We start from the raw sequence: 60,948 nt of genomic DNA, 5'->3' as shown, positions 1-60,948 counted from the left end.
CTGGAGATGGAGGATTGGTCCCTACGTAGTCTGCTCAGGCAGCCCCCAGATCTCAGGCTCTCCCTTCTTTCCTGACCTCACACAGTAGACAGTAACAACAAAGACCAGCCACACACCACACCCCAAAAAACAAGTGATGCCAACACCCAGACTCAACGGGACCGCCATCAGACACAGTGGTAGACAGTGGTAGCACCAGAGACAGTGGTAGCACCAGAGACAGTAGTAGCACCAGAGACAGTGGAAGCACCAGAGGCAGTGGGAGTACCAGAGGCAGTGGGAGTACCAGAGACAGTGGGAGCACCAGAGGCAGTGGTACCACCAGACACAGTGGGAGCATCAGAGGCAGTGGGAGCACTCAAGGCACCAATGGTGACTTTCAAAAACATTTTGGGTGTGTGCAATTCAGGAATGAGGTAGGAGAGTTGTTGTGGGGGGGGTGGCAGAGGTGCTATTTGAAACCCTAAGGTGTATAGACAACGGAATTGAGTGTGGTCTCTACCCAGTAGGACAGATTTAAAAAAAAAAAAAAAACCTGAGAGACCTTGCTCCTGACAATGCAGGTGAGTGAGCTGAAGGGCTTCTCTTGACAGATGCAAGTGCTTGAGGCCCTCCGGTCTCAGTCTGGGGGAGATGACCACCACCATGCTTAAGGATCACTGGAGCATGTTGTGTGGGGGAGTGGCAGGGGACAGGTGCATGTCCACACAAAGCCCCTTCATCAGCAAGAGTCGCCTTCGCTGAGCCAGACTTGGGCTCCTCAGAACTGTCTTCTCAACTAGGCTCTGACATCCACTTCAAGCTACAGTCCTGTCAAGATGGTTCAGCTGGGATCCCTGCCATATTCTCACGACAGCTTCCATATCTGAGACGCTCCTCAGCCTCTGCCATCCCCTGGGGTAAAGACTGACCACTCCTCTTTAAAAAAAAAAAAAGTTGTCTCCTCAGCTTAGCTGGAATCTCTGCCCTTCCTGGGTCCTCTCGATGATTTTGTATTCACTCAATGTCTCCTCGCCTGGTTTTATTTACTTCTTTTTCTTTTAAAATAATACTGACTTTTTTCCCCCAAGACAGAGTTTCTGGGTGTCCTGGAACTCACTCTGTAGACCAGGCTGGCCTCTAACTCAGAAATCTGCTTGCCTCTGCCTCCCAATTGCTGGGAATGGAGGCTTGCGCCACCAGGCCCAGCTTTATTTATTATTTATCTATGTTTTTATTTTTAAAATATTATGTTTTATTTTATGTGTAAGTGCCTGAGTATATGTATGTGTGCTGCATGCATGCAAGAGCCTGCAAAGGTCAGAAGAGGCATTGGATCCCCAGGAACTGGAGTTACAGATGGTTCTGAGGCACCATGTGGGTGCTGGAAACTGCACCTGTGTCATCTTGCAAAGGCAATAAGTGCTTTTAACTGCTGAGACATCTCTCCACCCCTGTTCATCTTTGTTTGATATGTATGAATGCTTTGCCTGTGTGGATGTCCTTGTACCACTTGTTTGTCTGGTGCCTGAGGAAGCCGAATAAAGTACCAGATCCCATGAAACTGGAGTTGCAGCAGCTCTGAGCTGCAATGTAGGTGCTGGGAACTGAACCCAGGTCCTCTGCAAGAGCATCAAGTGCTCTTAACCACCGAGGCATCTCCCCAGCTCTTCTCTGCCTTCATCTCTCCTCTCTCTCTCTCTCTCACTCCCTCTCTTCTTCTCCCTCCCTCCCTCCCTCTCTCTCCTTCCCTACCCCTCCCTTCCTCTGCCTTCCTCCCTCTCTCTCTCCCTCCCTCCTTCTCTCTCTATCTCCTTCCCTCCCTCTCTCCATTTCTTCCTCTCTCCTTCCCTCCCACTCCCTTCCTCTGCCTCCCTCTCTCTCCCTCTCTCTCTCCCTCCCTCCCTCCCTTTCTCCCCCTTCCTCCCTCTCTCTCCTTCCCTCCCCTCCTTTCCTCTGCCTCCCTCCCTCTCTCCCTCCCTCCCTCCCTCCCTCTCTCTCTCTCCTTCCCTCCCCCTCCCTTCTTCTGCCTCCCTCTCTCTCTCCCCCCCTTCATCTCTCTCTCTCTCCTTCCCTCCCCTTCCCTCCCTGCCCCCCCCCAAGACAGGGTCTTATGTTGGCCAGGGTATCCTAAAGCTTGCTGTGCAGCTGAGGATGGACTTGAACTCCTGCTCCTCCTGCCTCCATCTCCCAAGTGCCAGGATTACAGGCTGTGCCACCACACCTGGGGTTCTACGGTGGGTGGGTCCAGACCCTTGTACCCTCTGGGATCTCAACCCTCTCTTGATTTGTATCTGAAATTGAGCCCAGTCTCTCTTGCTCACTGCAGGGCACTAGTGCAGTGTTCCTCACAGGAGGGTCCCTTGAGGAAAGTGCCTCTTGCTTTCCTTTGACAGGAGGTGACATTTTTCTGAACATCTTCCAGCTGAGGATGGAGAGAGCTCCAGCACTTGCTTCAGGTCTAGGGGGTGGGGCTAATTCTTAGTCAATGCACCCTACGCCCAAGCTCAAGGGGGTGGGCAGGCTGATGTGGGGTGGGGATTTTTTTTTTCCAGCCAGGTGTGGGAAGGGCTGGGCAGTGGGAGGGAAGAGGTGGAGCCAGCTTTTTTTTTTTTTCTAGGACAGCTGTCACCTGCCTCCTGCCCAGGGGCAATGCCCCAGCACTACCCTGTTAGTGTGCGTGGCAGCGTGAAGCTGGGGCCTGCTCCTCAGAGACTTCTGGGCATATCAAGGACCTCTCAAGCTCTATGTCGCTGGCCTCCCAAAATCCAAAACATGGCAGATGGGGCACAGGCCGACCCCAAAGGGTTCAGGAAGAAGGTGCTGGTTAAACAGTCGACTGGACAGAAGAGCTCAAGCCTCAGGGCCTGCTCTTCCAAAGCCTCCAGGTAGGTGGTTGCTGCGCCCGCCCCCCGCACCCCAGAATGGACCATTCCATGGAGAGGGACCAGGACTGGTAAGGGACCTGCTTCTAGAGTCAGTTCTCCAGGAAGGAGCACTCTGAGTTTCTGCAAGCTGAGCAGAGGTGTGCCAACTCTATTCTAGTGCTAGCATGACCTTTGGGACCATTTAGTCAACTCCATCCAGAGAGGGCTGAGAGATCTGCCTGAGGTCAGGTGGCATTTGCAGAGCTGAACCTAGAAACCAGCGACCTGGGACTCTTGGTTTTAGGTTTTAAGATCCAGCTGCCAGGTGACGTCCCGTGACTCCAGTCCTAGGACTCTTTGGAATATGAATTCCAGAGAGCTGGATCTGGTGTGGGCCAATGGCTTCCTATATTGGAGCCGAGAGCTGGGGAAGATTGGTTCTGGTGGCTCTGCCACCCTGGAATGTGTTCCTCCCAGAAGATGCAGGCCAAGTGGGGAGGTGCCGATCCCAGGGCTGGGTGACTGCAACTAGGGCATGAGACCAGGCTACTGGGGAGAGGAGCTTGGGTGGCGCCTCGGGTGGGACTGGCTACCGGCAGCTGGAGAAGAGAGTACAGGCTGGGTTTTTCTCTCTCAGGTCCAGCCTGAGTATGAAGAAATTCTTCACCATCGCAGTCCTGGCCAGCAGTGGTGAGCATGGCTCCCAGGAGACCTTTCTGATCACCCCGTTCCCCCAACCCCTAGCCTTTCCCTTGAAATGAGGGCACCTGTGTTGTTCCACTGCCAAGCTGTTTCTTCCTCTCTCTGAGTCTCCACTTCCCTGTTAGGCTTCATCCTCTCCTCTGGGGCTGTTTAGTTCTGGACACCTGTAAACAAGCCAGGAGCCTTCTTTTTACGAGCTGTGCTGGACAGGTGTGGAGAGCTGAGCAAGCCTCGTAAACTGGCAGTGTTTGTCATCATTGTGGGCCTGAGCATGTGTATTAGCGACTTTCAGTGCTGGCAGGAGTTCATGAATTTGTGTGCAGCTAGAAGCATGTTTGTGCATGAGTGTAGGTGTGTCTGGGCACACAAGATGTCTGTATGTCCCACCCTTCAGTAAAATATGGCTCGTGGCTGGCACCTGGGTGTATATCTGTTTTCCTTGGGATGTATGTGTCCACAGTGTCAGTGATCATAGGGGTCATAGCTCTTTGTGTGTGTGTGTGTGTGTGTGTGTGTGTGTGTGTGTGTGTGTCTGTGAACTTCTTTCCTAAGTCTAATACCCAGGACTTCATGGGTAAAAATCATGGCTGAGCGAGACTCTTTGACACAAGCCTGGCCTACCTTGCATCTCCAAAGACAGTGGTTCATTGTAGCCAGACACAAGAAAAGGCTGATGCAGACAAAATGACCTGTCATTTAGAAAACAATCCCTCATGTCCCAGGAGACTGAATACAAGCTGTTTCTTCTACCCATGGACATGGTCTTAGGGTCTTAGTTCTGGCTATTGGTTCTCCCCTGAGTGCCACATGTGATATTTGTGAGGCGCATTGTGTGTGTGTGTGTGTGTGTGTGTGTGTGTGTGTGTGTGAGAGAGAGAGAGAGAGAGAGAGAGAGAGAGAGAGAGAGATGAACAGTTGTAATAAAGATGTGCAGATAAGTGTGTCCCAGAATGAGACGTGGATGGTATGGGTGGGTTTGTGTGTGAGCACAGCGTATGGGTCCATAGAAGACAGTGTGTGTGTGAGAGAAAGAGCGGGGGTGTGGGTGGGGGAGGAGAGGAGAGAGAGAGATGAGCAGTTGTAATAAGGATGGGCAGATAAGTGTGCCCCAGAATGAGACGTGGATAGAGTGGGTGGGTTTGTATGTGAGCATATGAGCACAGGTATGGGTCCACAGAAGATAGTGTGTGTGTGTGTGTGTGTGTGTGTGTGTGTGTGTGTGTGTGTGTGTGTGTTGGGGAGTGTAAGGAAGTATGTGCCTATCCTGTGCATAATCATGTATGTTTCTTACTCTCATCCTGTGAGAGCTGACAGATGGGGGCCCCTAGGGCAAAATGCCTGCAGCTAGAGTCGGAGACGCAGCGTCCAAGTCAGGAGAGGAGACAGCCATGGCCACCAGGAGACCCAAGGCCCTTTGGGGGTCCATCCATCCTCCAGATTTCCCATCATGGACTTCCTGTCTCTTCTTGTCTGTGGAGGAGGAGGTTGGAGGTTGGAGGTTGGAGGCTGTGGGGAGGACAATGAGCATATACTTGTGTGCCTAACTCCAGGTGCACCTGGAACAGGCCAGGGTGGAGGCTGCATGCGCACAGGTCCCACACTGTCCAGCCTTGCAGCCAGCTAAGGACAGCCGACCAGGTTCCTGCTACTCCCAGCCTGTGCCATCTGGGCAAGCCTTTTACTGTATGAGCCTTAGTTTTCTCTTGCTGAAAATGGGGTTAAACCTTCCTCCCTCCTGCTGGTAGGTGTGCATGAGTGGCTTCACCCAGGTATGGACGGCAGGCCTAGGCTCACTGCACTGACCAGCACAGCTGGCTCAGTGAGCCCCACACCCTACAGGGGACCACAAGAGAGGGAAGCAGTTGACACAAGAAAGAAGGATGAATGGCTGGAGGGCCTGGCCGCTGCTTAGGGGGCTGATTTTTGCTGGTGACAAAAGGACCTTTGCATTAATGCTTCCTCTGGTTGTGTACTGTGCTGAGACGCACTGACTCCAGGAAGCTGGCAGGGACCCTGGCTCCCCCTTGAGCCTCAGAGGCATCAGACAGAGGTCAGAAAGGAAGCTCAGAGACGCACAGTCAAACTCCTGTAACTCACGACAGCATGTAGCATTTGTGAAACCCTTTCTAGTGAACTAGACACTCAGGATGACGACCTCTTTAGGGCACGGTCTCTGATCTCATTAAGTTGCCCAGGCTGGCCTTGAACCCAGTCTATAGACCAGGCAGCCCCTCCATGCTCAACCCTTCCACCTCGGGATGTGGCTACATCGAAAGCCATGTACCTGAGGCAGAGGGTGTGGCTGAGGTACCCCCTCCCTGCCTGGTACCAGTTTCTCCAACATCATGTGACAATGTAGCTCTAGGCATCTTAGTCAGGGCTCCAGCCTCAATTTGCTTATCTGTTTAAAAAAAAAATGTGATAACGACATACGGGGTTGCCACGGTGAGTTAGCAAATGCAAGGGCTTAGGACACCACCTGGCCTGAAGCTAATGTGAACCATATCTGGTCCTCCCATCCTCTGAGTGAGTAACAACCCACGCAGCCTACAGGATTTGTATATTTCTTTCTGTCTCATCCCTACCTCTCATCCTCTCCTTCCTCCTAGCCTTTCCCAGCTCATTCCCCAAGTCTTGGCCCTCAGGAGCTACCAGGCTAGACTTACACTCCTGGCTCTCTTGCAGTTGTAGCCACCGCCCACAGCAGCCTGTTGAACCTGAAGTCCATGGTGGAGGCCGTCACACACAGAAGCGCCATCCTGTCCTTTGTGGGTTACGGCTGCTACTGCGGGCTGGGGGGCCGAGGCCACCCCATGGATGAGGTAGACTGGTATGTTCTAGAAGCCTCCTGCGGGGATAAATGGGGGCAGCTGTGGAGAGGCTGAGGAAGAAGGGCCAGGGGCTCCATCTCTGACATCTTGTATACTTCTTGTCATCTATAGTTCAACCTCGCTCTAGGAAAGTATGGCATTTGTTGTCTCCCCACCCCCACAAACAGACAAGGAGGCGCCAGTCTGGTGGCTAATGCCCCACAATGGCAAGGGCTCTGCCACGAGCCCCAGTAGACCATGCTCCCTCCCTCAGACTGAGAGACTAGGGAAGCATTGGCTTCTGCTCTCATCCCCCCTGGCAGCACCAGCACCACATCTGGCACCACAGGGAGTTGGCACTCTTCACTTTTTCAGAGGAGGAGGGGGATGGCTACTCCATATTTGCTTCCTATCCTTCATCCACCCATTGCCATTAGCCCCCTCCCCCTCCCCCCCAAGACTCTGTTCCTCCCTGGCAGGTCTCTGCAGTGGTCCTGAGCTCCTTCATGTGGGGTTTTAAAGCCATGGTTTCCTTCATGCCCTCTGTCCCTCACTGGGTGCTTGGGATACCTGACTCCTCCTCCTCCTCCTGCAGCTCCACTCTGGGCTCCAAGGTAGGGATGGAGCCGAGAGCCCTGACTAAGAGGCAGAATCAGGGATGGGGATCCAGGGTACCAGTGCCAGTTCTGCTTTGCTGTGACCTTGGGCACGTAACTCCCATCTCTTGACTGCAGTCTGAAGGAGGCTCATGAGGGATCAAACAGATGATCGGAGGTCTCTGCTGGGGGTTGGGTGGGGGAGCTGCCCACACTGGTCCAATCACCTCTGCCTCTCCCCCACCACCACCTCAGGTGCTGTCACGCCCATGACTGTTGCTATCAGAAGGTCTTCGACCAGGGCTGCCACCCCTACGTGGACCACTATGACCACAGGATCGAGAATGACACTGTGATTGTCTGCAGTGAGTCCCTCCCCTGACAAACTGGCTTGGAATGGGGCCTTGGGGCAAGGATTGGGATACAAAGATAAGCCCAGAATGGTCCCATTGAATTTGGATTTCAGGCAAACAATGAAAAAAAAATATCTGGGGAAAGAATAGCCCAAATGATACACACTGACACTAAAAAGTAACTGTCGGTTTCAATTTCGTGTTAGTGTAATATGAAAAATTAGGATAATTAATTACCTTGAACTTGGGTTTTGGCTACCTTTTGTTACCTGGCCCTTACCAATCACTCCCTAGGCAAGTGGGGGCTGGCCTGACTTTTCCGCTGAAGGAAGGCATCTGGGAGAGTAGGAGGTAATGGGCAGGGGTAGGGGTGGGTAAACCATCCCTCTTTTTTATATGTATGTGTGTGTGCCTGTCTGTATATATGTGTGCACCATGTGTGTGTACGTACCCATGGAGGGCAGGAGGGGGCGTCAGAGTCCCTGTAATTAGAGTTACCGGCAGTTGCGAGTCACTTTATGTGGATACGGAGAACCTAACCCGGGTGCTCTGGAAAAGCAGCCAGTGCTCTTAACTGCTGAGCCATCTCTCCAGTTCCCCTGTGCCTCTTTTGTAGCCTCAGTTGTCCTAACTATACAATGGCCATATTAGACTTTAGAGGTCCCCCCAGTTTTACCCTGTGCTAGAGCCACCCACGGTCCGGATGAGGGCACCCTAAAGGCCAGGGTGGCACAAGACCTATTGACTTGAAGTCATATCTCAAAGATCACTGGGTTCTCATAGAGTCCGTTCCCTCCCTTCCCCTCTTGTTTTGTTACCACCCATAGCCCACACCTCCTTTCCATGACAGGTGAACTCAATGAGACCAACTGTGACAAGCTGACGTGTGAGTGTGACAAGGCCTTGACTCTGTGCCTCAAGGTTCAGCCATACAGGGACAACTACCGAGGCTACCTCAATGTCTACTGCCAGGGTCCTATACCCAACTGCAGCATCTACGACCCATATCCAGAGCACAGCTTCCCAACTACCCCTGTCTCAAACTAGCCCAACTGAGAGCTGAGAGAAAAGAGGGTCGAGAGTCTGGCTGGGGTTTGTATCTGATATATGGGGCCAGAGATGGCCCAGGGGTGTCCTGGGGCTCCCAGTCCTGTGGTGAGCTCAGTACTAGAAGCCTCTAGGAGGCCAGAGCTCGTCAGTGGCCCGCACTGTCAGCCACACACAAAGTGTCTGGTTCCGGTCTTAAGGAAAACACATGACTTGCTGGGGTCTCTCCTGGATATGGAAGGAAACAACATGGCCCCAGATCAACTCCAAGAACCTCTGGGACTCATCCCAGGCCTGAAACTACACTCCATAGGCAGGCAGGGTGCTGGGCTGAGGCTTGGGTTCTGGGACTTAAGGAGTCATCTTACCTCTGAGGACTTGTGGCTCTCCAGAATGCCCCTCCCAGAACGGGTGGACCCCATCCAGTTCTTAACCAACAGGATGTGCATAGACCCATAGCTTGACCTCTGTTACCCAGAGTGCCTCTGGGCAGGCTCCAAGAACACAGGGACCCCGTGTACATAGTAGCTATATGTACAGAGACTGGCAGGGTTGGTTGCGTGTGCCCACAGTTCTTGCCTCTCTGATTCTGGCACAAAAGTGTATGTACCCAACCGTGCCCTTATGCCCCCTCAAACTCAGAGTGGCAAGTTAGGGGTACCTGGAGCTCTCTCAGACTGTGGCTGGGGGGTCTGGGTTGAAAGGTGGAAGGGAAGGTCAAAACGGGAGGCTGAGAGGAAAACTCAGGCAGGGAGGAAGTGGGGTGGGAAAGAAGGGAGTGGTGGGGAGGTGGGAGCAAGACTTAAGAGGGGCAGATCAGTTGCCGGACATGTGGATAGGAATAGCAAGAGAGGGGACGGTGACAGGCTAGTGTAACTGAGAGTGCTGGGCCCCATGGTGGTTTGGGGAATCTTAGGCAGAGGTGAGGGCTCCTGTAGGCAGGTCACCTTCTTCACAGTCCCCAGCTTTATGTTTCTTGAGGTGCATCCCCACCCCCGGTCCCTGCCTTACCTTCCATCTCAGAGTCAGCAGTGCCTAGCCCTGCTTCCTATCTGCCTTCTGCCTTCATCCAATGTTAACTCTGAGGACCCATGGCTGCTAGCCCCGTCTGGACACTGGGACCATTCACTGGGAAGCTCAGCTTGTGTGGCTACGTGGGACATTGTTGCTGAGGAGAGAGAGCCAAGCAGGGTGGCGGTAGAGGCGGGAAAGGATGTTTCTGCAGACGGCAGTGTCTAGAATGACAGCCTGGGGACCAAGGGGTCACTGTGTGCAAGAAGAACCCTTCTGGAGCTTGTCTCATGCTGCTTTTTCCGTGACATGCGGTCACTTATCTCTGCTGACACAACTTGCCCCGGCCTTGTGATCTTCTTCATCTATCTTCTCAGAAGCTCAGCCAACCCAAGGAGCTTCCCTTCCCTTCCTCACTGGCCCCACCAAGCCAGGGGAGGAGCTGGGATGGGTGCCTAGAGCACTTCCTGTTGAGTTTTGACCTCAGGCTTGTGGGTCTGCCACAAGCATCTTCCTATAGAGAATGCTAGGCCAATGAGACTCTACTGTTGTGGGATCCAGCTCACCTGTGCCTCAGCTCTCCTCCCCTCCTGCCCCAGCCTCCACAGAATGCAACATCCCTCTCCTCAGACTAATAAAAGCCCTCCAGTCTCGACTGCCACTGCTGGGGCTTTCTTGGTCAGAGTCAGGGTGGGCACAGGGATGCATTCCAGGGTCCCTACCTCTGGAGAAGACAGGTTCCCTGACATCCCACAGCTGGCACAGCTCCATTCTTTCTCTCGCCTCCAGGCTGAGATGACAGGAAAGTAGTGCCCAGGCTATGGACAAGGGCAGAGGGACCCACCACGCCATGATGGCAGCCAGTGTGGGCTCAGAATGTCCCAGGCACCAGCCTTGCTCCTTTGTGATGATGCACTGAGGTCCAGAGAGGGATGGCAACTGTCCCAAAGTCTCCGAAACTGCAGTTGTGCTTTGAATCGTGAGACCAACAGTCAACCGCCCCCTCCTTGTGCCTCCACACTGATGTGCAGCAAGGAGTGGACGATGTCCAGACACTGTCCTATTGCAATGCTGTATTTCTGGTTGTTTCTTCTGTGATGGAGCCTCTGGCCAGCCAGGGAAGTGGCAGCTGTCTCAGTGAGCTGAAGGAGAGCAACAGGGTCAGAGAGAAGCAGGAAGTCATGGCCCAGATGGGTCCCAGGCCCCACCTCTTCTCCCACTCAGGTTCCTTCACGTAATTCATGCCGCTTCCTCATGTGCGCAGTGTCCAAAGCCATGGGCGCTTGTCCTAATTCGATTTCTATTGCTGAGAATAAACACCATGGCCAACAGGTAATGCGGAGAGGACATGGTTTGCCTTGAACATCCGTTTCACAGTTGACTGTTGAGGGAAGTCAGGGTATGCCCTTAAGCAGGACCAGAGGCAGGAAGCAGAAGAAAGCAGCTCACTCCATTGCTCCCTATGGCTTGCTCAGCTTTCTTATACAACCCACCCCTGCCTAGGGATGGCACCGCCCACAGTGGGCTGGACCCTTCCACATCAATCATTAGTCAAGAAAATGCCCCATAGATACAACTACAGGCCGGTGTGACGGAGGTGGTTTCTCAGCTGAGGCTCCTTCTTCCCAACTGTAATATGAGTAAAGTAAAAACAAGACAGCCCGGAATCCCTGAGGGCATAGGAGAGGACGTTCCTAAGGGTGGCGAGCCTGACGCACACGGGCCCCGTGCCCAGCCCTCTGCATCGCAGACCCAGCTCATTATGGACGTTTGGAAATAAGATAGACTTTATTGTCTGTGTCCCCAGGGGTGTCCTATGTTCCCCAAGAGTCCAGGCCTGTGAGGGGAAGAAAGCATGTGGGACCTTACCCTTCACACACAAGTGGGTGCCCTGTGGCGTGCCAGTACAGATGAGGACATCTGGAGTCTGCGGCAGTCCCAGGTGTGTCCCAGAGGCCATTAAGGTAGGGCTGGGGTGAAAGGAAAAGCAGGAAAGCCATGACCTTCAGCGGGGTTCCTTGCTCCCACAGTCTGTCTCTCCTTTGTGACTTCTGCTCAATCCTGTCACGCCTCCTTCCTCTTGCCCTGGTCACAGCTTTGGGATTTTTCTTTCTTTCCTTCTTTCTTTCTTTCTTTTTTTTTTTTTTTTTTTTTTTTTTTTTTTTAATGTTTTCTAGAACTTGGGTGACACCTGGTGGACACTATGGCTTACTTCTGGTGCTACTTAACCACATCTCCAGTTCTTCTGCTATGGAACCACGGGTCTATGGAAGGAGTTAGAGGGAGCTGAAGGAGGAGACAGAGGGCAGGCACAATGGAGGAACCTGAGGACACTTATTTCCCAAGCCCACAGGCCCCTCCCCCATGCACGCCTGACCCCGGGGTCAAGTGAAGCTCAGCTGAGCTGGGGCATGCTTTTTACTCAGCCTGGCCCCAGCCGGCAGCACAGCCCTTCCTCCCCAGAGGCTGGCACTGTGACACCAGCTGTCAGGCTCCCCAGGTGTAGCTTCCTAACAAGCAGCTGATGCCACCAACTGTGACAAGCAAGGTTCTGGAGGGAAATGCCGTGGGTTCATAAAAGTCAGAAAGCAGGATCCTGGAGAGACCAAAGCAGGTCTCCCTTGTATGGGCCACCATGTAAGAGCTGCCTACTGGAGCAGGGGTCATCCCAGGATGTCATCAAGGATTAACTGAGCACCTACTATAAGCACACTGCGACCCAAGCTGCCTTATCTCTCCTGCCAGGCAGCCACCTGAGCTGGGCACTCTTCATCATCTCCTTTATAAAAATGAGGGGGCTAAGGCTCAGAGAGGCCACATAAATTGTTCATTGTCACCCAAGAATTACTGACTCCATTGAAACGGCTATAAGATCAGAAAGCTTCTGGTCCAATACCCTCCTATAAAAGGGGATGAGATGTATCTTAGTTAATTTTGCTGTGACAAAGTTCCTGGCAAAAGCTACTTAAGGAAGGAAGGGGTTTGGGCTCTCAGTTTGAGGGCACACAGTCCATTTTTGACAGAGAAGGCATGGGAGCCAGAGCTCACGGCAGCTGGTTACATTGGCCTAGAGTCGGCGAAGGAGGAGGAGGAAGGAACCACACCTACGTGGCCACCTTCCCATGCCATTTCCTTCCCAGCTTCTCAGACACCCTGGAGTAGGGCTAGGAATAGGACAGTAGCAATTTGGCCTCAACTCCTGTGCATACAATCAGACCTCAAAAGAGAGAAAGCCACTCCCTGGGGTTCCCACCCTCCGTGGGAAGTCTACCCGACCACCTCAACTTGGGGTGAATTCGAGTAGACCTTGAGAGTTGTAAAGCTCCATCTGTGTCTGGAGCCTGTGTGTGAGCTCTAATGGCGATGCCAGCATGGAGTACCCACTGCACATCTTTCACAGGGCACCATGCCATCATGGTTCTGGCTGCCCACTTTGCTCAAGAGGAGCCCAGAACCCTAGGAGGTTGGGCTGCCGAGGGTCACCCAGCCTCTCCACAAGTCCTCTTCCCTCCACCCAACTTCACATACATAACAGTGACAGCAAGGCACAGAGCTGACTCCCAGGAAATTCTTTCTCACAGGGGCAAGGACTGTAAACAAGGATGTGCTTGGTGCATTGGGGAAGAGGAAAACGCTGGGGGTGGGGGGAGCCAGGGGCGTGGCTGGTGAAGATAGGTATCATGGTACAGACATTGCTGAAGGGGACCCACTGGAAGGTGGGGTAAGGGTGGCCCAGGCATCCTGTTGACAAGCTGCTACGTGAGAAAATGGAAAGATGAGCAGGTATGGTCAGTCACGTTTGCACAAAGCAGGAGGCTGAGTCTAGATTTTTCCTCTCATATTTTATTTACATGTAAGGATCTCACTGGAATATTTTGTTAGAATCAAGATGTACTGGCAAGGCCGTGCCAGCAGCTCGAAGGTGAGACGATAGATTTGAGAAGAGCCTGACCCCTCTGACCCCTGTATTATCCTCAGTCTGTCTACCTAGTGGAGGGACGTCAGCCCCTGCCCCCTGCATTCCTGGAAGGAGCCTTCTTCCCACACAGTGGCCACTGCTCCCTAAGCAAATACCTCCCACAGCACCTCCCAGTTTATTTGGTCCTTGTGTCCCTCCCCCCCCCCATTCTGACAACTCCTTGGAGTGGACAGAATTTCTATTTCTCTACCCTCCTCACAGGCCTGGCATAAAATCAGTCCCCAGTGTAGATGAACACCCGCCCTTCCAAGAGAGCGATACTTCCTGCAAGCATCAGCAATATGCTTTTAGAGCTCCCACTCTGGTTCTGGACCCAACACTAACTGGGACTCACACAGGCCTCCATAACTTATCCCATCTACTTCTGATGCTGGCCCCAGGGGCAGAGGAGACCTGGATCTCACATAGCAACCAGGTCAGACCTGGATCTCACATAGCAACCCGGTCATCCTTCGTGCTAGCGTTGCCCTGGCCCATCTCCCAGTAGATGCTGCTACGGCTCTCAGCATTCTCCTTAGAATTCAAACTTCTTAGACTTGATTCTGTGTGTGTTTCTTTAAATCTCTAGATCCCTGCTGCTCAGCACTACACATGGCACACAGTAAGGGCTCAATACATATATGGTGGGTGAGCTACTAAGTGAAGCCAGCTCTGTGTGCTCTCTACCACTACACAGATCCACCCATCTTCCCCAATACTGAGAAGGGGATGGGGGTAAGTGATCATGTTCCCATGGCCTGTTCCGGGTGCTGAGGCCCTGGCCGTATAGGTGAAAAAGGACCAGCATCATCTGCTAGGAACAGCTGTGTAGCCAGCCACACCCAAGCATCTCAATACTTCTTCCTGCAAGAGGCTCAAGTCCTGTGTGCTGCAGTTCGGCCTGGGCTCCGCTGGGTTCTATCATGCTAGCTCTCATCATCCGGGAGGTTGAGCCCAGGCTTCCTCCTGGTGGATGCAGTGTCTTGAAAGCAAATCTGTCCTGGACCTAGGAGGCTGGAGGCCGATGCCTGCACTTTATACCTTCACATTTGCTATATTACTGAGCAGAGCCCCAGGCTCAAGGGATGAAAAGGAGACTCCTCCCTGGACAGGTTTGCTGAAGGCCAAGTGCCACTGTGCGGGGAGGCGAGCATGGTTCCAGCTGCGTCCACTGTCCACCGTTCTAGTCTGGCGCCTTAAACTTCAGACTCCACGCCTATTAGACCTTCCTTGCTTAGTAGATTAGGGGGTGGCAGGGGTGGGGTTGGGGTGCCTTGGATCTACTGTCTCAGATCTTCTCTTCATTTCTTGATGCCATCCTAACCATGACATCCTTGTGGCAGCACTGCACACCGCCAGTCTAACTGCTCCCTGTCTCCCAAGACAGGAAAACAGCCTGCTTCCTGCCGGAGGGTTTACAGAAGGCTGACCTGGAGCACCCCACCCCCACCCCCCAACACACATGCACACACACATGCACACACACACACGGTGAGGCTCTTGGAGCTGTACTTTCTAGGATACTAACTTTGTTCCCAGCCAGACATCTGGGTGGAGGACTTGGTTGCCCAGACGTACATCCTGACTTAGATTGGGGGTATCAGGGAGTTTAGGGCAGATCCTAGGGCTCTCTTCTCTTCCTGGGAAAAGATTTTGGGAGTACCTTTCAACCTCATCCCTCTGTGTTCTTCTGTTTTGTTTTGTTTTGTTTTTTCTTTTTCTTTTTTTTTTTTTCTTTTCTTTTTTCCCCGAAAGAGGGTTTCTCTGTGTAGCCTTGGCTATCCTAGACTCACTTTGTAGACCAGGCTGGCCTCAAACTCACAGTGATCCAACTGCCTCTGCCTCCTGAGTGCTGAGATTAAAGGTGTGCATCACCACACCCGGCTGTTTTTTCCTTTTTAAAATTTATTTTTTTAATTTTTTTTTTTTGAAGTGGGATCTTAAGTAGCCCAGGCTGGTCTTGAACTTACCATGTAGTGGAGGCTGCCCCTGAACTCCTGCCTCCACCTCTTGAATGCTGGAGTTATGGGGGTGCCTCCCACCCCTGCTCCCTTGTTTTCCTACATTCTAGCACTTACTTCTGTCGGAATATGTCACTTTATTTCCGGGGTGGTGTTCTCCCTTCCTCACCTCCAATGCCTGTGCTGAGTGGAGAGACACACCCTGTCAACAGTGCTGAGCTGCAGAAGCCAAGGGGGCTGTCCGTTGGCTGTCGTAGCAGAGTCAGAGACAGCTTTCCGGAAGGTGCCTGTGACAGAGGGACAGTGGCCTCCCTAGCATCTGAGTTTGTGCTTGCTGCATGGGGGTCGGCTGAGGAAGATCTGCTTGAAGGGCTTGTTGTAGGTGTCCAGGTTGTCCTTGAAGCAGTACACAGACTGCTTGTCACACTCGCAGGCCTTCTGCCCACAGAGGCAGCTGCCACCCGCGATGCATCCACCTGAGGGAACACACAGAGTCACTGGGGCTCTCGCTGCGCACTCCAACGCTGGGTTCTAAGGTGGGGGAAGGGCTGGGGGCCTCAGGGGAGCTACAGGGCCCTTCTCCAGTCCTCCAGCCCAGTCTCGCACATCCTACCATGCCACAATGAACAGCCACCTAGAAGGAGGCAAGGGATGGGCTGCATGGCCCATCTGCTACCCAGACACCGGCTTGACATCCCACATGCTGTCGGGAACATCTCCAACGGCAGGTGTTTGAAGTTAACTGCACATAGGTACCATGACCGCTGAGCCTGTCACCCCTCCACCCTTAGGAATGACACCAACTGACCCCAGCAGCTCTCAAAAGCTCTCCCCCATCCTTTCGCTTCCTGTTTTCCCATCTGCTGGCAAGTCCCATGGAGGTCACGTGTTTAAAGCACTTCACGCTCTGCCCCCTTTCTTCCATCATCCTGGCCTCCACCCACGTTCCTGCCCCTCTCCAGACTCTAGTCACCACCACCACCACCAGAGGAAATAAACAGGTAGTCTCAAAATGTTACCCGAATCGCATTCACTCTCCTGTTTAAAGCCATGCTGTGGTTTCAAGGTCTCTGAAGAAGAGAGGACCATCCCATTTTGGCAGTCCATAGCCCACCTGCCACAGCTTGACTGTGCCAGCCTCCCTGTCATCATGGAACTGCCACCCTCCCACCCCCGGTCTGCTCCAGGCACAGGGGCCTCTGTGAGTTCAAGTATCACCTTCTGCCTTGTCCCAGGGCCTTTGAGCATGCTGGTCTCAGGACCTTGGCTCTCCAGGGTCTTCCAGTGGTGAGATCCATAGGCCATTTGGGTCCTAATGGGATCAAAGTTCTTCAGCGTGGCTTATCCAAACCACCTGGCCTTAAGCTCTACACACACACACACACACACACACACACACACACACACACACACACCGCCTCCCCTCTGCCACCCCACCCCTCACAACTTCTCCCTTCCATGTCCCACTGCAGACTTCATTTGCATTGTGATTTGCTGTGCCCTCCTCTGCCCTGCAGAGTGAGGCTCCAAGAGGCTGGGACTCTGCTGCATCAGAGGCCAGCCCATGGGAGCATCTCAAGATACTATTGCAGGAAGGCAAATAAAGCCCTGAGGATGTTGGGATCTGGTATAGACCCTTGAGCTGAAGGGCAAGCCGACTGGGCTTTCAATTGAGTAGTCACTGGCCCTAATGCTTTGTGTGTGTGTGCACACACATGTTGCATGCACAAGCACATAAGGGGTCAATGAGGTAAAACTCCTTTCTATAGAACTCTGCACAGATCTGCTCTCTGAGTTAGGAAGGAGGCTGCAGGACTCCAGGCTTGTGCTCTGCAGCTGGTTGGTTAATCTAAGAGTCTCCCTGGATAGAGTGCTGTTGAGCGTGGTCAAAAACTGATCGGCACTGTTAAGGCCCCTGCTAGGGTGTTGCTGGTCACCATGGCTGCTGCTCACAGACTGCATGCCTTGGGCCCCATGCATGGGCAGCTGCACTCTTGCTTCCCCATACACAAAGAAACAAGCCTCTGTGTGCTGGACCAGCACAGGCTGTCTCTCTGCTGTCCTCCCTCTTCGCAGCCCACATGCCCACTGGAGCTGTCCTCCCACGCCTGCCTGGAGACTTTATTTCTCAGGGTAGACACCTCCATCCCACGTCTCAGCTGCCCCTCACCACACACCCGCTCAGGAAGGTGCCAAGAACGCTGGTGCCACTCCTCCTCGTGCCTGCGCCCTTTGGCCCTCTCACGACTCCTCCTCCTCCTCCGTCTGTGAAGGTCTGCCCAGATCCATCATGTCCCAGCCCCCTATGGCTCTTCTACATCTCAGGCCCAAGTGTGCACCGCTTCCTCCCTGTCCACAGCGTATCTCTGTGCTGCCAAAGTCGGGGGTGTGGGGGGGGGAGTGGGGGCGCTGCATGAATGCCAGTTTCTGGGGATTTGGCACTGCCACCCAGGAAATCTGAACCCTGAAGCAAAATGTCATCCTCTCTGTCCTCTCCTCTTCCCTTCTTCTCCCTTCTCCTGTCTCTCTCTCCTCTCCTCTCTTCCTCTCTTCTTCTCCCCTCCCCGCCCCTCGCCCCTCCCCCCTCCACGCATTAAAGACGTGCACCACCACACCTGGCTTCCTGTTTATCTCTCATTCCTCTTTTTCCTCACGACCCAATTTTCTCGCCTTGTCCTTCTTCTCCGATTATGTATATGAGTGGTTTTGTCTGCATGGATGTATGTGCTCCATGTATGTGCCTGTATGTGCACCATGTTTGTGCCCGGTGCCCACAACAGTCAGAAGAAGGTGTCAGATCTCCTGGATGACAGTTACCAGTGGTTGTGAGCTGCCATGTGGATACCGGGAACCAAAACCAGGTTCTCTACAAAAAAAAAAAAAAAATGACAACTGTTCTTAACTAGAGCCATCTCCTCCAGCCACTTTTGTTTTTTTCTTTCTTGAGACATGGTCTCATGTAGCCCCGGCTGGCCTAACTCACTCCTGAGGATACTTAAAGATGACACTGAACTCCTAACCCTCCTGTGCCCGGGGCCCAGCCCTCAGTGAGGTCAGGGCCTGAAGAAGGGAGGATCCAAGAGTGAGCAGTGAGCAAGGAGGCGAGGGAGGAATGAGCGAGGCACCAGGATCGGGAGGGGCTTGCAGCTTCACTGACTGGCAGTGAGAGTGCTTCTTTATTTATACAGAACTCAGCAGGCAGGGATAGATGTGTGTTGTCCCAAAACATAGATCAGATCATTTTTGTCCCCGAAACATGTTTTAACTTCCACTTGGCCATAAGTTTAGTCATCATTGATAAACTGTGACAGAACAGAATCATCTTTTACAGTCATTTTCCCTCATCAACCCCACAACCCAACTTTTAGCAGTCTTACAGTTTCAAGGGCATATTTTTCCAAAGCATGGCAGCCGGTTCTCACGGTGGTAACTCTTGTGGTTTCAAGGGCTCTAGACAGAAAGAAAATCTCCAAGCCAGCCTGGGCAGAGAGCCATGTCCCAAGCAGTGTATTATCAACTTTTAATAGTCAGAGTGCAACTGTCATAAGGCCCAAGAAAAAATTTCAGGCCAGCGTTGCTGAGGTTATTATCCAATGTCTGTCATGATACAATGTTTCTATTTTATATATTGTAGAATTTATTTATATGTTTAATCTTAGTATTTTTTGTTCCTTGGTCATACACCATAGTGGCCCTGTATGAGTTAACTTTTTCTAAGAAAGGGAGATCTTAATATTTTATTATTTTACCATTTATCCACATCTTTCTTTGTCCATCAGTAGTAGAAAAAGGCTTTTAATTTGATTTACTGCCAACTCCTCTAGGCCGCTGAATACTGTTTACCCTTTTAGGTTTACTTTGTTCTGATTATCTTGTTCCTGAGTAAGTGCAGGGGCAGATGTGCCAAGAGGATCATTGAGTCAGAGCCTCATAAGGAGGTCTCTGGCATGTTTACTTGAGTCACAACCACCAGAGAGTAAGGAAGACCTTCAAGTAGGGCCAGGCAAGGATTTCTCCCTGGAAGTGGAGGGGTCGTGTGGTCAGGACTCTCCTGGGGAAGCTTAGAAGCGGTACTCCTGGAAGAGGACATAAATGATTCGTAAGAAAATTCCCATCAATCCAATATCCCCAAGTTGTACAAATCATAAAAGGCCCCAAGTGGGCAACACATGGCGATCAAGGCCAAAAAGTGGGAGACTGCACCGCAGCAATTGCATCATTCAGTTCAGCTTTACTGGAGCTTTACCAAGCAGCTGTACTGGCTTTATGACTTTCACTGTTCCCATTAGCCATGGCTGTGCCAACCCTGCCTCCATCTTCCGGGAGCTGAGATTATAGGCATGGGCCTCCATGCTCTTTCATGCTGTGATGAGGATTGAACCCTGGGCTTGATGCATGCCAGGCAAGCGTTCTACCAAATGGGCTACACCCTCATCTCCAGTCAAATCTTTTTGACTGTGAGATTAAATCCTCTCCTGGTGTATAGGTCCCCTACCCAGGGCTCTCCCAGTCTCCAGATCTTCTGGGCAGGTCCTGGACAGTCATTTCCTACCAAGGATGGTCATTTTGGAAGCATCCTTCAGTTACGGTTATCAGCTCCTGCATCTTCCAATATGCCAAAAGAGAAACTGAGGCACGGGGAAAGGAAATGACAGATTCAAAAAGTTCTTTCTCATCCTGAGAAATACATCTCCACAAATGAGAAAGGGTGACGGGTATAGACTCCCACCTCGTGGCTAACCGAAACCCGCACATAGCTTATCTTGGCCACAGCTTTATTCCAGTTTTTCACAGTGTTTCTGCTCAGTCTCAGGACCCAACATCATCCTGGGTTCCCACCTCCAGCCCAGAACTCTGCCTTGAGCTTCAGACACCAACACACAGTATCTGTCTGATATGTACTTTGTGTTAGACTATTTTCTGTTGAAATGCAAAGCGTTCTGAAATTTGCAAGCAGAATGGTTTATTTCACTCACAATCTTGGGGGCTACGAGACCAGACAGCTCAGTTGCTGGTTCTGGCAGGGCTCCCTTAGGCACATCACAGCGTGATGGAGAGCATCATGGTGGGTGTGCATGCAAGAAGGAGAGCCACACGGGACAACAGGAAGCCAGGGAGACTGGGGAAGGGCCGGTCTTGCTTGCTGTTAAAGAACAGATTCTTCTAGTTCCAGTTACCTGGGATGGCTGACCATTGCGCTGACCAGTGTCCCAGGAAAATTAATCTCTTCAGAGGGTAACACTTGCAAGTGCTCTAACCGATACCCACCAGGCCCCACCTCTTAAAGGTCCCGCCATGTCTTGTGCGTTTGTGTGTATGGTGTATAATGTGTGTTCACGGGCGGTAAGTGCACATGTGCATACTGATTCATGTGTATGGAGGCCAGAGATCAACGCTGGGTGTCTTCCTTGGTTCTTCTCCACCTTATTTTTAAAATTCATTTGTGTGTGTTTATGTGTTTGTGGTGTGAATGCATGTATGTGTTCATGTATGTGTGAGCATATGAATGTGTATGGGTGCATGTGGTAAAGATTGGTGGTGGGAGTCTTCCTCAGTCATTTTCCGTCTTATCACTCAGGTGGGGTCTCTCAGTTGAAGCCAGTGCTCACCAATGTAGTTTAGTCTCATTGGCTAGCCTGCTCTGCAGAGGCCCCGTGTTTGCCTCCCAAGTGCCACCATGGCCACCTAGCGTTTAAATGAGTGCTTAGGATCCAAACTTGGGCCTTCGCATTTGCATGATGGGACCTTTGAACTACTGAGTCATTTCGCCAGCCCATTACCTTATTCCTGCTGAACCAATTAGGTTCGATGGCTAGCCACTGAGCTCCAGGGCCCCACCTGTCTCCGCTCCTGTTCCTACAGCTGGGGTTATATGTATGCTGCTGTGCTCCAGGCTCTACATGGTTGCTGTAGATTAGAGTTCAGCTCTCTGCACAGCAGGGAACTCACTAGTTGAGCCATCTTCCCAGTCTTGGTCCCCCACGTTTTAACATTATTACCTGGGCAACCCATCTTCCCACACACAAACCCTTTGGGAATACACTTAAAAGATATCTGAACTACAGCACATCTTACACTCCACGTGATTATGCCAACCCCATGCCATCACGGTTCACTCTACCTCCGTCTTCGCCAGTTAAGTGGCTGGTGCCACGGTCTATGGCTGCCAAGGCCAGGAGCTGCCACTCAACTTCCTTCTCTTTCAGCTCTACAACTACTTCGTCTACTTCACCTGTATGTCCTGACACTTTAACCTCCAAAGCAGACCCAGCGCCCCACACTTGCCGTGATCTCTCTGTCACCATCCTGGCTCACGCTATGCTTAACATCCCTATGGGCTTCAGAATCAGCATCCTAAACAGTGATCCTCCTCCTCCTTCTGACAGCAGTGCATGCCGTGTCCCCTAGTCATGCTCCTGTGGGTCAGGGACCACTGACGCAGATGGTGAACCTCCTGCACTGCCTGGGCAGACACCCAAGCATGTCTACTCCTTCCCCAGGCTCCAGGCTCCTTCCACACTCACCCTGAGGTCTTGGCTCCCCTTTTCAAAGCTGCCTTTCCACAGCTGCCTAAACTAGTTACTTTCCCTTCCTTGAACCCCAGCAATCTCCTAACCTGTTTGAGCAGCTGCGAAGGATGCATCCCTATCTGGCTACATCTGTCTCGATTTGTGGCTCTATCGTGGGCTCCCCTTACTGGAATGTAAGCTCCTTCAAGCCGGAGACTGTGTCTTGCTCATCGTTGATCTCCAGCCCTAGTGTTGGTTAAGGCTCCTCCGCTGTTGGCTGGAGCCTTTAGCAGCTGCACTTATGTGGCCCGTGGACCACACAAAGGTGCCCAGACCAAGACTCTGGACCCAAGTTTGTGACTCACACACTTTATGATCTTAGGCAAGTTGATGCTTCTCCCAAAGCCTGTCTCCTCAGCTTTTACACAGGATAAATATGTCGGCATCACATACTGAATGAGAGTTTCCATCCAGCCACTCATTAAACAAATAGGCATTAAGCGACTAGCACGTGACTTGCCTTCCTCTAGAAACTGAGGATGTGGACATGAGCAAGCACACCCCCAGACTTCACAGGCCCAAGAGCACCATTCCATATGGATCCTGAGTATGAGTTCCCCCATAACAAGCCAGGCTCACCCCTTGCTATGTATGAATACAAGACGTGCTGCACAGACTCACGCATCAAACACTTGTCCCCCAGGAGGTGGCATTATTTGGGAGAAGCTGTAGAAACTTCAGGAGGGGGGAGCCTAGCAGGAGGAGGTAGGTCACTGGAGGGTGCTTCTGAAGGCTGCATTTGGTCTTGGCCTTTCTACACGGCTTTGTATCTGCCCTGAGAGGAGTAGTCCGTGCCACAGACTCTCACTATCATAATGACCCACTTCATTGCCAGCCCACGAACAATACAGCCAAAGATGGTGGGCTCAGATCTATGAAAACTGTGAGCCCCAAATCAATCCCTGCCAGCTTTTAAGTTGTTTTCTTGGGCCATACCAACGGGAAAACCTATTAATACAGAAAACGAACTTGACGACTCTTGGGGATGAACTAAATGCGTTTTACAATGTAATGTGGCCACGAGGCCTTGCGGGCAGAGGCACGGTGCCATGGACTGAGTATGAAATCCCCCCCGCCCCCCCCCCCCACACACACAAGCCTGTGTGTTGAAGGTCCGGATCCTCAGCTGACAAGTGCCATTTTGGAAAGTGATGGAGGCTTTGTATGGAGCTGTGGGTGAGGGTCTAACTGAAGGAAATAGGTCACTGTTAGCAAGTCTTTAGGGGCTGTGGGCTGTCCTCTATATGTCTTCTGCTCAAAGGCGTCGGGCCACGTAATGGCTGAACTCCCAGAAACTGTGAGTCAAGTTAAACCTTTCTTCTTTAGGCTGGTAACATCGGGTATTTTGTCATGGTCACTGGTAGAGTAATGAACACACTACGGCTCTCAGGGAACTTACTTTCTAGCTGGGATCTAGTGGGGATCCAGGTGAGCTGAATGCTGCAAGAGAAAAGGGGCCTGTACCAGGCAACAGAGGCTGGAGTGAAGAATGCACAGAGTAATGAGAAAAGTCTTTGCAAATAAACTTCCAGAAGCTACCACTTCTGACACCCGCTCCTTCCCCTGCCAATCTCCCAGAGGGAGGGCTGAGTCAAAGGCCTGCAGGTACAGGTGACAGTGGTACAGCTGGCTAGAAGCAGTCTCTACTTCCCACAGCCAGGCTCCACCCTACACAAATGCATGCTTGTGTGGGTGGAAAGGGGGTGTCACTGCACTGATCTTAAAGCCCCCTGTGAATGCCAAGCACTTATATCAACCATCACAGAGGAGGCGCAGCCACCTTGTCAGCCATGCTAGGGCAGTTGCTTGTCCCCTTCAGGGAAACTGGCCCCTGGGCTCCTTCAAAGACCTTGTTGTATACTGACCTCTGGGTGGCATTTCAAGCTGTGGACACCAAGCTCTCTCCCCACCCCTCACATACCACACCCTCCCTACTGCCTTCCCCACACTGGTTGCTAGGCAACCTGGGACCAGGACTTCAGAACTGCTGGAGGTGTTAACTGTCCCACTACAGAGCTTTGGACTGCAGTGTGGCCTGGGCCAGGAAGAGGCTCCATCCCATAAGGGTCACAGTGATGACATTAGCCACAGAGGGGGCAAGTGCAAGGCACACTTCAAAGAAACTGAGGGGAGGGAGGGCTAGAGAGATAGGTTTGTGGTTTATGAGCACCTGCCGCAGCTCTTTCAGAGAGCCTGGGTTCAATTCCCAGCACCTACATGGCAGCTGACAACTGTCTGCTAACTCTAGTTTCAGGGGATCTGATGCCCTCTTCTGGCTTCTACAGGTACTGCATACACATGGTGCACAAACGTGCACACAGGCAAAATACTTACAATACACATAAAAACAAAACAACTACAATAAGAGTCCTGGTGCTCCCCTACAAAGCAAAAAGCACAGCTGGGCCAAACCAGAAATCCCCACACCCAAACAGCAGATGCTAACTAAATAGCTACATCGGGCCCGCCTCTCAAGGGGGCGGTCACAGGAGGGGCCACTCTTGTTCATCACTTAGCAACCTTGCACAGTGGGGGGGGGCAGGGTTCCCTTTCAACTGGATGAGGAGACTGAGACTTGGCTGAGAGGGTGAGGCTGGATTGGAAAGCTGAGGCCCTTGGCAAGAACGAGTGAAAAGATCTGGGGTGTTAGGTTAGACCACGGTCTATTCACTCTACTCGCCCAGCCAGGACAGAGCTTCTCACCGGTTGTTAGAGGCCATGAGACTTGCATTTGGGTGATAACCCTCCATCCAGTAGATACCCTCCCTTTAGGCAGTATCAAGGAGGCAGAACCACTGGGGCCCAAATCTTCATCCTTTCCCTACTGTGTGACCTTGGACATCCCACTTAACGTCTCTGAGCCTTGACATGCTGTGCAATAATGGGGGAGAAAGGTGCCTACCTCAGAGGGCGCCATCCTGGGGAGCCAAGGTGAGGTGCACAAAGCAGTTATCATCAGCTTTCCACTGGTGTAGCTGCTGCCCTCAGTTCATGGGTGAGGAAACCGAGGCCCTCAAAATGGAGGCAGGACAGGAAATTCCAGAGCACAGAAAAGGCTCAGCATCCAAGTCTTAATCTTGCCTGTCACTCAGCTGGATGAAGCCCTTCCCTTTTGTGGGTCTCAGTCCTCCCTGAGCACCAGCGAAAGGTTGGCTGAGATGATCTCCAAGGGTTCTTTCTGCTCGGGAGTTTTCCTGAGCTACAGATCTTTGGAGAGCCAGAGCTGGGCCTACCTCATGCTGAGTCTGGCTTTGGGGTTACAGTGGCAACAGGTGCTCAGCCAACAAACGGTGCATGGGTGGATGTGCTTGCATGTCAGGCCACAGCAGCGGCAGGCTCCACATTAGAACCCAGGCCATGTAGTTCTAGGCCCCCTGGAGGGTAACACTGATGCCCCAGGGCAGCTGGGGAAGTCTCCTCATTCTCAAGAGCCCTGGGCATGGCTCTCATCTGGGGAGCATGAGGCAAGACTCATGGGCTGTATGTAGGGAGCACAGGCTCCTGGGCCCTGCCTTGGTGTCCTGCCCCCAACTACCAGGCGCCATTCAGGGGATGTGTCATACGGCCATGGCCATAGCCTGTGTCAGGATATCTTCCTACAGTTTTCCTATCTCCTGGAGTTCTGGTCTGGAAAGTACAGTTTCCAGGCCCTGCCTCACTCTCCTGAGGAGCCAGCAGGAAGGGCAGAGGGTTGGCCTAGGCCTCAGTAGTTAAGGTTCTTTTTATGTACTAGGTCCCTCGGCCAGCTGTGCAGACTGAACCAAAAGGCAGCCTTCTATTGTAGTTGTCTGAGCCCTGAGCCCGCCACATTTCCAATCTCACAGTTCATGCCACTGTGCCTTCCTGTGTGTTGCACTACAGCTCTGAGTGGGGTACTGGGCACTTATCATGGAGTCATATGTCACCTATCCTGGGATATGAGTCAGGGCAAGTGGTAGCTCTCTGACCTTGAAGACAGATGGAGGCCCAGAAACACAGCTGTGGACACACCTGGGAGGAAGTGGCTCACTATGCCCTAGTGCCTGGCTGGAGTTGAGCTATGCCCTCTGAGGAGAAAGAAACCACCCAGTGGGCTGGAATACAAGGCTGGACAAAGGCTCATGGCCACAGTCTTCAATCTTTTTAGGCCAGACTTTCCTTCCACATGCCTACACCCCTCCCCCCCCCTCCTGGTCCCAGGGCACTCCTCTCGAGTGTACCTACTCTCCCATCCCCTTCCCCCTTCTCTCCTGTGCAGTGGCCCACTCCTAGTTGCCTTTTTGTCCCTCCCTACTTTGGTCATAGTGCACAACATGCGGTCATCCTTAACAAATATTTGTTCAATTGACAAATAAAAAAGAGTATTGTTGGGGCTGGGGTGATAACTCCGTGATTGAGGCACTGTTAGGACCAGAGTGCAGATACCCAGAAACCCAGTGCTGGGTCGGTGAGGAGGCTCGCCTATAATGCCAGCCCTTGAAGGGTCCCCACAGAAAGCTCGTCACATCCGCCAGCTGAAGGTCTGACTGAGAGACTCTGCCTCAATGAATAAGATGTAAAAGTAGCAGAGGGCAATCCCTCACCTCATCTTCTGGCCTCTACCTGTGTGTGACGACCGCAAGTGTGCCTACATACATACAAAACACCCGCAAGCGCACACATACACACACACACACACCAGGCGTGGTGGCGCACGCCTTTAATCCCAGCACTTTGCAGGCACAGGCAGGACGGTCTATGAGTTCGACCCCAGTCTGGTCTACAGAGCAAGTTCCAGGACAGCCAAGGCTACACAGAGAAACCATGTCTCAAAAAAGCCCCAAACACAACAAAACAAAAATGTAGGGTGGGCTCTTGAGTTCCTGGTGGGAGCTGAAATTCAGTGGTGGGCAGGGGAGACCAGGAAGAACCAAGCAAGGACTCTGCAAGAAGCTCTGACTCTTAGACTTATACCTCCAGCCCCACCCTGTTTTGTTTTGTTTTGCTTTGCTTTGTCTCCAAGCACTTGAGGAAATCTCATTCCCTAAAATGGTCAGTGGCCTAATAAGGAGGTAACCATTAAGGACCAGCCTGGATCACACTGTTTCCCTTCAGGGAGGGCTACTCACAGGCCACAGTCCCGTTGACAATGCTGAACTGGTAGCTATTCAAGATGGGCTGGCAGCCATACTCCTTAAGCCTGTAGTAGCAGCAGTCGTGAGCCCAGCAGCATCTGGTAGTGGGGAGAGGGAAGTGTAGAACTGCGCCTATGTGTGGATGTCCCCAGGAGTCAGGGAAGGACACTGAGTGAGACCTGGAAGGGACTTGACCCTTCTCTGGGCCTAAAGGCACTGGAGTTGGGGAGGGGTGAGTTACTGATACATCTGCCTGGCTATAAATGGTCGCTCAGTCCTTTATGGCCCTGGGCTAATGATGTGCAGTACTGAATCTACCATTGGCTTCCAACAGGCAAGGTACAGGAGGTGGGTAATGACAGGAGGTGGACTTAGGAATGTGTTCCAGGCCAGGCTCTGCTGCTTTCCAAGAGTGTGGTTGATTGAGCAACTCTTAGTCTGGGATCTTCTCTGTCCTCAGCTGTAGGGTTGGTTACAGAGGCAATGCTGCCTCCTATAGTCAATGTGAGGGTTGAAGCCCTTAAGTAGATTCCTCATTCAGTCAGTGTTGGGTATAGAACGAAAATCTCACAAGTGCCAGTGGTCTCCTATGACTCCACAGCCAAGCCTGGGAGCTCAAGGTCCGAAGTTAGACCAGTGTTTTTCAAGCTGCTGGTGACTCCTTTGGGGGTTGCCTATCAGATAAACTACATATTTTGCAGAAGCAAAATTTCATTTATGAAGTAGCAATGAAATGATTTTATTATTAGGGTCATCACAACATGAGAAACTGTATTAAAGGGTTGCAGCATTAAGAAGTTTGAGAGCCACTGTGCTAGGCCCTGCTGTAAGGGCATGCCAAGCGACATCCATCTCCCTTCTTATTTCTTCAAATGGGAAAAGACACAAACTATCCAGTCTCCCCGGTGTGCCCTCCCCGGAGTACAGTAACTTCTGCTTTTTCTAAAAGCCCACACCGCCCACCCTCAAGTCCTCAGAGCTGTCCTGGAAGCCAAGTCCGTATCATGTGACTCCCTCCAGATGGATAACTTTTCAGAACTGGGCCACTTAGCTTCACTCTCCTAAAATATGGAATTAGGTTGGGAGCTGGTAGGGCAGTATCGCTGGGCTCATAATCCTAAAAAAAAAAAAAAAAAAAAAAATTAAAAATTAAATAAAAAATGGAGCATCTGAGGAAAAATCACCTTTGTCAGGTAAATGGTAAAGGCTTCCAGAGCTCTGGGCAGGACTGACCATGTAACACTGGGCCCTTGATAGAGACTAGCAGGGTAGGGCTTGGGGTGTATCTCAGCGGTACAGTTGTCCAGCAGGGATTGGGTTCTGGGTTTGAGCTGTACGTGGTGGCATGTGCCTGGAATCTGAACACTTGGGAGGCTGAGGCAGGAGGATCCAGAGTTTAAGTCCAACCTGGACCATGTAGTAAGTTAGAAGTCAGTGTGAGTTAGGAGATAAGATTCTGTCTCAAGATGGGAACAGCACACAAGCCTTACTGAGGCCCTTAGTTGTACAGGGTTCTGAGTAGTGTCACAGGTCACACAGGGGAAGGTGGCTCAGTTCTGGCTTCCTTGAGACTGACCCTGCAACCCATTTCAGCCTCAGGCCGGCTTGTAATTGTTTCTTCAGGATTCCTAACCCCCTCTCCCCTGGCTGTTAGCCTGGACTTTAATGCAAATACAATAACAGGATAGCCGGGATCTCCCGCATCACCTGTCTGTGGCGTCCACAGGAATCCCTCTGCCTCCAAGCCCACAGTAGCAGCCGTATCCATAATAGAAGAAGAAGGCATTATGGCCTATGATGTGTTTGACCATCCTCTGGAACTGCCAGAAGCTGCTGAGGGTGGAGGTTGTCCCTGCCAAGGAGAAAACAGCAAACAAGAGCCCAAGGGCTCACAGGCCTGCTGGAATGCTTGCAGAGAGGCGGGTGGTCCAGGGCCCTCCCTCGAGGCATCCGCTTCCATCACGGGGAAAGAAAGTATAGGATTTATGTTACTCCAGCACCCAGAAAGTGTCTTGCTAACCAGGACTGGGCCCGGGCTCCCCAGTTGTCAGGGGTTGTCCCATCACCAGCCAGGTCTGATCAACATTGACTGAGGAAGTTCTAGTCAGTTCCTCTCTAGGCAGCATCTAGCATTTATAGTCTCATGGGAGAAGCAGAACACAGGGGTAAGAAAGAGGAAGACACCCTTGATCCATCTGTAAAAGGGCAAATACACACAGACCCACCAATTCTTTTCTTGTTTGTTCGTTTTAAAAGACAGGGCCTTGCCTTACTACATAACCCTGGCTGACCTGGAAGGCCCATTAGAGACGAGGCTGGCCTCGAACCTGGGATGATTCTTCCCTCTCTGCCTTTGAGGTGCTGGAATCACAAGCATGCATCAATAGGCTTTTTTACTCTATGAAATGCTCTCATAGATATACACACACACACACACACACACACACACACACACACACACACACACACACACACGTGCTTGCTGGAGGTTTGGTCCATAATATCTGAACACTGGCAAGTACCGTTTGTCCACCCATTGGAGAATGGTCACCAAAGCACATGTCTTGGGAACATATCACTTTTAATAGCTGAACTCCAGGCAGTGAGATGGAGGCAGATGGAGAAAGAACCAAAATCACATTCATTTTGCATACTTCCATGTACCTTTTTTTTTTTTTTTTTTTAATATAAGCATGTCGTGGCCGTTTGAATAAGAATGGCCCGTAGGCTCGCATAATTGAATGTATGCTCACCAGGGAGTGGAACTGTTGAGGAAGGATTACAAGGATTAGTAGGTGTGACCTTGTGGGAGGAGGTGTGTCACTGGGGGGTGAGCTTTGAGGTTTCAAAAGCCCACGCTAGGCCCAGTCTTTATATCTCTCTGCCTGCAGATCAGGATGTAGCTCTCAGCTCCTTGTCCAGCACCAGGCTCCCTGGCACAATGATAATAGACTAAGACTCTGGAGCTGCAGACAAGCCCCAGTTAAATGCTTTCCTTTATAAGAGTTGTGGTGAGAGGGTGTCTCATCACAGCACTAGGACAGTGACTAAGACATATGTGCTATACAGCACTGTGAGTGTGTGTGTGTGTGTGTGTGTGTGTGTGCATTTGTGTGAACATATTTGTCTGTGAATGTGTGCGTGCATGCATGTCTGGATTTATTTGTGCATGAATGTGTGTGTGTGTGATTGTGTGTGTGTGTGAGAGAGAGAGAGAGAGAGAGAGAGAGAGAGAGAGAGAGAGAGAGAGAGAGAGAAATGTTCCCCCCCAGTCTCCACATTAGTTACATCTAGGTGTAGAAAAGTCCTGGTCTCTAAAAAGGCTGTACTTTTGTTACTATATATTTTATAGTTTTGTCTTGTGGCAGGGTCTTATATGGCCCAAGCTGGGCTCAAACTCTTGTAGTTAAGGATGGCCTTACACTTCCAGCTCTCCTGCCTCCACTTCCATTGCAGGAGTGTGCCATTCTTCCTGGCTTTACCCAGTGCTGGGGACTGAACCAGGTTTTTGAGTATGATAGGCAAGGACTTTACCAGATCATCTCTGTCCCCAGCATTTGATTTTTTTTTTTAATTACAAGTTTATATTTGGCTAGCAATAAAAAAAATAGCCAAAGCAGGAGCTCAGAGAAGGAAAACAGTAAGAGTGGCAAGGAGGTTTTTTTCTCAAGCTCTTGACTTGAACTCTCAATCCTGCCTCCACTTCCCAAGGGCCGAGATCACAGGCATGTGCCACCACACTGGGATAATTTGAAAACTGCAAAGCTCACCAGCAACTTGGGAAAAGAGAGAGACCCAATTTTGGTATGCTTGACTTACTGCAGCACTGTTGAAACCAGCCAGAAACTGGTTTTGCTAACCCAGGCACTCAACACAAAACACTGAGTTTTTGTTTTGATTTTTTTTTTTAAGAAAGAGATCTCAGATGGCTCCCAGGAAGCCCTTCCTTCACTCTGCAGAGGTATGCAATCCGAAACCCAGGCTGTCGTGACTCAGTTTGACTAAGTATTCCACTACGCATCACCAGGATGCCGTCCCTGGAAGAATTCCTCCAGCCGGCTAGAATCATATCGACCTCTTTGCTTTTTGCACTCCAATACACATAGCTTGAAATAAAGGCAACCAGCCTCCCAACCAACTATCATTTTCCAGCATGTGGTCCCTGGTTTCTGAGGCGTTCTGTGAGGGCCCAGCACTGCATTTGGCCCATCAGAAAGCAGAACCAGAGGTCAGAGAACATTGGAGGGAGTCTGGCTCTCTCCTGAGTGCCCTATACCCTCCCTTCACTCAGTGCTACCCAGGAGGAACCACCCCTGTGATACAGCCAGGAAGATGGCCCCCTGCACTCTCCCAGATGGCTTTACTTAAAACAGAAGATGAAGACAATGAAAACAGCAACGCTCTTCATACCCAAAGAAGTAGGGGGGTCCAGGGTGCCAGGGTGCCACCTTCATCTGCCTGTTCAGCTCCTGTTTGGGCAGGGAGGGAGTAAAGGAAGAGGCGATTTGGGTACAAACCACCAATACTGCACAGGCCTTTGGATGGCCTCAGCTCTGAAAAATCTTTGCCAGAACTAATGATGTCTGAACACGACACCATTCCTGACACTTTGACCCAGATGGCAAATGTAAGAAGGGCACGAATGCTTGAAAATAGCAAGCGCTAAGGGGGGGAGAGCTTTCTTTCTCTCGAAACACTATCTGCCTGTTTTTCTTTTTGGAGGAGTCAGCAGCCCCTGTGTTCCCGGGTTTAAATGGCACACATGGTGTCCATCATGGGAGTGTGGTTCAGAAAGTCAGGGTTTATTAGCATCTTCTGCCATTTGCAGTGTTTCTCTTTTGGTCTCCTGGTACCAGAGCTTCAGACTCACACCCCGCCCCACCCCAACCAAAGCTTGGTTTCTACAGCTGACAGATAAGAACAAAACCTCAACGGTGTCACAGTTATTCCCTTGCAAGACTCTCACATCAGTGTCAGAGTTTCTATTGTCACTTAAGAGATAGGACAGGGCTGGGAATGTGGCTCAGCTGCTAGAGTGCTTGCCTCAAAGCCCTGGATTCCATGCAGTCAGGTGGCCCATGCCTGTAAGCCCAGCGCTCAGGAGATAGAGACATAAGGATCGGGAGTTCAAGGTTATCCCTGGATACATAGCAACTTTGAAGTCAGCCTGGGATCCATGGGATCCTATCTCAAAAAGAAGAAGAAGAAGAAGAAGAAGAAGAAGAAGAAGAAGAAGAAGAAGAAGAAGAAGAAGAAGAAGAAGGAGAAGGAGAAGGAGAAGGAGAAGGAGAAGGAGAAGGAGAAGGAGAAGGAGAAAAGAAAAAGAACAGGAAAGAGATGGATGGATAGATGGATGGATGGATGGATGGATGGATGGATGGATAGAGATAGCAGAGGCATAGGAAGAGTAAACAAATTCCTATAGATGACCTCTCCCATGGACTTATGGTGGGGACCAGTCAGAATAAGGAAAATGGCAAAGACGTTTGGAACTAAAACAAAATCACACATAGCCGCTGTGTTCACATTAGAATTGTAATGAGAAGGGAACACTCTAAGGCACACTTCCACAGAGCAGCGGCAGAGAGTGTGGGCATCTGCCCCTCCACGGGGCGGTCCCACCATCAGCACCATCAGCTTGTAGTCCACACGTCCTCTGCCAGCCCCATGAGACAGCAGGTTAGATATGACTGCCACAGGTCTTGGAGAGGGGATAGCTCGGTGGAGGCTTGAGAATTTGGCCTGTCCAAAGGTCTTACTCTGAGATGAGCTTTCCCAGGAAACCTTCAAAATGGCAGTCCTTCGGCAAGAGCTCTGGTAGAGAGCCCACCAGGTGTCCTAGCCCCTTAGCCCTCTTTGGTACAATGTCGTTGAATGCTGAGAGGCTGCGGAGAGGGGCCTGGACCAGGCTGTTCTTGGCCAATTATCATTTCAACAGCTGTACACGTTTTTTCTAATTAGGTTCTGTCTCCATGGGAACCTGACAAAACCATACCCAGGGTTGAGCTACAAAGAAAGGGCTCGTATCTTTTGAACCCAGCAGGTGATGAGACTTCATTTACAAAGGGACTTGGAGTGCATTTCTAGTAACGAAATCCAACTGAAGGACCAACTGTGTACTTGGCTAATGAGAAGACCCCAAGGAAGGTCCAAAAGAGGCAGTGGAGCCGACTCAGGTAAACAGAGAACCAGGCACAGACCAAGAGCCCCATATGAGCCTTGACTTCTGTCAACAGCATTGCACCAGAGCTGCTGTACAGCTGCTGATTTTGGCACTGGGCAAGAGGCAGTGACAGTGGGCAGCAATGAACTCTGAGTCTAGGTCAGAGAGAGTTGGAGCTGTCCCACTATTTCCTGGCAGTGGGCCCAAGCTCCAGACCCCGAGCTTCCTGTCTATGAAGTGGAGTCAATCACCTTTGCCTTCTGTGGTGCCAGCAAGATTCTAGATGCTCCTGGTCTGAAGGCACTTGGTCAACATGGGGCCAAGGTGAGTGACAGTTCGATATGATCCGCTAATCAAGACAGGGAGTGTCGAGACAGGCTTAGATATGTCCCAGCGACATGCGGGAAGCAATGAAACACTGCATTACTCCATTTATTATCCAGAAACTTCTCTGTTGAAGGTCTGTCAGGAAGCTGACTTCTAAGGAGCTATGCACAGCCATGCAGCCTTTTGGCCTTGTCACTGCAGTACATAATTTCTTCTTAAACACTGCTGTGCTGTCAACCTAGAGGGCCTACCAGGATCAAGTCAACAGAGAAAAACACAGGCTACAGAGTAAAATCCAGAAATCATCAGTTCAAAATAAGCCTACCAGACACTCTGGGAACATGCAGGGGTGGGAGGGGGGTGGACTGAGCCACCTGCCTTCAGCCGGCCCCAGGGGACCACTTACATTCAGTGTTAGTTAGCCTTGGGGTGCTAAGTAGTGGCTGGTAGGCCTTTTCGTTACAATCAGTGTCACCATTGTCACCATCGATTTCTCACTTGCTGGCCATCTACCACAAGCAAGCATTGTGCAGACTAAGAGTGGGATTTTGCTTGTCCCTTGGGCAACTTATCACCTACTGAAGGAGTGTGTCAGGGTAAGATGGAAACAAAGTGCTTCCGTGAGCCAGGCACCATGCCAAGAAGACCTTTAATGGATTGTCTCAATCACTCTTATAGCAATTAGAGTCTTACGAGGTCCATTCTATAGATGTGAAAACTAACCTAGAGAAGAATTTAATTACATGACCAAGGTGTCCCATGGGAAAGCAGTGGAGCAAGGATTGAAATGGATGCTTAGACTCCAGAGCCCATGCCTACAAAGTCCTACGGCCAACACAGCAGGCAGGTACTGGTGACATGCCACTTGGGAGTGGTATGCAGTGGGCTTTGGGACCAGCTGGTTCTAAGTTCCGAGACTGCTCCCTCAACTTTGTTGTTTTTAAAGGCAATGGATGCTGTTTCTGTGGAAGAGACTCATGGACATCTGAGGAGCTGACCTAAGAAATGTACATGGTGCCATCTTGGGCATGTTATTACAGACCAGAAGGAACCTAAAATAAAGCATTGTGGGAACCAGGGGGACACAGTTGCTCAGGATAGGACTTCATAGGACTGGTGACTTTTTGGAAGAGCCTTGAAGGATCAAGCAGTTTGGATTCACCTTGGAGAGGGAGAGGGTGAGACAGACATAAACCAGGACCCTGGAGAAGCAAACGCCGAGGGCCCAGGAAAGAGCTGGAGAGTCAGGGCACGGCACAAAGGAAGGTGAGTCCATGCATAAGCAGACAGGACAGTGGCTTCCAGCCATTTCCTGAGAATCTAGTGTGCGTGTGTGCACACGTGTGCAACACAGGCATCAGAGAGAACATTCTTTGAAGGCAGTCTTCATGGTGCAGGTCAGGAGATAAAGGCAGGAACTAGATGGCTGCCTCTTCTTCCCCACAGGGCTGCATCACACCAGGCCAGAGAACAAAGACTCGTGTGCTGCTGAACATGAAATGGACCACAGGCAATAACTCAGCATTCCCCCCACCCCATGCTCCAACGATGGCACATACACCACTCTCGAACACAGTAGGGGTGCAAGGATTGAAACCGATGTGATTCTCAAAGGATTGCATAATTCTTAGGTGCCGTTAAAATAGCTGGTGAACGGTCTGCTTTGATCTTTTCTGAGTGGGCGCTGAAAGGCTGAGGAGCATCTGAAGAGCATCGCCTGGAGACTCCTGACAGAATCATTAACAAGATGTAAGCCAGCCAATACCGCAGTGCAAAAACAACCACCTTCTAAAAGCACCAGCTGGACCTCCCTGGGGCCATGGATGCCTCCTCCTGGCTATTGACAGACAGAGCTCCCAGAAAGGAGGCCAGCCTAGCCCAGGCCACCATCCAAGGCCAGGGTCAGGAGCTTCCTCTCTGAGATGAGCTAGCAGCCCACCACTGAAATGAGCCCCTCCACACCAGCTCCCAAACAATGTGCCGCTGGTACCCATCACATCCTATGTAATGACACCCAGTCCGTGCCGGCTCTCCTACCCTTGGCGAAAACTCTACTGAAAACAGTAGTATTTGTAACTCTACCTACCAGTAAACAATGTGTCTTTCTGACCCAACTGTGAATGTGCTGGCAAGGGTTTAGAGTTACGCTCCTATCAGAATCCCATTCCTACACCCGGGACAAAGCAGGTAACAAATATGTGGCCATAATGTTAGGTAAGGAGCCTTTAGTTCTTGGCTGTCTATTAGCAATTTGTTGTCTATTACCACTTTAGCCACTAAATTATTCTACAGAGAGTCCAACTGAGACTCCTTTTAAAGTATTCCTTCCTCCTTTGTTTGTTTGAGACAGGGCCTCTCTATGTATTCCTGACTGTCCTGGAACTCATTTCTGTAGACCAGGCTGGCCTCAAACTCAGACAGTGGACCTCTGAGTGGCTGTCTCTGCCTCCCAAGTCCTGCGAGTAAGAGTGCACCACCACTGCCCAGCTTTAACGTCATCTGGGAGGAAGACTTTACTAGATCGGAACAAATACGGAGAGAAGTTGGACAAATGAAGGGCCAGGCTAGGTAGGCTGGGGACCAATCTTCAAGGCAAGGGTTCAATAGAAGCAAAGGTGTTGAGTCTAGGGAGGGTACAGGTACATGTGGCCACGGCTGGGAACCAGTGGAGCATCACAGAGGCACACAAAAGGGACAGAATCCCAAGAGAGACAGTCTCCTTCCATTCCAACAGACCAGAGGCAAGAAAGCAAGGATGCAAAGGCTGGGAGCTTGCTGGTCTGATAGCAGACAACGGGAAAGTTTCTATCCAACAATTTCCAGTTTTCTCTGCAGAGGGCAGGAGAGTATCATCCCACAGGGAGGAGGGAAGGCAGCAAGTGGGAGGAGTTTTTTGGGTTGTGTGTGTGTGTGTGTGTGTGTGTGTGTGTGTGTGTGTGTGTGTTTCTTTTTCTTTTTTTTCAAGAATGATTTGGAATAGCCATCAGAGAGGGCAGAAACCTGAGGCGAGCAAACAGAAGGCTGGCCTGGGAGGGCTGAGGGTCTGATTGACGCCGGAGACCACACGTTCCCCTTATAGCCAAGTGTGTGCTTTGCCACAATACCTTCAATGTTTGGTGTGGGTACCAGCTAAGGCTCTCTCACATGGATGGATGACAGACTCTTACCAACAGAATGGTTGAAGTAGTAGACCATAACTTCTGAGCAGGGTGGAGAGAAAGCACACAGGCTGCGGGACTCCAAATCTCAAAGCTGTTGGAACCCACGGCAAAGTGGCTGGAGTTACTGACTATATACTTAGGCCCTTAAAGGAGATAGGGGTGGTGATCAAATACTCAAGAGGGTGGCCTGGGGGGGGGCTTACTTTCCTGTGACAATATACCCTAAAAGAGAGGCCACTCGGATTCTAAGGGTATCAGGAATGAGTCCCACAGAGCCGTTTTAAAACGAGGACACTGACAGAGACAAGCCAAAGGTAGACACGGAGTCCGGATTTGATGCTGGTCCCCATCCCCCACTCCAGGGAGCGCTCCCTTTGCCCTGAACGCACTATTCCTAGGAGAGAGTCAGGCCGGGTCAGGAAAAGAAGGTGGCAGAGACACAGGCCCAGACCCCTGTGGCCTCCATGAGGGGGGGGCCACACCCGGGTCCTGCGCCTGGAATGGGTGGGCCCTTTGCCCTCCGTGCCCAGGTCTGTCCAATTCAGCCTGCAGTGGGCCGGTCCAGGCCAGGCAGGTTCCGGTCCCACCGGAAGCACGTGGCCCCCCACCCCTTGGCGGTTGCCAGGGAGACAGGGCTGTTTACCAGCTGGCCGCAGCCGGGCGCAGGAGGCGGATGGACCTAAGCTGCGAGGTGAGAGGCCTGGCTGTGGGTCCCCAGAAACTGAGAGCCAGGCCTTTTGAGCCGCCTTCCCCAGGGAGCAGAGCCATCCTAGCCGGAGCCTGAGTCTGCAGCAGCCCAACCCCCTTACCCCTCCCCCCGCCCCGGGATGGACATATACAAACCAGTTCCTGGACTGCGATCCAAAGAGAGAAAAGGGAGTCCGGGTCGTGTGCAAGGGGGTATGAGAGCTGCAGGGAGCCTCTCACAGCGCCTTGCCCTTTCCCCAATTCTACCCTCACATTCCAGCCCTTTCTGCAGTCCCCTGACACGCCTCCCTCTGCACTTTAAGCTTTGCTTCCCAGGCCTGCCAGACTGAGGAAATAATAGAGGCCTTTCCCCCACTCCCTCACCCGCCCTTCAGTCTTGGAATCAACCCTAGTTCCCTTCGCAAAGCCTGGCTCTCTTTGGTGGCTTGTGGCTTCCCGCATTCTAATCTCTGGTTTAGGGTAGCGCTGGCAATGGTGGCAATCCTCTCTCACCATCCCTGGGCTTGGTTCCTTTACATAGTTTAATTTTGTAAGCCAGGCTGGGGGACTAAGGGGGTGGTGGCAGCGGGGTAGTAGTAACTGATAAGCAATTTTAAAAGACCAATGCCTGGGTATGTGTCCCGGTATATGCCAGCAGATGGTTCGTAGGTGGCAATATTTTACTGCTTTCGCTGTCGGTTTAGATTTGCATTGTGAAGTACCGTGGTCTGACCCCGTGGTAGCTTATGGCCACCATCGGAAAGCCACGGGAATCTTGCTTTAATTTCTACCCAGTCCCCCTTCCTTCCTGTTCGTGGGGTGATAATCCTAAGGAATGGCCACCTGCCCTTCTGGCAACGTCTTGGAAATGGTGCCCAGTGTTTTGTTTCCTGCTTCCTAGCAGGCCTCTGCTTCCTAGCTATTGTGTTTTAAGTAAACAGGGCCACTTGCCTCTTGCGCTGGCAGCTTGATGGATGCCTACGCCTAGATCTTGTCAAATCGCTTTGTGGTTGAGCGTCTGCCAGGCCTAGAGGTGGTGAAATGAGCCAAGCAGGGATTATGCTGTCGCAGAAGCCTGGACTGAGGGCACAGGGAGCGTTTGAGACCCAGGCTGTGGCCCTAAAGGTGCCGTGGATGCATTTCTCCAAACACCTGTTTTCCTGCAGCATCCTGCCCTTGTTCTGGGAGGGAGGGTGGGAGCTGGTATTCCCTCTATGTGACAGATGGTCTCTCCACTGGGGAGGAGGCAGTGGGTTATAAAAGCAGGTTGGATGTAACGGTTTTACCTGAAGGAGGTGTTAGTCCCTAAATAGCCCTGAGTGGGCTTATGAGAATTAGTCATAATTGAGGTTTTTTTGCCTCTTGAGATAGCTTGCAGTCATGTTATCTTATGACCAGGGTGTCTTGAATATGACACCCCCTGAACATGGCTAATTATATAGGGTACCAAAAGGTATAGCAACGACGCACACACTCAAGTTGGGCGGCTAAAAATAACCCAGCAGAGAGAGCGCCTGTGAGAACACACGACTTTCCTCATCAAAGTTGTTAGGGAGAGGTTTCTAAGTTACCAAACTTCCTGACAGTCAAACCTTCCCCAGGCATGTGTGGGTGTTGGAAGCCAAGCCTGTGATAATTCTGTAGAAGCTGTGGCAAATTAATAGCCATCCCCAAGTGGGGAAGGTGGAGGCTCAGCTAGAGGCCTCTCTTCGGCTCAGCTGGACAGCTATGGTTTTCTCCAGCCACTCTCTGAACAAGAAACCCATGGGGGCGAAATATTCTTCGTAGCTGATCAGGGCAAGTGTTTCTGATGCCAAAACTCGTTGCTTAAGGGAGAAGTTTCTGAACTGCCTGCAGCCAGGCTGAGTATGGAGAATGGAGGAGGGTTTGGGTTGTGGATGGAAAGAGGTGGCCACTGAGCCTTTCAAACTATGGCAGAGGGCTGTAGTGATGACTTAGTGGGTAGAGCACTCGCCAGAGGACCAGAGTGTGCATCCCCACAACACACGTAAATGGCCAGTGGGTGTGTCAGCAGCTCCCCTATAATTCCAGGCCTGGAAGACAGCATTCTCCATAGCAGTCTAGCAAGGGTGGCCAGATGGGTGAGCTTTGGGTCCTGCCTCAGTAAATAAGCATGTGTACCTGCCCACACATGTGCCCACAAACATGCAGAACACGCATACACGCATGACAAATAGAAAAAGAGAATTAAGTGTGAAAAGGAAGGGAACCTTATCTGAGATTCTGAACAGCAGGCTGCCAGGAATACATAGAAGTCATAAAGTTTGGTTCCTGGTGGTCTGGTAAAGAGGAGAACACAGCTTAGAGCAGCAGGGGTCACACATAAGCCCCTCCCGGCTGTTGAGCCCTGAGAAGAGCCATCACCAATACCTTAAGGAAATGCTCTAATGCAGGTATGTGGAACCCACGGGTCTCATGTGTCCCAGGTTAGTTACGAAGGTGGCGTGATAATATTTGTAGATGATGTCATATTGCAGTGTCAAAAGTTAGACACTCCTGTTGAAGAGTAACAAGTAAAAGCACTGACCTAGAACAGAAGCCCAGGACAGGCATACAGTCAACATGACGTCATACCCATCCATTTCATCCCACCCAGGACTGTCCAGCCGAGGCAGAGCTGCCTGGAGTCTACAGACAGTACAGACTGAAAAGTCAAAACAGACGCTCTCTGGGTCTTTATATGGAGGCTTGGCGACCCCTTCGCCAGCACCAGAGCATCCCCTGTGAGGCCTGTCTGGTGGCCAGGGCAGCCCCCTCCCCCCTGTCCTCCCACCAATGACCAAGCTTTGCGCGGAGCTACCTGGCAAGATGAGAAAGAAAACAAAGTCAGGGCAGGATGTGGCCAGCCAAGGGAGGAGGGCTGAGGAAGGCCCAGGGCAGAGGGAAGATGGAAATACCAGAGGGTGGCGTGTCCATAGTGAATGATGCCAAGGCAGACAGTGACCCTTGTCTGGAGACGTGACCTGCTCCTGATGAGTGGAGCTGAGCCTGGTTGCCCTGGAGAATGTCTTAACAGGGTTACTTTCCCTCTTTGAGCAAAGGTGGCCCTGCCCCTAACACCCCCATCTCTGCCTCCGAGGTCTGTTTAGGCCACTTCTTAAGGGAGCTTCCCACCCTGGGGGCCAGCAAGGGCTCTGGAGCTCAGTGCGCTCTGCCTGCAGTAGGACTTCACCAGGACCCACTGTCCCCTGCACACTTTACTAGGTTGGGCCCAATCATATGTCACTGGCGCACAGCATCTCTCGAGTGCGTTCCCGTGCTGGTTTTGTCCCAGCGCAGCAGCCAGAGCTTAGTCTTGGCAAACAAAGGCACCTATGGAAAAAAATTGTCCAACCCCGACTCTGGCTTGCCACATGGCTTGTCCCTCCTCAGCGTGCCCTTTCTGCACACAGGCCCTTCTCCACAAGAGTGAGAAGTAGCCATTGTGTGGCTGCCTTCTTTTCTTCATCGCGGTCATCACGGGCTCGTGGCTGTCACCAGTTTCTCTTCTCACTTTAAGTTCCAGGGGCTTTGGTTCACTGATGTCTTCCAAGTTCCTGTAATGAATGAGTGAGTTACAGCTGCTCCTCCTCCATGTTAGAAACTCAGAGACAGGTTCCCTACTCCAGCCCATCAGAGCTTACTCTCCCAGTGGGCAGTGAACGGCAGAAGAATGAATCCCAATGTCTCATGGCCCTCCCCTTTTCCACCTGCTTCCTTAGGGGTCCTGAGAAGCAATGGCCACAGAAGCCCCTGTGAACCCAGCACCGCCTGAACGCAGCACTGTGGTCAGTACCGCAGCCTATAGCTTCATCTGGCAGCCCAGCCCACTCAGGATGCACGTCATCAGGCCTAAGTCAGCCAAGGGCCGGAAGCGGCCGAATCTGCACAGACCACAAGGCATGGAAGATGGCTCTCCCAGTGCACTGTCCTCTTCACCTCCACCATGTTCCTCCGGGCCGCCAAGCAGCCAGAAACGAGGAGCCTGCGCATCCGTCTCTCCGTCTCAGGGAGCCCCTGATGAGATGCCAGAGCTGCTGCAGCAGGCGCCCATCAGGGCCGCCTCATCTCTCAATAGGTACCCAGTCCTCCCGTCCATCAACAGAAGGAACCTGGAGGAAGGGGCTGTGGACACAGTGGCCAGCAAGGCCAGTTCTCTGCAGCTGGGCAGTGTCCAGGCCCTTTACCAAGAGGAGGCTCACACCACTATAAAGTCAAACCAGGATGACTCCAGAGCCGAAGTCTGTGCCTTAGAGAAGAAATTCATCATTCGAACCAAGAGACATAGTTCCTCCAGGGCCTCAAACATGGAAGAGCCATCAGACCAAGAGCCGAGGCTGCTGCTGGCTATCAGGTCACCCTCAGGCCAAAGGTTCGTGCGCTACTTCAGGCCCAGTGACGACCTACAGACTGTCCTCTCGGTGGCTGAGCAGAAAAACAAAGCCACCTACCAACACTGCAGCATCGAAACGATGGAGGTGCCCAGGAGACGTTTCTCTGACCTCACCAAGTCCCTGCAGGAGTGTGGCATCCTCCATAAGTCCGTGCTGGGCATCTCTCGGGATGAGGGGGAGGGGTGGCCCTGAGCCCACACCACCAGGCTGAGGCCCCAGGTCTTTGAGCAAAGAGCATGTGGGCGAGCTGAAGCCTCCAACGCAGCCTGGTTTCAAGTGCCACATGAGCCCAGTGCAGCTAAGACCCCAGGGCCTTGTCTGTATAGCGTGCCTGTCTTTGGAGTCTGGGACACATCTGCACACAGGCTGAGCCCCCTATTCTCTCCTGCGGCCACAGGGACATTCCACAGCTGTTCCTAGACATGGTGTGGCCAGGACTTGCCCTTTCACAGCTGGCTCCTTCCAGAACCGGCTCTTTCTGGAGCACTTGCTGCCAGTACAGCGAACTCTTGGTCTCTCCAAGCCAACACCTTGCCTTTCTGGGATTCACCTCTTCCCAGAAAGAATTCTAGTCTAGTAAATAACCAGAGTTTCGGAATTCCGGCACTGGCATTGGCTGTAGAGCCTGTATTTGGAAGTAACCTCTCTCCAGAGGTGCAGGAGCAGAGATCCCTGGGGACCCCTGATGGTGTGAGGTGGCAGCAAAAAGAAGAACTGTCTCCTGCTGTCACAGATCCCCCAATGCACCCACATTTCTGAACCATCCTAGAGCTAGCCAGGATAAATAGCCTCCATAGTCACGGACTAGCCAGGCTGGCTTCTGAATGGACTGACTAGTTAGCGCTTCTTGGGAGCATCTGTCCGGCCTACCTGGGCATAGGCAAATTGTTTTTTTCCTGGTCTCAGCGTCTCACCCATGTCAACCATGGAAGGTCTTTGGTGCAACCTCAGTGCATCCTGGTGTCAGGTCCTCCATAGGAGAAGGAAGGTGGCTCCTTCCTGGGCTCCCGTTGAGACCATGCTGTGCAGCTGGCTGGCTGGCATGGAGTACCCCCTGCCCACCTCATCCAGAGCTGCCATAAGCATTGTAGAGTCTTGTTTTTTTTTTTCTGGGGATACAGATCGTTTGCCAAAGTTCTTTTGTATTGCAGGTTCAGCCAGACACCCACAACTCATCTGCATCCCTTTACGGCCAAATCTCCAGTTGGAGTCAGGAACACTGAGACCTTCTGGGCACCTTGTCCCCTTTGGAGCACAAGCTCCACATGGCCTGGGTACTGACTGGTACATGCCCCACACACCCTCAGTACACAGGCAAGGCATGGTTCAGGAGTTCTTGGAGCATCTCAAAGTACTGCTGTTGTTACCTTAGCAACAGGGACATCTTGCCTATGGACAACACCAGTGGTTATAGATGTTCCTTCTAGAACATTGCCCTTTGGAGATAGCAGTGGTTACTCTGAACCCGCTCATTATCCCAGCCACCTCCCATACCATACATATCACTCTAGTCTAGGATATCCCTGAACGTTTGCAAGCTTTACCATCCTGCCTAGCTTAGTGGCTCCTTTGATGGGAAAGGTCAGCTGGCACTGGCTTTGATGTGGGCAGGCCCATGCAGCTGGCCACCTCATCTGCTCAGTGACCATGGCAGAAGGGATTGGTGGCTTGAGCACGGAGCCCTCAGAACATGTATTCCACTTTCCACCAAGTGCCCAGTTCTGCCCCTGATCTAGGAGCCTATAAAGATCACACCTATTCTCTGGTAAGAATAAAGTCCCACTCACCTGGTGATTCCAAGCTTTTAGAATGCTCTAGTGAGGAATATACCATGCTTGATGGCGTGAGAAACTCCTGCATTTAGGGGTTTGCTGCTGCTTTTTGCCTTAGAATTTTGGGGTGGTTGGGGGGAAAGTGGGGAAGCATGAAATATAGGACTATTTTAGGATCTTTTTAGGAGACATGATTAAAGCTAGATTTGAGCCATCATCATAACCTCTCCTTTTTTTTTTTTTTTTTTTTTGGACAAAAGATAATGATAAGAACAATAAAAGCTGATCTGTGTGAGGCACTGTGTGGAGGAGTACATGTTATGTTTTAGCCTAAGACTTGGGCACATGAGTCTCATCTTCAGGTGTCCCCCTGGAAAATCACCTATCCTGCCATTGAAGCCCAGGCTTCCCCTCCCACGCTCAGATGCCCACCACGGAAGCCCCGTCAGCACTGCCCCTGCTTCTGACCTGGCCTGTAGCTGGGAAACAGTCCCTTCAATCTCTCCTGTGGCCTCAGGGACACTCTGGTCTAATGGGTCCTGCTGGGTCAGCACACCCATCCTGGTGGCCTTTGGTAGGCCGACCTCACCTCATTTGTGGTCACAGACCTTTGTCATTTGTTGAATAGACAGTCAACTGAAGGGTCTCCCCTGGGACAGCGTAGAGGTTGACATGAGTAAACCCCAGGAGACTGTGAGCAAACCCACAACTGGATACTCGACCCAACCCTTTCCTTGAGTTGGCCTGACCACCATCTTCAGTGTGGGATTCTTGCAAAAACATGCACTAAAACTCACTGCAGGCAGGGGGTTGGCCCTGAGCATCTGTAGCACTCGTATGAGGAGAAGACACAAAGTATTTATGGATGAACTGCATAGAGAGAAACAAGGCTGTTAACTGCATTTGCTGAGCAGAGATGCACCTTCAAAGGTCCCTGGTCCAAGTTCACACTAATGACCACCTCCCTCCAGGGGTGTGACTCCTGACCAAGGCTGCTTCGGAAGACACCTGTTCCAAGGAAGCATCATCTGGGCTCCCTGGCTCTCTTCCTTACTGCCCTCCATTTAATTTATTTAAATTCTGAGGCCGATTTCGAGTAGGTATCTTCTCAAGGGGATCTAGCAAGCTAACTAGCAAGCCTCTTAATTGTGTAACTCTCATGTCCGGCTGTGGGCGATGAGAGTTGCAGGGCTTTGGGCGTTGGCCCTCTGGTGGCCAGCTGAAGACTCACTTTTCTGATGCATGCTGTGTCCACTCTGGCTCACGAGCAGAGCTTGGGCCTGTTTGAGTTCTAGTTGCCTAGTAGGAACGATCTAACATTTGAGGAGAAACCTGAGGAAATGGCATCAGCTCCCACCTCCCAGTAGGGAAATAGGGTCTGGAAACTGCTGCCCATGCCCCACCCCTAAAGCCAAGCATGGGATACTGTGATGTCCACTCTGACCAGACCCAAATACACCATGTCCCGTGGACCCTGCTGCTCTACGGGGACTTCCTGCATCCAGACCTCTGCCTCTGCTTGCTTGTGCCTTTCCTCTTATCAGAGTTCCCAGCAGGCTACCATCATACTCAAATCTATAATACCTAAATTCAGCATAATACATTTATATAATGCATTGTCCAATATATATATTAGGTAGCTACATGCCAAGCATATTAAGCCTATCAGGGAATAGAATAGGCTCTAATCTCTATGCTTCCATTGCATTTGTCAGAGGGGAGACAGGAAGTAACTGGAAGCCATAATACATGACGTAGACCTATAGAAGGAAGAACAGCAGACGAGGAAAGGCACAAGCCAAGGACCAGGAAAGCCAAGGACCAGGGTGGGTGGCTACACAACTCATGGGAAGTAGTTGGCTTCTGAGACTCCAGCCATTTTATCTTCCTTCCCTTCCCTTTTTCCTTCCCTCCTTCTTTCCTTTCTCTCCCCACCCACCCCCCTTTCTTTCCCCAGGCTCTCATGTTAGTTAGTTCCAGTAGCCTTGAACGTGACACATAGCTGAGAATGCCCTGAACTTCTGATGCTCTGTCTCTACCTCCCAAACGCTGGAACTATGGGTGTGCGTGCCACCACACCCAGTTTACCCAGGGCTTGGAGTGTGCTAGGTGAGCACTCTACCCACTGAGCCACGTCCCCAGACCACGTTTAGTTTATTCAAAAGTAATCATTTTATTATCAAAACATTAGAGTCGATGCTGACCTGTAGCATGCATCATCTTTACCATACATTATTTTTCCAGACCCAAAAAAAAAAAAAAAAAAAAAAAAAAGAGGTAGGGGCTCATTCAGATAGTCAACTATGGCCTGCCCCTCAAAGAAAACACGAGTTGTTTTGGTGATGTGAAAGTTGGGAAGTAGAGAGAAGATTGACAAAGGAAAGAAAATCATCCATAAAGATTGCGACTGTTAGTGCCTCTGCATGTATTTTTTTTTTTTTTTAATCCTCAGATTAAATTGATGTTGTACGTTACTTTCTTGCCAATAGAAACACACGAATATTTTTAACATTTGGGTTCCTAGCAAAAGCTTGCATGTTCTCATCCCAAGTTTCTACGGGCTCAAAACTATTTTGAGATTGAGTAATACTCAACCTGTTGGCGTCTTATTATCATTGAACTAGGTCCTTTTTTTATGAAACATTCACATGCTCCCAGTTTTGTTTTTAACCACAGAAGTCAAAGCTAAAGCTCTTCATTTATGTAGGTTTTTTTTTTTTTTTTTTTTTTTTTTTTTTTTTTTTTTTTTTTAATTCTCTTACACTTTTCCTTTAGGACAAATATCCAGAAAGACAGTCAAGGTTTTTCTCTGTAGCCCTGTGACCCAGACAGGTTTTGAGCTTGCGAGCTTCCTACCTCTGCCTGGGGGAGACAGGATTAAAGACCCCAGCTGCCAGGCCCAGAGACTTTGCTTTTCAGGTGGCTACAGAGCAAAGCACAGAGGAGCTGAGGCTATTGCTTTGAATAATTTCCCATTTTTTTTTTTAAATTGACAATAGAAACTAACATTTTCCTAATTTTGGAAACCATTGGTTACTACTGATTTTAACATTTTCTGTGTGTTTAAAGACACTTCTAAAAATATTTATTACATGTGCATGCGTGTATATGCGTGTGTGTGTGTGTGTGTGTGTGTGTGTGTGTGTGTGTGTGTGTGTGTCTGTCTGTCTGTCTGTCTGTCTGTCTGTCCAGGGTTGCTTCTGGGATTGAACCCTAGCCTTCAGACTTATAGTGCAAACACTCTACCTGCACTTTTAAAACTAAAATGGAGGATCAAGAGAGAGAGACAGAGTTCAGCAGTTAAGAGCACTGCTGCTCCTGGGACTGGAGGGATGGCTTTAATAGTCAGGAATACTTGCTGCTATTCAAGAAGATCAGGGTTCGAGTCCCAGAGCACACGTGATGGCTAAGAACTGTAACCAGTTCCAGGGGATCTTCTAGCCTCTGATGGCACAGGCACGCAGGTGGTGCACAGACACACATGCAGGCAAAGCACCACGCACATAAACATAAATAAAGTTTAATTAAAAAGAGAGAGAGAGAGAGAGAGAGAGAGAGAGAGAGAGAGAGAGAGAGTACTCGCTGTTCATGTGGAGCCTGGGTTTGGTGCCTAAAACTTACATGGCACCTCATTGCTGTCCATATCTAGTACCAGGGGATCCAAAATCTCCTCTGGCCTCCAAGGGCACTGCACACAGGGTGTACACATACATACACACATACATACATACATGCAAGCAAAATACTCATACACATAAAATTAAATTTGAATTTTGCTGGGTGTAGTGGTGCACACCTCTTATCCCAGCACTTGGGAGGCAGAGGCAAGTGGATCTTTGAGTATAAGACCAGCCTGGTCTACATAGTGAGACAGCCTGCCTAAAGAAACAAACATTTTTTAAAATGTAAAATAAAATATATTCTACTTGATGAGTAATAAGGAAAGTAGTGACTATATCATTGAGGAAGGAATTGCTCTGTTCTTTCAACTCATATTTGTGTAATGCATTATACTTTGCAAAATATATATGGTGTTGAACTATATGAACACTGCTTCTTGTTTAACTGATAAATAATTGCTAAGACAGGGCCTCATTATGTTGCTTAGGCTGGTCTTGAACTCCTGGATTCAACTGCCAACTCATCCTTCTCAGTTCTGGGATTTCAGGCATGTGCCACCATGCTAGGCTTTGAGCTTGGGTTCTCATGAGTCAAAGCTTGTGTGTTTTCACTGCGCCGACAAGACGAACAAGCGCACACCACACTAGGCACAAAGCATCACAGCGGGTCAGACTGTCTCTGTCCTCGAGGAATTTCCAATCGAGTGGGGAAGCCCACTTGGAAGAGACACTACACTGGCCCATTTACCAAGCATCCTCAGTCTCATTTGGTGAGAGTCAGAAACCAACTAAGCATTAAGTGTGGCAAAAAATACTCCTGTGTGTCTATGAAGCCTCCAGAAGGAGTCTGAATGCTCCCTTCACAGAGTCCAGGACAAAGCTGAGGGCCAGACTACCCAGCCACTGCCTACCAGTGCCTTTCAGGCCACATTCTCCAAGAGTAGAGAGGGGAGGTGAGAGGCAGATTGAGGCCGAGGCCAACATGAGATCCTGGAAGTCAGTGTTCTCTTGCTGAGAGTGTTTGCCTCTCAATGTCACTAACAGTGAGAAAGAGCCATTGAAATGTTCTGGGACTTTCTAAAAATGCTGAACTGAAGTTTCTGAGGGAGGCCCAGGGAAGACCAAGGATGAGCCAGGTCAAGACCCTCTGAGCTAGTCTGAGTCATTTCAAGTATATGTTATGATTTATGACTCACCAGGTCAGACCAGTGACCTGCCTTCACACCTGGCCAGGACTTCCTGCTCTTGGGCATTGTTTGGCATTCTCCTGTCAGGAGGTCACTGCCGTGGTTTGGCTGTGAAATGTCCTTCGGTGGCTTGTGTGTTTGAACACTTAGTCCTCAGCTGGTGTTGCTGTTTGGGAAGGTGATGGGAGAAACTCGTGGGAGAAGCAGTTCACCAGGGATGGGTGTTGAGGCTTTGTAGCCTGATCCTACTTTCTGTTCACTTTCTGCTTCTTGAATGTGGCTGCTCCACCCTGTTCAGGCCTCCATTGCCCTTTTGCATTCCCAGCCATGATGCACAGCATCCTCCTGGAACTGTAGGTCCAAAGAAACCTTTTCTCCCTGAAGGTGTGGTTGTTGTTTGGTTGTTGTTGCCCATGTCGTCATTGTTGTCGGCATATTTTATCACAGTAATGAGAAAGTTAGACAGTCATCCTGTAGGTCAGCATCAGCCTCCATGGTGCTCTCTCCCTTCCCTGGGTTCCTCCGGCTCAGAAGCTCTTCCAAATTTTTTTATTAAAAAATATATATATAGGGCTGGAGAGATGGCTCAGAGGTTAAGAGCACTGGCTATTCTTCCAAAGGTACTGAGTTCAATTCCCAGCAACCACGTGGTGGCTCACAACCATCTATAATGAGATCTGGTGCCCTCTTGTGGCCTGAATGTGTCATGCAGGCAGAACACTGTGTACATAATATATATATTATCCTGGGGGCTGAAGAGATGGATCACCAGTTAAAAGCTCATGCTGCTCTTCCTTCATAGAGGACCTGGGTCTGATGTCCAGCACCCTAATGACAAATAAAAAAACAAATGTAACTCCTATTCCAGGGGACTTCTGTGGGTACTGACTGCACAGGAAGCACTTGTATACGTGCAGGAAAAACACCCATATGCATAAAATATTCCTTTATGAAAGGAAACATCCTCCCCCATGTGGTATAAGAAGTATGTAGGATTAACACTGCAAAGTCATGTGCTCTCCATCTGGGTGGGCCACCATTTGTCCAAGCCTCAGCGTCACTCCCAGTCACACATGGAAGCCACTGCCTCACCTGGAGCTTTGTGAGGAATCACATGAAGTCATTTGTATGGAGAATGTTTTGACACCTGTAAGAAATATGTACAAATGCTAATTTTTATTTTAGCAACCATCCTATATTGCCGTCATTTCTTCTTCACCTGTTCCCCCGCCCACTTAATGTGCCAGGAACTGGCCCAGAAATGAAGACGGGATTGCTGCCCTCTAGAACCATCCTGCCCACTGAGGGAGGACAGAAAGGACCGGAAGCTGCCCTCTTCACTGTGGATTAGATCAACCATCCATTTTCCTTAATGATGCATGTTCAGTAGCAAACAGTGCCAGACACATAGCTGGCGCCCAGTGTGTCTGTGGGATGAGTGGGTGCATTGAAGGGTATGTGAACTCCCAGATTTGAAGATGGGAAGGTTTGCAGGCTAACATGGGGGCTGAGGTTTAAAGGACACGGGGTGAAATCTGAGAACCAACACCCAGCTGGCCTCTTCCCCAAGGCTGCAAAGCCTTCGAATGCCAGCTTGTGACAATGGAATTATTACATCTTTCTGATGCTTGTTGTGTCTCTGCACATGGTCAGCGCCAGCCTCCCTGAAACGAAACCGCTGAAAGAGCCCAGAGCTTGGTACGGAAAACCGGCTCAGAATCGCAGGCGTCAAGCTAACGGGTTATTTGGGTCAGCCAAGCCCTTCGGCCAGTTCACACTGACGTGAGTCTCGGTGCTGTCATCCGCAAAGAGCTTGGCATGGCTGCAGAGCTTCCTGTGGAGAGCTGGCAAACACACAGAACTCAGCCCATCTGCTGTGGTCCTCATTACCCTAATAAAGACAACGCGGCCTTGGGAGCAAGAAGCCAGGCGGGCAGGCTCCTCTTCTCCAGGTATTTCTCATTTGGGAGAAGATAGGAAACCCAGCACACAGGTGAGACAGTATCAGTAACACAGAAGTAATCAGCGGCCCCTGGTTAGGGTTCTTTTCAGGACCACATCTCTAAACCAAACACTGAGACCCGGGTTCAGGGACTAGGGCACGGGCAGAGTGCTAACCCGGCAGACACTAGCAAATGCATGATGGAGATCCTTCTGGGAGGGTGGGGGGGATGGAGAGTCTGTCCATGAATCTACGCAAGAAGAGAAATAAAGCCTTGTGACTAGGATGAGGGCAGAATCCATCAATCATGTGGGACCTTTTTTATTCCATGACAGCGTAGCCCATCAGGGGCTGAGTCTTCATTGCCGGGACCTGACTGCTTTTTTTTTTTTTTTCTGCTAAAGGCAAACGCTGCTGCAAAGCTGTAAGCACGTGTGGGCTTCTCTCTGTGGTGTCCAGTTCTGACCTTCCACCATGGCCCTGCCATAGGGCCAAGCTACTCAGCCTGCCGTTATCTGTACTCTTCACACAGGGGCCCGGGGTACCCAGCCAAGCTGACAAGTGGCATAAGCAAGCTCTAGGAGAACAGCTGGCATTTGGAGAACGTGTCTTCCCTGGTTTAATGCTTTGCCTACCCTCAAAATGACGGCATGTCAGGATTGGGGAGGAGGGGTGCAAGTGGGTGGGTGTACAGGTCCCTGTGCAAGTCGAATGACATTTTCTTTGCCTGGAGAACACAGGTTTAGGAAACGTTTAGCTAAAAACTCACACCAAGTGACGTGATGCCTGCACCAGCTTGGCCCCGTTCCCCACTCCACCTCTTAACCGTTTCCTCTTTACTGCACTAACCTTGACTCGGATCATCTTCTGGTTGTCACCTCAAGTGACCTTATTCACACATCTAGGCTCCAGGGACTCAAGCATGCCCCAAATACATCGTGGGTGTTTTCTTATGTTTGTATGTATGTATTATCCATGTCTGTGTGTGGGAATACGGGTACACACATGCTGTGGTGCAACATGTGGAGGTTGGAGGAGGGGTGTCAGCCCTTGACTTCCATCTTGCCTGGCACAGAGCCTCTTGCTGTTCACCGCTGTGTATTTCTTGGTAGCTGACCTGAGACCTTCCAGGGGTTCTCCTGTCTTCCTCTTCCATCTTGCTCTGGGAGTGTCAGGATTACAGACACGCACACTACGTCATCCAGCTTTACCGGGGGGGGGGGGGCCTCTGGGGGCCCAGACTCGGGCCCTCAAACTTCTGTATCAAGTGCTCTGCCCACTGAGCCACCTCTCCATCCCAACACTGGTTTCTGATATTAGGAAAAGGTAACCTAAAAGGCACTCTGCTGAAGAGCAGGCGAGAGCCCAAGCTTTCTGAAGTACCTCCTTTTGAATTAGTGATATAGACTTGACCGAACCACAGGATGACAGCCTGAAGCACAGTCACTTTCCAGATGTATTGTTTGTGTGTGGTATGAAGGTGTGTGTGTGTGTGTGTGTGTGTGTGTGTGTGTGTGTGTGTGTGTGTGTGTGTCCAGAGCTCTGTCCCAGGTCCTCTATCTAGTGCCAGCACCTCCTGAGACAAGTCATTTCATCCTTTTGTCTCCCGGTGTTTAAAATGAGGGTGCTACCTCCCAGGGCTGTGAAAGGTAAGTGGGTTACTACACAGAGCTATAGAGAGTCCATGATACACACTGAACACCCTGGTCACCTGTCTTGTCAACAACTCTGCAAGAGAGGCTTTTGGTCCCATTTAACAAAAAAAAAAAAAAAAAAAAAAAAATAGAGTGTGCTTAAGGTGTGAGGAGAGGTAATCTTGGCACAAGTGGGCACTCATGGGCCTGGTGAGACACCAAGGACTTGTCCACAACCAGCATAGCTGTGTGTCAAAGCTCTCTGCTTTTGTCCTTACAGGGCGCCACCTTTCTTGGTCTGGGGACCAGTCACTATAAAGTGCCACCTGGTGTTCTTCCTGGATGTTACACCAGCACTCACCAGCCCGGCTACATAGCAGGATTAAACAATGTAGACATGTGTGTGGTAAGCAGCTGGACATGGTGCTGCAAAGGCCCCGCCACAGCAACCAGCCACTGGCCCTCAGACAGGAAGTACAACCTTTGAACCCTCACCACGTGGCATCTGTGTTCCAAGCTTTGAACAGGCAGTAGAAAGAGGAGAGAGAGGTGGGGGGGAGGGGCGGGGGGAGAGGGGCCATGGACCGGGGGGGGGGGGGGGGGGGGGGGGGGGAGACTGCTGCTCAGATCCTGCGTTGCAAGGAGATACTCACAGACCTAGTGGCCAGCTGTGGGAATGGCCCCTCTGTAGAACCTGGGGTAGATTCCTAGCTGGACGGAGGAAGGGTCTGGATGAATGAGAGTGACACATTTGAGGATCTGACAGGAATTCTGTCTTATTTAATTTTTAGGGCATTCCCTGGAGGCAGACATCTCAAATCCCTTTTATAGATGAGGAAATGGAGAATCAGAGGGGAAGAGTGGCTCAGCCAAGGTCACGTGGCCAGTAGCAGGGAGCAATGCCTTAGGGCCAAGTCCTGGTCAGTGCTCAGTGGGCCTGGAGTGGTAAAGAGCAAGAGGACATTTTAATTGTGACCAGAGAATCATCAGTATCAGCCACCAATCTATGTGAGGAAGATTCTGCAGGTGGCTCAGAAATCCACGGCTCCCACCTCAAGCTGAGAGCCCTGCTGAAGAGCTCAGTGGGCACTTCAATTCTAAGTCCTAATGTGTACCCGTTTGGTTATTGCAAAAATAATGAGACAATTTAATGGTGCTTACCACCTCCTAATCATCAATTATGCAATTTTCATGTCAAGGACGATTTCTGGTGTGAGTGTTCCCACTGAGTCTTGAAGGGTGGGCTGGAACCGATGGCATAGGACAAGTCAAAAGAAATGTCTTCTGCACCCCAGCTGGCCAAGCTACGGGTCTCAGTGGCACAAGCTTTAGCAGGCCCCGGCTCTTGGCTGGCAGGACACAGTGCAGCTTTTGCCAGCCTGTGAAGACGGAGCCAGAGAAAATGCTTGAAGGTGACAGGCCCTGGGTCCCCTCAGAGCTGAGCGTGAACGCGGCAGCTACAGTGGTGGATACATGACAGGGATTTCATTTCTCAGACCATAGGCAAAAAAGAAAACATAAAAGTTCTAAAAAAAAAAACCCAACTCCAGCTTTCATTTTTCACCCAAGTGTGACCTTCAGAAATGTGATAATCCAGTGTAGTGGTGCCCGACTTTATTTTTTTAATATTTTATTAATTTATTCATTTTACTCTCAATCGTTAGCCCATCCCTTGTATCCTCCCATTCCTCCCTCCCTCCTGCTTCCCTCCTACTCCCCTCCCCTATGTCTGTGACTGAGGGGGACCTCCTCCCCCTGTATATGCTCATAGGGTATCGAATTTGTTCTTGGTGACCTGTTATCCTTCCTCTGAGTGCCACCAGGCCTCCTCATCAAGGGAATGTGGTCAAAAACGGGGGTGGTGCCCAACTTTAATATCAGCACTGGAGAGTAAGAGGCAGGGGGAGTTCTGGGAGTTCACAGCCAGCCTAATCTACCGAGAGGAATAGAATCACACATAGAGACACACTCAGCTAGAACCATGTGTTTGTTCTCTATTAGGCCCCAGGCTAGGTTATGGGGGACCTCTCTAGGAGAAGGAGAGCTTGTTTGAGTGTGTACATGCACTGTGACAGGAGTTTCAACAGTAACGGGGGCGGAGGGGTCTTAACCTGAATCCTGGTGATGAAGGTGACAAGGGACCTTTAAGGCAGGGGGGAGCATGTGATGAGCTTGAGGCAGGAGAGGTCTGGCCTGCCCTGCCAGAGACCAATGAGCTCAAAGTAGCAGGAGCACATCTTCCTGGAGAGGTGGGTGTGATGGCACAGGACTCCAAATGCTGCATCCAAGTATGCAGAGGGGGAGCCGGCCTGGGTTTTTGAAGACTCATGCATCCAAGTCTAAACCAGAAGCCTGTCTCTCAGAGCTCCACAGAGGGTCGGCGAGGGTGAGAGACAGGCTTGGCAGGGAGACAGATTTGGAGGGATATTGCGTAACCCTTTCCAAGGGAAAGTGAAGAAAACATCTATTTACCCCCGATAGGAAGGGCACCAGCAACCAAAGAAGGATTCTGTCCAAATGCAGCTTGGTGAACCTGGATTATTGGAACAAGTTATGGGAATCATTTCCAGGCTCAGAAGTGACTCAAGGCAGCTAAAACACTAGGAAGCCCTTTGGCAAGCTGACTCTCAGCTGCGACACTGAGGAGGCCAACCCGGAGCACGTCAGGGAAAGCTGCAATACTGAAGTGTCCCAAGGTGACTTACAGGCAGCTCTACCACCTAAGATACCCCACCCAGTCCATTGAGTCTGTTGCTTTCCTTTTATTTAACTTCAGGAAGGGGAGGAGCTGTGGGAGGGCCTGCCGAAGCATCTCTGAACACCTAAGCCCCCCCCACTTCCATGAGGGGCTGTCAGCGCCTCCAAGCAGCTTCTGTGAGAGAGCATCACCAGGCCCCAGTTCCATGAAGCTCTTGTTGAAGGTGGCCACAGCTTCCCCTGACTTAGGACGGGGATGGTCATAGCCCGCCTGGAGGAAACAACTAGACAAACGCTGACGACAAAGCTGCTATGTTGCCGACACAGCCTCGGCCAAAGCCTATAGGTAGCGTTGTTAGGACAGCCTGCAGCTCTGGTGTCTCTCAGCACAACCCAGTCTACCTGTGCACGTGAGGAGGCGTGGCCACATTTCTCAGGGAAGAAGGTCCCAGTCTTTGACCCATGGCCCACCAACATTGCTGCTTGGCTCTTCTCCAACACCATCATCTGGGTAAGGTTGGCCTGTGAAAGATAAGGTCTAGAGTGAATGGCCAAGGGCATCAGCTCCCCTGTCCCCTGCCTCTGTGTCCCTATTTATACAAGGAAGACATCACTTCCAGCATTGATGTAGCACACAGGACAATGACTCCCTGAAATACAATTGTGAATTGCTAGAGAACTAGGAATTGGTATAAATAATAATGATGGTGCTGATGATGATGATGGTGCTGCTGCTGCTGATGTAAGGACAGAGGTTTTTGCAGGGCATGGAAAAATCTCCGAGAACTACTGGGACTTTGACACCCCTAGCTAGGGGGCTATTTAATCCCAGAGTACACTGTGTACAAACCCTTTGCTCATCGCCTCCTTTTCTTGTCCCACCAGAAACACATCATCAAGCCAGGTAGTTTATGGGTTGTTTTTTTTTTTTTTTTTTTTTTTCTTTGAAAGCTCCTCATTAATTGATGATGTGGCCTTTCTGGAGGGCTTTCATTTCTACCTGGCCTGGGGGATGGCTTCCATGTCTAATGAGGTGGTCTGTGGCTTTTGCAGTGTATTTCATTAGTCACACTTCTGAATTCCTGGTTTAAAAAAGCCATTAGACTCCCACGGGCACACAATGAATCCCTTCACCCCTAGCATTTACCCTTCTGTAACAAGGCCCAGAGAATGTCTTGGAAGCTGTTCCTTGCCGAACATAGAACAATATTTGGGGGTGTGTTGAGGACTACAGCTAGTCCAAATGATTAAAAAAAAATGTGAGTCAGAACTGGGTTCTCTGTTACTCAGGAAAGTGATCTGCAAAGGCTATCAAGGCTGGAAGGCTCCTACAACACACCTGAAAACTTTCGCACACACTGTTTTTAAGAAACTGCTGCTTCATTAGCCACGAGTGGGTGCTTCTATCAGATGGAGGTCCGTCTTGCTAAGTCGAAGATGACATAGCTTTGCTCCCTTACAAAAAGTTCAACAGAAAGTGTCATGGCTCTTAGGGGTGTGGCCTTGGGAAAACAATCTGAAGGCTCCGCCATCATGCTGGTATAACTCTATGGCCAAAATGTGTCAACAATGAAAACAGCCTTTGATCTGGGCACCCAAATGGGGACCAGAGAGCAGAGGCCCTGAAAAAAAAAAAGTTTCCTGGAGAGCCATGGGTAGTTAGATTAGAACGACATAGAAAAGTGTACATTGTGGTTCTGTGGCTCCGGCCTCCAGGGAAGGTGGTATCCAGGACAAGTGACTCTACCTGGTAGGGGACTGTGACTCCTTGGAGTTACCATCAGGCCCCCAGAATGAGGTTAACAAACTAGATACAAGAAACACATTTTCAAAAGAACCCCTGCCCTGTCTAACCAACTCCAGGAAAAGCAACACAGACACACCACAGCATAGGCAAGGATTTCCATCCCCAATGCCCAAAGCCCTCCCTTCATTTTTTGCTGCTGTATACAAACTCAGAAAGCTCAAACTCTTAGCTCCTCCTAGCCTCAGCTTTCCTATGCTCAAAGCAAAGTTTAGCACCTGCCCTGACCACCTGCCCAAGCTGTTCTGAGAAGCAAAGAGAGAGAATAAAGGAGGAACCACATGAGAGATTGTCCTGCGCCAAGTGTTGTCTTAAGGTCACCATGGCTCTTACTGACCTGTACCCCCAACATGAGCATTAAGAGAATTGTGAGGTTGTATTTTGTAACCATCCAGATCTGAACTTCAAGGTCTCCTGACTCTTCTGGACCAACTCCCTGCTGGAATTGACCTGAAAGCCTCAAAGTGCATCTTAATCTCATGGTCCCAGCTGCCTGTCTAAAACAGGCAAAAAATCTTCATATGTCCTACAGACGCTGACAGATGTGCTGTCCAAAACCAGTCAACTGGCCAGAGAGAGGGCTCGGCATGTAAGAGAGCTACTTGTTCTTCCAGAGGACTCCAGTTCAGTTCCCAGCACCTCCTCCAACTCCAGTTCCAGGAGATCTGGCGCCATCATCGGCCTCTGCAGGCATTACACTCACATGCATACACACACACACACACACACACACACACACACACACACACACACACACACACCCTGCCACACACACATTGAAAATAAAAACAAAACCTTTTTAAAAATAAAATTAAAAGCAGTCAAACATTTTTTTAAAAAAGGATGCAGCATACTTGTGCTAAAAATTATCGAAAATGTCCTCAAAATGTGAGTGTAATGCCAACACACTCCTGGGACTCCAGCCCAAGCCCCTAAAGCAGGAACTGGCCTTCTCTCACTGCCATCAACCAGAAGGTCATAGTTAGAGTGGCCCTGAGCTATTTTCTTTTGGTACAACAGAAGAAGCCAGGACCAGCTGTCTCAGAAAACAAGGGAGGTTGCAGAGTGACCTGGTGGTGGTCAAGAGCCCAAATATAGAAAGAAAATCTTTCCCCAGATTTTGCTTCCAGAAGGGAGTCATATTTTGCACTTGTAAAACTATTTCCTGGCTGAGAGCTGACCTACATTGCTGTCCCTGCCCACACTGGTAATTGTCTACCACAGGGCGCCTGCTCTCTGGCCAGCATCCTTTCTCTGGGCTTTCAGCCTGTTAATTGGTTTCCAGTGGTGCTGTTGCACCAACTGTACCGAAACCCCCACTGTGATCCACGGCTCCTTCCTCAAGGGAGCTGATGACCCTCAAGGACCTCACAAAGACCCCCCAGGAGGTAGTCCCTTCACAAAACCATTCTGGAGTCGCTTGGCTGCTCAAAGGAAGGGTTGCAGACACCATAGATGGGAGGGTAGGCACACTAGCCTGATGAGAGTCTCTTTCTTCTTCCTCAAAACCCAAGTGCAATCCAAGCAGGGTTGAACAGCGAGGGCAAAGGGGAGCTGGCTTGAAATTTTCACGTAAGGAGAGGAAGGGGCTTTCAGCTGTGGGCCAACAAGCCAGAGTCTAGAGTGTAATTGCTTTGCTTGACAGCTGAAGAATCCTTCCCTGTGTCCACATCTGATTTTTTTTCATTATCTGGATGGAGTAGATCAGAGAGGGGACAATGATTGGACGATTAATAGAAGTGTCTAATGGGCTCTTCAGACTTTTGAGCCCCTCTGCCAATGGCAGCCCTACTCATTGCACAGATGGCTTCCTCCACAGTGGGCAAGATCTCCAGACATAACTCATCAAGAGCCGATGCCGTATCTCAGTGCCCCTTTTCCCCTTGAGTGTAGTTGGGGTATAATGGGATATTTTCAGGTTTCTGGCCCAGGGATGTTCTGTAGGGTTCTCTTTATGTGCTAATCAGACAAGGTTTCCAGGGAAGGAAAGGACACTGTTATACTGCTGGGGCATGAGTGGGAGTGGTGGGGGTGGGAAGGAGAGGTTGAGGGGCATTTCATCCCAATGTGGATTAAGGCAGCGGGGGAGGGGGGGAAGGTTTGCATGAGGGCAAGGAATGGCATTGTAATGAATTTGGTGTGGGAAGGAGAAAAGCCATCACAAGGCGAAGAGCCCCAAGATGAAGGCCGGCAGAGGGGCAGGCGGGAGGCTCTGGTGGCTGTGGTAAGGCAGGCAAGGCGCAGTTCAACTCGGAACTCTGAATAATGAGCCGAAGGCCGTGCTGGAACCAGAAGCAGAGGCGGCAGACAGTGCTTCTGATGAACAGTCACAGGTATTTGGGGACTTGTTGGCTTTTATGACTCGCTGCTGGAGATGTCTGGGGCGTATTTGGTGTCTGGCCACTAGTTGGACACACATCCCAATTATAACAGTGCTCCCATGGGGAAGAATGACCGCGTTGTGAATATTCTCTTTATAACTGCTTTGCCAGGGCGGGTTTGTTGGGGTAGAAGATGGGACTGGCTCTGTGCTTGCATTGCAATGGACTTCCAGATGCTACAGGGAAGGCTGCTTTTGACTGTGTGTGCCGGGGTAGAATGCGTTTTGGAGAGCAGGCCAGGTGGGTAGGTTTAAAAGCAGGTGGAATGGAGCCCAGCTGGGGCAGGCTTTCATTTGAGGGTCATGTGGCAGTGGGTTTGGCTGTCTGGAGAGCTTATAGAATGTTCTACTCAGGGCAAGCCAGGCCATGAGATGCTACCCCGTGACTCAGGCAGGGCCCTCAACACTAACAGTTTTGTCTAGCCTTGGCCACTTCAGGCCATTCTAGACAGCAAAGGTCTTTGAGTCAGAGTCTTTGAGATAGAAAAAGCAAAAAGTGTGAAAAGTTCCCCAAACTCATATTAGCTTGGAATAAGAAAGGGAGGAAGGGGCCCAGGGGTCCCACTCAAACTAAGGCAGCAGCCAAGGACAATAGAGGTGGTAAACTTTAAACCCCTACCCAGATCTAGCCAATGGGCAGAACATTCTCCACAGTTGAGTGGAGAGTGGGATATGACTTTCTCACGTACTCTGGTGCCTCACATTTGACCATGTCTCCTGGAGGAGGAGACCTGGTGGCACTCAGAGGAAGGACAGCAGGTTACCAAGAAGAGACTTGATACCCTATGAGAATATACAGGGGGAGGTAATCCCCCTCAGGAACAGTCATAGGGGAGGGGAATAATGGGAAAATGGGAGGGAGGGAAGAATGGAAGGATACAAGGGATGGGATAAACATTGAGATGTAACAAGAATAAATTAATTTAAAAATTTTTTAAAAAAAGGAAGGGAGGAAGAAGGAGAGAGGCAGGCAGGGAGGGAGGGAGGGAGAAAAGAAGGAAGAAAGAAGATTGGTAGGAGGGAAGGAAAAAGTAAAGATATTGGCTGGCTCACAGCCCCCTTTGTACTCATATTTTGACCTGCAGGTCCTGTGAGCTGTCACCTTCAGGCACAGGCACGATAGATTCATCTGCCCATCCTGCTGAGATTATGGTCCAAAAGTCCTGAGAAAACCCTACCACTGAAGGAGAAGATAAGAAAGCATCTTGCCTCCTTCAGAAGGCAAAGAACCTAGACAGTGGATTGTGCTGCACCAAAACATGACTGTATGTTGCAATCCAACATTTTGGAATTTTCCTTCGGGTGAAGGAAGCTCAACATGAGCTTGCCTTTCCCTCCAGTGTCAGGGTGGCAGGGGGCGGGGCAGGGGGGCGGGCACTCTGCTCATTGTGCATGCCTTGTACACACAGATTGCCTGGAAAGCCCCAGTGCTGTGCAGTTTCTCATGGTACTGCACAGAAAGAAGAAAGAAAGGGTGATGTCTCCACCCCATGCAGGGAGTCGGGGGAACCTCAACAGCTGTGCACTTGAGGGTCAGGACCCCACAGCTTCAGATTTTGAGTGCCCCACCCTTCACCCCCCTACCCCTCACCCCCGACCCCTCACCTCTCACCCCCACCCCCATCCCTCACATCCCCACCCCTCACTCCCCACCCCCACCCCTGCTCATGTTCCTCTCCTGGCAAGTGGGATTGGCAGATGTACATTGACAAACTGAACTGGCCTAGACCTTGCAGGCGTTATGGTCGCCCAGAGCTGAGCTGAGGCGTTCTACAAAGCAGTAGAGGTTCTCCAGCAGCCAAACTCTAATGCTCACCCACCAGCAGAGGTCAGAGCTGCCATTCAACAAAAGCCAGAGACATTTTCACCTGCTTTCTGTGCCCTGGTCCCAAGAACACCGAACCAAAGCTCAGAACAGGAGGTTCTGTAAGTCAGTGCAGACACTGGCTGCCTTTGTGGAATTCAAGAAACCCATTTCTATCTCTAGGTGTTCCTGGGAATCAAATGATGATGAATCTCACTCAGTCTGTTTCACTATGATTCCCCAGCTAATTAAAAACAAACAATGACAACAAAACCCCCACAAACATCAGCACATGGAGAGGCTTTTCTATCCACTAGATGGCGCTGTGCCTCTAACTGCAGCAGACCAGGCTGTGTTGGCTGGTTCCAGTTGTCTGAGGAGGAGGGTACCAGGCGGCTGCACGCTCAGGACCAGGTCAAGATGGTGCAAC

The 60,948-nt window shown here is 50.8% G+C and overlaps 3 protein-coding genes across 3 annotated transcripts; 2 read left to right on the top strand and 1 right to left on the bottom strand.

Moving 5' to 3' along the window:
• Positions 1-2,612: 2,612 nt before the first annotated feature.
• Positions 2,613-8,395, top strand: Pla2g2f (phospholipase A2 group IIF). Its single transcript, XM_051171808.1, has 5 exons — positions 2,613-2,867; positions 3,484-3,536; positions 6,234-6,378; positions 7,210-7,319; positions 8,158-8,395. The coding sequence occupies exons 1-5, from the start codon at positions 2,632-2,634 to the stop codon at positions 8,352-8,354; spliced, it is 741 nt and encodes a 246-aa protein (XP_051027765.1). The 5' UTR covers positions 2,613-2,631; the 3' UTR covers positions 8,355-8,395.
• Positions 8,396-15,596: 7,201 nt separating this feature from the next.
• Positions 15,597-36,779, bottom strand: Pla2g2c (phospholipase A2 group IIC). Its single transcript, XM_051171810.1, has 5 exons — positions 36,604-36,779; positions 31,318-31,415; positions 28,654-28,798; positions 26,941-27,044; positions 15,597-15,760 (listed from the first exon to the last, which is right to left on the bottom strand). The coding sequence occupies exons 2-5, from the start codon at positions 31,352-31,354 to the stop codon at positions 15,597-15,599; spliced, it is 450 nt and encodes a 149-aa protein (XP_051027767.1). The 5' UTR covers positions 31,355-31,415; positions 36,604-36,779.
• A 383-nt stretch (positions 36,780-37,162) lies between these two features.
• Positions 37,163-42,289, top strand: Ubxn10 (UBX domain protein 10). The gene is made up of 2 exons (XM_051171807.1): positions 37,163-37,288; positions 41,007-42,289. Exon 2 carries the CDS (start codon positions 41,022-41,024, stop codon positions 41,868-41,870), a length of 849 nt encoding a protein of 282 aa, XP_051027764.1. The 5' UTR covers positions 37,163-37,288; positions 41,007-41,021; the 3' UTR covers positions 41,871-42,289.
• The last annotated feature ends 18,659 nt before the right edge of the window (positions 42,290-60,948 follow it).

This window comes from Acomys russatus, chromosome 29 (assembly GCF_903995435.1).
Source record: "Acomys russatus chromosome 29, mAcoRus1.1, whole genome shotgun sequence".
NCBI classification, from domain to species: domain Eukaryota; kingdom Metazoa; phylum Chordata; class Mammalia; order Rodentia; family Muridae; genus Acomys; species Acomys russatus.
The sequence above is the reverse complement of the archived record's forward strand: the minus strand, read 5'-3'. Positions and strand labels throughout refer to the sequence as shown.

Coding starts and splice junctions, on each gene's coding strand:
- Pla2g2f (XM_051171808.1), top strand. CDS start 2,632: ATGCCCCAGCACTACCCTGTTAGTGTGCGTGGCAGCGTGAAGCTGGGG. Junction 2,868..3,483: donor TGCTCTTCCAAAGCCTCCAG/GTAGGTGGTTGC, acceptor TTTCTCTCTCAG/GTCCAGCCTGAGTATGAAGA. Junction 3,537..6,233: donor CGCAGTCCTGGCCAGCAGTG/GTGAGCATGGCT, acceptor GCTCTCTTGCAG/TTGTAGCCACCGCCCACAGC.
- Pla2g2c (XM_051171810.1), bottom strand. CDS start 31,354: ATGAAGAGCGTTGCTGTTTTCATTGTCTTCATCTTCT. Junction 27,045..28,653: donor CCTGTGGACGCCACAGACAG/GTGATGCGGGAG, acceptor CCCCACTACCAG/ATGCTGCTGGGCTCACGACT. Junction 15,761..26,940: donor TGTCAACGGGACTGTGGCCT/GTGAGTAGCCCT, acceptor GTGTTCCCTCAG/GTGGATGCATCGCGGGTGGC.
- Ubxn10 (XM_051171807.1), top strand. CDS start 41,022: ATGGCCACAGAAGCCCCTGTGAACCCAGCACCGCCTGAACGCAGCACT.